Here is a 72,089-nt window from a genome sequence, read left to right on the forward strand (position 1 = left end):
ACTTGTCTGAAGAACCTGTGAGTGCTTCATCATTGGAGGTCTTTAAGAAGAGACTAGACAACCACCTGTCTGAAATGGTATAGGGTTTCCTGCCTGAACAGGAGGTTGGACTAGAACAGGAGTAGGCAACCTTGGCTCTTTGATGACTCATGGACTTCAACTCCCAGAATTCCTGAGCCAGCCATGCTGAGGGGAAAGGGAGAGGTTTCCATACTGAGCCATGCTGGCTCAGGAATTCTGGGAGTTGAAGTCCACGAGTCATCAAAGAGCCAAGGTTGCTTACCCCTGGAGTAGCACACCTCCGAGGTCCTTTCCAACTCTCTTATTCTGTTATTCTGTTAGAAAGTAGGAGACCATGAGTTCAAGTTCTATCTTAGCCATGAAAGCTAGTTGGGTAACTTTGGACAAGTCATTTTTTCTCAGTCCAACTCACCTAACACAGTTGATGTTAAGGGGAAAATAGGAGGAGGAAGGTTGTATGATTTACTCAAAAGGCCTTTTCTCACAGATAAAGGTAAAGGTAAAGTTTCCCCCGCACATGCATGCTAGTCGCTTCCAACTCTAGGGGCCGGTGCTCATCTCCATTTCAAAGCCGAAGAGCCAGCACTTGTCTGAGGACGTCTCCATGGTCATGTGGCCGGCATAACTAGACAGCGCACGGAACGCTGTTACCTTCTCACCGGAGTGGTCCCTATTTTTCTACTTGCCTTTTTACATGCTTTCAAACTGCTAGGTTGGCAGAAGCTGGGACGAGTAACAGGCGCTCACTGTTACCCGGCACTCGGGATTCGACCCGCCAAACTTTCCGACCTTCTGATCGACAAGCTCAGCGTCCTAACCCACTGAGCCACCGCGTTCTCACAGATATTAATGGATAAATCTCTTTAGAAAAGTTTTTGTAAAATAAGGATTCATGCCACGGCAAAACCGAGCTACCGGCTTGTGAAGATCTAAGATTCAGAAGTTGTTTCCAAAATCTAGTACCAAGTCGTTCAGATATTAAAAACAACAACATTCTTTCCAAATTATTTTTGAAGCCCCCACAGAACTGGTTTGTCATTGTCTTCTTCTGGAATTTAAAAAAAAAAACTCCCTGGCATTTCCTGGTGGTCTCATATCTGAACTCGGTTAACCTACAGCCCTGTCATCCCCAGCTCAGACAAAATCCACCAGGGGCTGCCACTTGCTGAGCCCCGAGCACTACAATTCCCATCAACCTCGGCAACCCCTCAGCTGTGACTGACAGCGGCTGCAACCAGCAAAAGAGGCGGGGAAGGGAGGCGGGAAGCGCGCGAGCGAGCCGGGTAGACCGAAACCCGAAGCTCCGCGCGGCGGTTGCCAAGGAAACGCGTTCTGGCTGTTGCTAAGGCAACCAACGGCGGCCCCCGCAGCCGCGACGGTCAAATTGAGGCAGGAGCGCCATGAGTAACGAAGGCGAGGGCGGCAGCGGCCCCATAATCGGTTCTGCCGCTTTGGTGCTGGCCGAACTCGACTGGGACGATGGGTTCGCCATTCCCGTGGCTAACGAAGAAAACAAAGCGCTGGAGGAAGAGGCAAGGCGGGGGAAGGCGGCGGGTGGGGTGGGGAACTCAAGGCACGCTGTATTTGGATGCAGGGTCCGGCAATGGAGGCTGCAGGCCAGGAAGACAAAAAAAAAAAAAAAACCTGGTTCCTCTCAAGATGAGTATATTTCCGCCCGAGAGCGAGAGCATTCTCTATCTCTGTGTATCTCCAGGGAAGTTGTGCGGGTCTTAATTTGCCCAAACAAGTTTGCCCAAGTTGCTTATTATTATTAATTATTATTATTATTATTATTATTATTATTATTATTATTATTATTATTATTATTATTATTATTATTATTATTAACAACAACAACAATAATAATAATAAGTTGGAAGGGACCTTGGAGGTCATCTAGTCCAACCCCCTGTAAGCCAGGATAGCCATTGAGATAAGGAAAACCCGCTCCTTCTTGGCCCGGCTTTGGTTTCCCCCTTCTTGTTATCTCCTCTGGAGGGCTTTCCTTCCAACCAGCTCTAATAATAATTATCATTACGGGACAGAACCGGAGTTGCCTGGCTGATGCATTTAGAATAAATAATAATCTGCATATTGAGAAGAACTTCATACGAAAACTAAGATCAGCTAAAGAGCCAGTAGCTGTGATTTCACATTGTAATAACAACAACAACAATAATAACAACTCAATAGGTAGACAAAAATATCAGATCCAGTCTGTACATCTGGCTGCCTGCGCGATGATCAATAATAATAAAAATAAAATTTAAATGTATGTGTTGCCCAGCTCTGATTCTGCCCCATCTCGATAGGACTGATAATGGAAAGGCTCCCTCACTTTCCAGTTCACTAATCCAGACTCAATGGCAAACCAGATTTTTCCCTGGTTTAACATCAAAACTACTGGGACTCAGTGTACTGATTCAGAACATGGTCCATTTTGTATAATTCTATGCATCTATGCATATAGAATGTATCCTGTCTGGGTGTATTTTTTATTTATTTAGCATATGGCGTCTACAGAAGTTATACAATCTCTGATAAACGAACAAACAGCCACATGCTTCTCCCAGAAGAAGGAAGCTGAAGCCACTAGCCTGATGATGACGGATGGGATTCTGTCGAAACGTTGCTCCTACACCTTTAGTTGTACGCGGGGAAAAACCCGAATAACCAAAGATCCACATACAAACACCCGCGAAAACCTCAGAAAACATATATATATATATATATATATATATATATATATATATATATATATATATATATATATATATATATATATATATATATATAATATATAATAAAATACAATATAACATCTTCATTAACGATTTGGATGAGGGGATAGATGGGGAACTCATCAAATTTGCAGACAACACCAAGCTGGCAGGAATAGCCAATACTCCAGAAGATAGGCTTAAGATACAGGAGGATCTGGACAGACTCGAACACTGGGCCCTATTTAACAAAATGAAATTCAGTGGTGAAAAAAGTAAGGTTCTACATTTAGGCAGGAAAAATCAAATGCACAGGTATAGTATAGGTGGTACCTTGCTCAATAGTAGTAACTGTGAGAGGGATCTCGGAGTCCTAGTAGACAATCACTTCAGTATGAGAAAGCAGTGTGCTGCAGCTGCCAAAAAAGCTGCATTAACAGAGGGATAGAATCAAGATCAACTGAAGTACTAATACCACTTTACAGTGTTGGAGCATTCACCACTTCTGGAGGCAGGTTGTTCCACTGGTTAATTGTTCTAACGGTCAGGAAGTTTCTCCTTAGTTCTAGGTTGCTTCTCTCCTTGACTAGTTTCCATCCACTGCTTCTTGTCCTGCTTTCAGGTGCTTTGGAGAATAGCTTGGCTCCGTCTTCTTTGGGGCAGCCCCTGAGATATTGGAACACTGCTATCATGTCACCCCTCACCCTTCTCTTCCTTAAACTACACATACCCAATTCCAACAACCGTTCCCTATATGTTTTAGCCTCCAGTCCCCCAATCATCTTTGTTGCTCTTCTCTGTACCCTTTCTAGAGTCTCGACATATTTTTTACATTGTGGTGACCAAAACTGGATGTAGTATTCCAGGTGTGGCCTTACCAAAACACTGGAAGTTTTTAAGGAGAGACTGGACTGGACAGCCATTTGCCTGAAATGGTATAGGGTTTACTGCCTGAGCAGTGGGTTGGACTAGATGACCTCCAAGGTCCCTTCCAACTTCTTCTTCTTCTTCTTCTTCTTCTTCTTCTTCTTCTTCTTCTTCTTCTTCTTCTTCTTCTTCTTCTTCTTCTTCTTCTTCTTATTATTATTATTATTATTATTATTATTATTATTTATTTTTATTATTATTATTATTATTATTATTATTATTATTATTATTATTATTATTATTATTATTATTATTATTATTATTAAATAAAGATAAAACCATAATAAAATCACCATAATATGAAGCCATAGAATTGCAATGGGATAGATGTTATAATTCGATATTTAAAGAAGCTAACAATTTAACTGCTTCTGGTGTGATTGTGGTGAGATCATTCCAGGTGCCTTTCCTGAGGGCACATTCTTGAACTATCTGGTTATATATCTACTGTATAGGTGTATATAGCCCAATAAAATGGGATAGTGAATACCATGGGGTGTATGTCTAAATAAAATGACTGCTTATGGTACAGATTTAGATTTCTTAGGAGTAAGCTTTTTCAGTGGCAGCCCTTAGGCACTTCATTCTAACAGAGATACACTTGATGCTGCTTTATTGGCCCACTTACAGGCATTTTACAGGTATTTTCTTCAGATCTTTTAATGATTTAATTCTATTGTGATATTTTTAAAATTTTACTATTAGTTTTACAGTGGTTTATACTGCACATTTTATCATTTTATCTTACATTTTTACACAATATAGGAATATGTTTTATTAATGTTGTTAAACTCCCATTTGAATTGTTTGAATTTAGTTGAGAATTATGTTTTTAAAGCTCAAAGTGTGGGAAAAATGTTATATTTCTTCCAAATAATCTCTGCAGAGGTTTATCTTTGCAAAACAAGAATATTTACACTCCACGATAGTCATGTTGTTGTGTGCTTCCATTTTCTGATATTTGAAAACATTAAATATATTGATTTTTGCTTTACAGTTGCAAAAGTTACAAAAAGAAAAGGAAAATTCGCAAAGTCAGTTGTCCGACTATGAAGACCGTATTACAGCAATGTCCTCACACTTGAAAAATGTCAAACAGGAATTTGATTTGACACAAGTAAGTGGCTGTAGACTTTGATCACCTGTACCTGTAAAGCACAATTTTATATGCATTCATTCTATTGTAAGCCTAAGATTTTTGCCATAAGTATTATTCATTGATCCAACTTTTCTCTGTCATGGAATTTGGCAACATATATAAAAGTCTGAAGCAATTTCTCACCCAAGTATTGACCAGACATAGATCTTTTAATTTCAATAAGTTTATTGCATTGCACAACTTAGTGAGCAGTTCTAAGCAGAATTACTACATGATAATTTTAGTACATGCAATATGATTCAAAGCTAGCATGTTAATTTGGTGTATGAAGCTGTAATCCTATGGATAACAATTTGAAATTAGTCACATAGTGATAATGACTTAGCCCTTTTAAAACAAAACTTAGCTTGGAGTTTCACTACCCCAAATCAGTAGGTGTTATACTTTCCCCACTTTACAGTATATAAGGCACTTGTTATGTCTTTATTTTGCATTTATATTTAAATACTGGAAAAATAGTCCCTTAGTTGTATTTATAAAATCTGTAGATTCATTTCTGCTTCGTATTATTTACCAGTAACGTTATGAACATTTTATATAATCAGAGGCAAAATATATAGTTTTGTATATGTGTAACTAAATTTTAAATATTTATAAGATGATAGCCTATAAACCAAAAAGGAGCTTAATTACATATTGGATTTATTATGTTAGTTCTAGATAACACCTTCATGAATTTGTATGGGAAAGGAATGTTGTTATCTGGTAATATGTTTGTTTATTTGTTAAATTTATATGCTGCCCAACTTCCCTATAAGATGACTCTGGGTGACTTACAGATCATAAAAAGAAAAATAGTAAAGCAATTTAAAACTATGCAAATTAATTTTTTTCATTTCTATATGCAGATGGAAAGAACACATAAATACCTGCTAATTCATTAAATCCATTAAAACCATTAAAATGTTCGCTTGAGTCATGCTTCTTGGCTGTAAAGTTATATGAATATAATTAATCCTATTGTTCTTCCGTTCTGGGCTACAAAAAACTACAACAATGGATAGAAAATGGCATCTCAATTTTTTGTGTGCCAAGGATTGAAAACTGATCTGAGAGAGTCAGTGCTGATCTCTTCTTATAGAAGATTCATACGTTTATATAAATACCAATTAATGGGCTTATTACAACAACATTCCTTGGGTATTTTTTGTTTTGATTTTTACATTATTTTTCAATTTCTAATACCTAAACAAGAGAACGAAACTTTAAAAGTAGTTTATAGATTATAATTGCTCACTAAACTGGCAAAGTAATTGAATAACCTTGTTTTTAAAGTCTCTTTTCAGAGCCAGGCAGAATGAAATAGAAACTGAGCGACATTTTAAAGCTGTTGCAGAGAGAGAAGTGGGCCGCCTGAAGACTGAGATTCAAAAGCTGGAAAATGATTTGGTTTCACTAAGAGAGAAGAAAAATAGTCAGGAAGTACGTTTCGAATATTTCATCATGCCTCTGAAAAATATCTTGTCAAAGACTATTTTTTCCAATTCTTATTCTTCAGCTGTGTTGCTGCAAAGAAAACAAATATAACAGTGCATTTATAAGTGGTTTTTGGAGCAGTCATCCCAGTGATGCAAATATTTAACAACGTGCTCTTCTGTTTCAACAGAAGATGGAAAACTTATTCATAATTTTCTCTTGGTCTAGCAGTTGATTGGTCTTATTTTAATTATCTGTATGTTATCTGTTTTTTTTAATTGGAGATACCAGGAATTGAGTCTGGAACCTAGTACAAAATATATTTTATATCATGGAGTTATAGACAGTATGTGTGTGTGTGTGCAGCATATACAAATATATTGTGATAAAATGATACACACACACACACACATGCAATATATCTATATCTATCTATCTATCTATCTATCTATCTATCTATCTATCTATCTATCTATCATCTATCTATCTATCTATCTATCTATCTATCTATCTATCTATCTATCTATCTACACACACACACACATACATATATGTATGTACACACACATTATATACATATACATACCGTATGTATATTGCACCTTATAGGAAAGGAAAATAATTGGATCAAAAAATCTTTAGGCAAAGGCAGGATTCAAATTCTTACCCAGCAGGATGTCTCTTAAGTGGACTACATATCTCTACCTAGTGGAGAATTATGGGGTTTGTAGTCTAGAAAGTTCCAGTCTGGGAAAGCTGGATTTAAGTATTATTTTTTTCTTATTGCTTTCCCAATTCTAAGTTTTTCCTCAGGAAAATTACCTCAGTTATATATGTTTGCCTTAATCTATAGAAATCCTTCTTTGTATCAGTATTTAATCCATTTTATAAGGATAAAATAAGATTGGGAGTTTTAGAAATTCGAGAAAACTTTGGAATATTCCAGATCATGTCAATTGTAGTGTGCAATTTTGGAATAACGTCTGGATCACTACTGGAATGGCAAGTTCAGGATACCCAGAAGAACAAAACAGTGTTTCCAGATAGAAGGTGTTGCATTTTAAGTACTTTGTTTATACTGTTATGTATGCCTTTCATTTTGTTTAACAGAGTTAAATACTGAAAAACAAACTGTTCACACACACAAAATAAATTGTTCATATTTAATAAACCAAAATTAATTATTTGTATGACATGTAAATGTGGCTGTGTTCAGATTAAGTTAACTAAGTTTTTGAATTACTTGATGACAAATAGAGAACTGTCAGATACACATTTAATTCTGCCATTGTTTAAACTGAAGGTTTTTTTTTACCAGATACCAGACATAACTTTGTTACAGTGCAATAATAATAGGCTTATTGATTTAATAACAATATGAATATTCCCTTCATCTTATATATTTATTTCTTTTCACCATCAATATTAGAATAACGTTTTCAAGCTGAGTCAGAAACTGGAAGCCTTAAGATGCCAAATGAACTGGGACCAACAAGCTTTAGAGGCTTGGTTAGAAGAATCTGCTCATAAAGATAATGATGCACTTACAATCCAGAAATATTCACAACAAGATGATGGAAAATTAAGAGTATGTATATTGTATTTCACATAAAGTTATAAAATACCGCATGCTAGTTTTATTTTGATGGAAAATCTCTTATTGTATAGCATCAGATTGGATAGGAAACTAATATCAAATTAACTAGGACATGGGAGATGTGTGAATGTCTAGAAACTTGTTGCTTTTTATTTTAATGAAAACATTAAGAATTCTGAATTTGAACAGAACATCTGAGGGTTAGATTATTAAAACCTTTACCACTGAACCATTTTGAAAACTTGTTTTTTTTTTCAACTGGGAAGAAAATAGCAGATGATGATGATGATGATGATTGCATTTCAAGGAGAAAGATAATTGGAAGGATAGCTGGAATTAGCCAGTGTGGTCTAATAGTTAAGTTGCTGGTCTAAAAAGTGAGTTAACTCAGATTCTAATGTACCTCTCAGTCTTTGGTCACAACCTGAGTCATAGGGCTTTTGTTATAGGGAAATAAGCTCGCCAAGGAATACAATTTGTGTTATCTTTTCCCTTATGGTGTTGGGTCAAATTAAGTCTGCCCATCAGTATTTAATTAAAGTAAAGTAAAATGTGTAATTAGCTAGCTAGGCCCATAATATCCATTCCAAAATTCCTTTCTTGTAGAGAGCCAGTACGGAACAATTCTTTGTGACTTAATAGAAGCCTCTCTTACATTTTACCTACCTATATATAGAGAGAGAGATACAAATACATCATCATCCTGTCATACCTGTCTTCTTGCAATTTTCTTCTTCCCAGTGAATATTAAATGAACTGGGAGATAAAGGGAAGCTGTAAGAGTTCTCCCATGATTATAGATTATTTCTGTTATGGGAACCAAGGAGCTTAGGCAGAATTCCCCTCCCAGTATTAAGGTGATTCAGCCGAGGATCACTATTTTCAGCAGAAAACAATAGCAACGTGTCTTCCCTTCCCCTCCCCGCCAATAATCTATCTCCAGATTCGTTGTTTCCTACTGCAATTATCAGAAACAACCAACAATTTAGGTTTTACCTTCGAAATATTCAGCTGGGGGTATGGGACTAGATCAGTAGGGAACTTGTAGTTAGTTTCTTAATTGTCATCTACTTGTATTAATTGGTAATTGTTGGGAAATACATATCGATAGCTTCAAAAGCCGTAGTTTTTGCAAATGTGTATAGATTATAATGGGATGTGGTGGCTCAGTGGTTTAGGACGCTGAGCTTGTCATTCAGAAGGTTGGCAGTTTGGCGGGTCGAATCCCGAGTGCCGCGTAACAGAGTGAGCGCCTGTTACTCATCCCAGCTTCTGCCAACCTAGCAGTTCGAAAGCACATAAAAAACGCAAGTAGAAAAATAGGGACCACTACGGTGGGAAGGTAACAGCATTCCGTGCGCCTCTGGTGTCTAGTCATGCCGGCCACATGACCACGGAGACGTCCTCGGACAAGCACTGGCTCTTCAGCTTTGAAACGGAGATGAGCACCGGCCCCTAGAGTTGGAAATGACTAGCACGCATGTGCGGGGGAACCTTTACCTTTATAGATTATAATAATCTATAATAGATTATTATTATATATGTATAGATTATCTATTACTCTTGCCACAGATAATCCAGACAACATGCAGTGAAATACAATATATTATAACTGTTTACTATACATAATATAAAATGCTGTTATTAAGTATTGATTAAATTGATTGGAATAGTTCATCTCCCCAATAGCTCTCTATTTAAAACAATATATAATAAGGTTCAAATAAGGAACTAAAATAGTCACCATGGCACAGTGCCTGGTTATAGGGTTTCTTGCCTGAGCAGGGGGTTGGACTAGATGACCTCCAAGGTCCCTTCCAACATCATTATCATCATCATCATCATCATTATTATTATTATTATTATTATTATTATTATTATTATTATTATTATTATTATTATTATTATTATTATTATTATTACTTTGTTTCCCCCTGGGCTAGTTATCTGTGCTATTTTGTGGTGTGTTTTTTAAAAAAAATATTTGCTATTTCATAAACAGTGCCACTGTTTCTTTTGAGATTACTGTTTAAAAGAATAAACTTGATTATTCTTTATTTTCAGAAATTGAGTCTGCAAATCGAGATGCTGACAGCTCAGTGCAATAATAAACACAGAATCCTTGACAATGAACTTACAGAAACCTTAGCTTCTCAGGTGTGTTCACAAACACCTTTAGAAAATTAATGTTGCTGTAACATTTTAAGGGTTGCTTGTAAGTAAAATATTTTTGCTAACTGAAACCCATTCTCTTTCAGATCGAATTGGACAAAACAGCCGAAGACTTCCGCAGAGTTCACCAAGAACGACAAGACCTTATCCGACAGTGGGAAAACACTATAGAGCAAATGCAAAAAAGAGACCAAGACATAGATAGCTGTGCCTTGGTAAAAAAAAAAATCTTGGATTTTGTTTCTGAATTATGGAATATCATCTGACCTAATGAGCCTTCCTATATGTATATGCATATGTGTATAATTTTTAATAACTACTATGTTTTTGTTACGCAGTTTATTCTGTATTGCCCATTTTGTGAGATCACCAGAAAACAGACAGTGCTGCTTTCCTAACTTTACTTAGAATGTGGTTATTTGTTTTATTGTATATTCATTCGTTCGTTTGATCATGTTCTGTTGATAGCTTTTAGCTCAGGCAAGAAGAGCAATCCGTGGAAAGGAAAGTGTGCTTAAAGACAAAGTCCAATTTTTGGCGAATGAGAGTGGGAACAACGTAGAGTATGAGAAGAGAATTACCATTGCTGATCGACAAGCTGCCAAACTGAGATTAGAATACCAGACAGAGGAAAATAACAGAGATGCACTCCAAAATGAGGTAATTTAAGCATAAATTGATATATATATATGAATAATGGTCTTTATTATCTTTTAGGTTAGAATCCATATGTAAACATTTTGTTAGTACTGATTCTGATTACAGAGTGGAAGGGGAATCTTTTAGAATAGAAATAAGAATAGAATTTGAATAAAATTAGTGTAAGGATTGTTTGCTTATTTTGCATTCACACAAAAGCTTTGGATGACAATGGTGCTAAAGACGTAGATGCATGGTAAAATTAAAGAAAATGTTTATGTTCCCAAAATATTATTTTTTTCCAGCATCAAATTATTAAACTGCAAAATTGTTAAAATATTTTAAAAAATACAATCTATTTCCCAAAAGGGCAAACAGCATTGTTCCTTATGAACAAAAATGTTCCTTATAACTACATTTCTTTAATTGTTTAGTTGGATACACTGAAAGCTACTGTGGATGGGACAGCTTCTGAACTAGAATCAGTGAGAGCCACTGTAGCCAACCTTAAGAAAGAAATCCAGGACAAAACTTTAAGGTATGTATTAAATACTTTTTTAAAAAAAAACCTGAAATAGACCTTGAACAATGCTGCACTATAACCTAACTATCTGGCTATGTGCTTTAAACTTCTTAAATTTATGAGGTAACCAACAGCCATAGTCACATAACACACTTAATTTGACTATTAAGTTAGTTCATTTTGTCGATAGATAGTATATTTAACCAGGAAATATTTAACAAGCTGAATTTGCACAGCACAGTAAGCTAAATCTAACTATGTTTAGCCTGCTATACTGTATGCATGCACCATTTCATTTTTAACTGGCTTAGTTAAATGTTGGGCGGCTTGTAGATCAGCGGTTAAGATGTTGGCTGGAAATCTGGCAGCCCAGGTTTGAGACCTGAGCACCACCCAGTGGTGTTAGCTCCTTTTTTAACCCTAGCTCCTGCCAACCTAGCAGTTCAAGAGCATGCAAATGTGAATAGATAAATAGGTACCACGTTGGTGGGAAGATAACGGCACTCTGTGACTTCATACCACGAAATGTCTTCGGGCAGTGCTAGCTCACTGAAACAGGGATGAATACAAACACACACACACAGACACTTATAGTAGGCAATGATTAGCGGAGTAAAAACTACAAGGACTCCTTTTTTTAGTTAAAGTAAATCTATCTCATATTTGAACTAAATAGAAATCTAAGAAATAGATACCTAGCTAGTTATGATAGCTTCAGATGAGTTTTGATTGGACATTTACCCTATCTCATTTACAGAATTTGACTAGCATTAAACAACATCTTCTGATGTAAATCTCCATGTTTTCCTTCCATTTTCCATTAAGAAGGAAAGCCAGATTTATTACTTTTGTTAATAAAAATTATAATATTAGTAGCCCTTTGTGCAGGGGCAAAACGTCTGATTCAAGATTCAGTGTAGATCAACCACACAACAGTAAAATCTCACAGAGAGAAAGGCCTTTTTTAGTTGGATAGATGTAACTTTGCTGATTTTAACTAGATGCTAGCTCTTTTCAGATTACTGGGTTATTTTTTTATTAGCTACCTTGAATATCCTGGGAATGGAGAGGTGGTAATAAATTGAAAATAATAATATTATCTAATTCTCCCCAGAGTCAGTATTAATATGGCTTGCAGACATAAGCAGATTTCTATCAGATCTCTCTTAATAAAAGCTTTTTTAGTGCATTATATAATGGAATTTTAAACTGGCTTTTAATATACAATGGCTTTTAATGTAGCTTTGTCATTAAAAATTATTTTTAAAATGCTCGATGTTTGTCTTGCATCTAATAAGCAAAACTGATTTTTAACAGTTGTATGAATAATTTTTAATTTCTGTAATATATTTTATAAATTCTGCCTTAGGCTAAACTTGATTATGGAGCAGAATGAAACTCTTACAAATAAATTGAAATTTGTGACATACCAAGCATTAAGTGAAGAAGAAAAAGCATGCAAAATGGAGGAACTATTAAAAGACAAAGAAAAAAATTTGAAGGTAAAAACACTTATTTCAAAGAGTCTTGCAATCTGTTTGTTATTTTTTTTAAAAAGTCTGCAAAATACTATTTAAACAATTGTTGATTTGGCCCAAATGGGGAAACCAGAGGCACCATATATCGCAGGCTATGTAGATAGATGAAGCAAATAGACTTCGCTGTCTGTTATTACTATCACGTGACATGTAGGAAGTTCTAGCAATATTTTTATAGGAATTGGTTGTACAACAAAATTCTCAATGATTACTGTTTTACTTTTTCAGATGTGCCAAATCATAACATTGTAATAACATGACAAGACCTGTACTCTAATTGTGTTTTTTTGTCTGAGAATTATGTACTTGGTTCACACATAATGTTAGATCATAATTTGTTTCTATCATGATTTGTTGAAAAGATCATAAAGGTCCGATTAACAAAATATACCGAGGCAAAATCCTTGCTTTATAAACCATACTGGCTGGATTCACACATTACTCCACAGTAAAAAGAAGAAACTGCATTGTGGATTAGCAAGATGCTCAAAACTATTTAGGTTATTAAATCTTAAATGTCATTGTAATTGAATGTACTTTAAGCCCTGACCCGCAGACATGTAAAATTGATTTAATGTGCATTAGCTATCTACAGGTAGTCTTCAACTTACAATAGTTCGTTTAGTGACTATTTGAAATTACAACTTATGACCGTTTTCCACACTTAATGACCATTGTAACATTCCCATGATCATGTGATCAAAATTCAGACAGTGGGCAACTGGTTCATATTTATAACAATTACAGTATCCTGGGGTCATGTGATCACTTTTAGCGACCTTCTGACAAGCAAAGTCAAAGGAGAAGCCAGATTCACTTAACAACCCTGTTACTAAATTAATAACTAAAGTGATTCACTTAACAAATGTCGCAAGAAAAGTCGTAAAATGGGGCAAAATTCACTTAACAAAAGTTTCACTGAGCTCATTTGTGGTCGTAAGTCAAGGACTACCTGTATAGATCCTTAATTTTTAAAAATGAAATTCCTAAAATCATTTATATGGTGCAGGTTAATTCAGCATACTGTAGAAAATATATATATATATATATTTATATATTCAAAAGACTTGACAAATTTATATATGAAGCGGAACTAAAGAGCCTCTTGTTGCGAGTGAAGAAGGAGAGTGCAAAACCTGGGTTGAAACTAAACATTAAGAAAACCAAGATCATGGCATCTGGCCCTCTCAATTCCTGGCAAATAGATGGGGAAGAAATGGAGGTAGTGACAGATTTTATTTTCCTGGGCTCCAAGATCACTGCAGATGGGGACTGTAGCCAAGAAATTAAAAGACGCTTGCTCCTTGGGAGGAAAGCCATGGCAAATCTAGACAGCACACTAAAAAGCAGAGACATCACCCTGTCAACAAAAGTGCGTATAGTCAAGGCTATGGTCTTCCCAGTTGCAATGTATGGCAGTGAAAGCTGGACCATAAGAAAGGCTGAGCGCCAAAGAATTGAAGCCTTTGAACTCTGGTGCTGGAGAAGACTCCTGCGAGTCCCTTGGACTGCAAGGCGATCAAACCGGTCAGTCCTAGAGGAGATCAACCCTAACTGCTCTTTAGAAGGCCAGATCCTGAAGCTAAAACTCAAATACTTTGGCCACCTAATGAGAAGGAAGGACTCACTGGAGAAGAGCCTAATGCTGGGAAAGATTGAGGGCAATAGAAGAAGGGGACGACAGAGAATGAGGTGGCTGGATGGAGTCACTGAAGCAGTAGGCGTGAGCTTAAATGGACTCCAGAAGATGGTAGAGGACAGGAAGGCCTGGAGGAATATTGTCCATAGGGTCGCGATGGGTCGGACACGACTTCGCAACTAACAACAACAACATATATATAATTTCAAGTAATGTATTCAGATCTCTGGGTATGGGTGATTGATAACCCAAGATAATGCAATGTAACAATTCCAGTTTAACATGGATGAATCATTCTTGTTTCTACAGTGTTTTAGCTGGAATATAGCTTTTCATCAGAATTAATTCCACTTGTGATTTGACATCCATTAATATAATATGAAAAAATACAGCTTGAAGATTATAAAGATATGGATAAATATGTGTCTTTTCTTAAGACATACGTGGTTTGCAAATTAGGTAGTCTTTATGTTTGGCCTGCATTGTTGCCCATCAAGAAAATAGGCAGCCAGAAGGTAGGAAGAGTTAGGCTAAAGGGATATTGCTCATCTGAAATAGAAGGGAAAAGAAAATATCAATGAAAGAGGATCAAGGATAATAGAGCCGAACATGGTTGGCTGGCTCAGGAATTCTGAGAGTTGAAGTCCACGAGTCACGGTTGCCTACCCCTGGCTTAAGCAAAACTTGGTTCGATTGACATCTGACTTAATTTTTACAACTTCAGATGTAGGAAAAAATGTATAAAATATTTATAAACATTAACATATTATAATTATAATAATGTCAGGAGAAAGAGGCACAAGCATTACAACTGAGAGACGCACATTTCAAGAAAACAAAGGAGTTGAAAACACTTCAGGAAAATGAAAAGGGTATCACATCTTTAATCGAAGGACATTGTGGTCAGAAAAAAAATCTTCGGAACCGATTACAGCGGCTGGATATACAAGCACTTAACCAGCAAGAACTCATGTATAATCAGGTAAGGCTTGTTTGTATGCATATCTGCAGATATATGAACTTCATTTAATGTTATAGCAAGATGGCAGTGTCACAAAAAAAAATAGGCACGAGTGGAAAAAATAACCCCTAACAGAGCTTTAAAATCTGCTGTGTGCCATGATGGTTGATTTTAATGTCTTGTCTTCTTTAATGTTTTATGATGTAAGCCATCCAGTTGTTGGATACGAGATGAGTGGTAAATAAATTTTGTAACATGAATGAATGAATGAATGAATGAATGAATGAATGAATGAATGAATGAAATGGAATTCCACTTAATTTCAAATCAGTGTTATAAACTGGGTTGTGCAGTCGAGAAACCAGGTTTTTGTAATTACTTCTCTTGCAGAGAAGTTACACATATAATTCTCTTAACAAATAATAAGAATTGGATATGTTCATCTCTTCTGTTCTTTCAAAAATTTACCTTGACAGTTATTTCTGAAGGAATGTATCCAAATCTTGCTATTATTTTATGTATAAATTATGTGCACCACTTTGAAATCACTGGTGGTCCTCGGATTATGACTACTCATTTAGCAACTGTTCAAACTTGTCACAGCACTAAATAAGCAGAACTTAACGACAGTCCTAGGATTTTTTGCTGCTTCAACATGTCTGCGGTCACATGATGGCAATTTCCAAAATTCCCTGCCTGTCAACGTCACCACGTTGCTTAGATTGCCAATTCCAGCAGTCCCAGTTGCCATGGTTAAATGAGGATTGTGCAGGTCAGAAAACGAGACTTCATGTGACTGCAACTTCTGACCGGCCTGCAGGAAATTGGAAGTTGTAGTCACATGAGATCCTCATTTAATGACCTTCATAATCCTTGCTTAATGATGGCAACTGAGGCTGACAGAATTGCCATGCTTACAATTGACATAGTAACATGATGTCATCGCTTAGCAACGGCGATTCCAGTCTCAATTGGCATCATAACCCGAGGATTACTTACGCAGCTAGAAGCCTTTCTATTTAGGAGTGCTTCATTATATTTTAGCAAGTTAATCATAAGGGATTTTTCTACCCTTTATGCTAATTTTTTTTCTTGCTTGAAATATTTGAATAGGATTTTTACATACAGCAAGTGGAGAGACGGCTGTCACGTTTGAAGGGGGAACTTAACACAGATGAGAAGCAAATTTTAGAAGCCAAACTTGCTGACCTAATAAAGATAATGGATGAAAAGAAACAGGCATTCAATACTTTACAATCACAGGAAAAGAAACTTCAGGTAATGTGATTTTTTTCCCCATGAGAAGATGCTTTGTGGCATTATAGTAATATTTAAAGAATCGTTCATGATCTACATTAATCCTGTTTTCCCTGAAAATGCCACAAATGGAATGGAAAGGAAAGGAAAGGAAAGGAAAGGAAAGGAAAGGAAAGGAAAGGAAAGGGCAGAGAGGAAGGAACAGGAAGGAAGGAATGAAGGAAAAGGAGGGGAGAACAAGGAAGGAACAGAAGAAGGAGGAGAGAGGGAAGGTAGAAAGGAACAGGGTTGAAGGAAGGAAGGGAAGAATGTGAAAAGAAAAGAAAGGGAGGGACGGAGAAAAGGAAGGAATAGGAGGAAGGAAAGAGAAGAGGGAGATGGGAGGGAAGGAAGAAAGGAAGGAAGGTTTCCAATACTTCAATATTCGTTAAAAAATTATCTCTTAAAATGATGACACAATGGGTCACAGGTTGTCTAATATAACCCAGCACAAAAAACAGTAAGATGAGATATTGGAAACCATGCCTCCTAACATGGATGACTTTTGTTTAATGCATTCCTGGTTTAAACTAAAAGGAGATTTTGTATTTGTTTCTTTTCAGAGTGAAATCCATTTTAGCAAGTTGGCCATAGATAAAACTGGAGAAGAAATGGTTGGTTTGAATACTAGACTGGATGAAATAAACCTTTTCACAGATAAATCAGACAAGTTATTAAAAAAAGCCAGAGCAGAAAAGCAGGTGTGGTTATTTTTCAAATGCTAAGTATGTGTTTTGAAAAAGTGCTTAATATATAACAACTTTACTGTCTGAAATGAATGTTTTGGCTTGGGCTGTCAAGACTAATTTGTATATTTTTATGTCACACTTGTGGGCATTTATCTTCTTCAATGGTTTTAAAATGTTATATTTTTATAAGCCTGGGCATCTTAAGGGGAGTCGGGTGGAGTGAATGGAAATATCTGGGTTATGATTTTATTTATTTATTTATTTAAATTTCTATACCGCCCTATTCCCGAAGGACTTTGTCATCACACAAAGGCTGTGACTTGCATCTGACCTCTTAATGCAAATATTCTTTCTGTCCTATCAATGGAAGGATCTGATGATTGAAGACAACCTCCTAAAACTGGAACTGAAACGTGTAAGAGACTTGCTGTACAATAAGGCAGAGACAGTTCTCTGCCTCGAGAAACGGAAGCAGCAGTTAAAAACAGCAATGGAGGAGAGAACTGCTGATATCAAAGTTCATCAGGAAATGATTGAGACTCAGACACGACTCATTGAGCAAGAGCGTCAGACTCTAAGGTAATCACTCCGCGAAGCTGAGAGCAGAATCTGCTTTCAAGAGAGTATCTACTTTTCAGAGACTCTGTAAGAATTGCCCAGGTCATGTATTCTGTTTTTGAGCATCTCCTAACAACTAGCATTTCAACAGCCTCTTAAACTGCATGGAGGAACAACTTGTCCATTTCTTAGTGGTTAGAAAATGCTCCGCCTATTTTCCTCCGCATCAATATTTTAGTGAATTCAAGTATTCATAATTCAGAACAGCCAACGGTACCCTTTGTTTTCTTAAAACGCTTTCCTTGAAGAAGCTGTAAAGCCTCTCATTTAATTTGTTCTATCACCTAAGCCGTAGTTTCTTGCTGTGATTTAGTGAACAAGCCATAGAAGTTTTAATAATATAACATGCTAAGTCCAAAGCATAGGGGTTGGGTAAAAGACGAAGCTAAATGGAACACTTTTTAGCTTACTGTGAATTGTTGAACTTGGCTACTATTTGGTCAAAGGTCTGCCAGCAAACTCGTCGTTGAGAGGGATCTTAACCTGGCATTTGCTTGCTCTTCATCTGCGAGCTTTTCTGAAATTGCATTTATTCATCTTTTCGTAAAGCATTCTTGCGGTCCTTCAGATTTCCTTTACGTTACATTAAAATGCAGGGGTACAGGTAGCCCTCGACTTAATGATCACAACTGAGCCCCAAATTTATGTTGCCAAGTGCGAAATTTGTTAAGTGAGCTTTGTTCCATTTTACGATTTTTCTTGCCACAGTTGGTAAGTGAATCACTAAGTTAGTAGCAGGGTTGTTAAGTGAATCTGGCTTCCCCATTGACTTTGCTTGTCAGGTCGCAAAGGGTGATCACATGACCCCAGGACACTGCAACCGTCGTAAATATGAGCCAGTTGTCAAGCGTCTTGAGTGTAAATCATGGGGATGCGGCAACGCTCATATGTGTGTGAAAAATGGTCACAGGTCACATTTTTCAGTGCCATTGTAACTTCGAATGGACATCAAACCAACTCTTGTCAGTCGAGGGCTGCCTGTGTGGCAGAAGCAAATGCTTACTCTCAAAATTCTCTCCTGCAGAATTCTCATATCGGGAACTTAAATGTATAACAGAAAAGAATCTAAAGCACTTGACAGTAAATTACCAGTCACAAGTTAGGGACTAGAAAGCCCTGTTCCCCCCCCCCCCCAACTTTAAATAACAAGAAACAAGGCTGTGTGTGCAGCGGGTGGTTAAACCCAACTGGGAAATGAACACTCAGCCGGCTGATCTGGCAGTCGTTTCCCCACCCTCCTTTTCCATCCACAACCCACGCAATAGGAAATTAGAGTGTTTTAGTATGACTGGAGCTTACTCTTTCGCCAAAGAGGCAGACTCTTGTGTTTTTCCGTTGATAATTACATTACTAATTGGCACTTGCATATAATTTGATTTGAGGTTGTTTCCTGCTGTTGCTCATTCTCTTCTAGCAGTGGCAATATTAAGATATAATCAGCAGGGGGCAGCTTTTGCAGCTGTAGGACTGAAATGCCAATCTTTAAATATTTGGGTAAGATTCACTAGATAGTTACTCCCTGTGATGCAGGGATCTGCAATGTAATACCATTTTTTTTTCTTTCCTTCTTGAAAAAGTAGGGAGAATTGGGAGCGCACTTTAATTATTGCTGCATCACTCACTCTGCTTAGAGTTCATCCTCTGTCTTATGGGAAGCAAAAACTACCTCCCAGTTGCTTTTTTATAAAGTTTGGGACTCACAGTTTTGTGAAAAGGCAGTGTGTCTTGTGTCTTGTCCCTCAGTGTTATACGTTGGTCCTGTTGGAACTATCAAATAATATTTAGGTGATTTCCTCTAATAACATTCATGATTAAAGAATGCGTTCCCCAGTTGCCCTCCTCTAATTTGTTTTACAGGCTTCCATGATTTAGCCAGAGTTTAAGGACACAGGATCAAATAATAAGAGGGCTCGCTATGAAGATTTAAAAAGACTTGATTGAAAAGAATGTAGTTATAATAATAATAAAGTTGGAAGGGACCTTGGAGGCCATCTAGTCCAAACCCCTGCTTCACTGCCAACCATGTTCTGTCTCTCTTTTACAAAAATGAAAGGGTGACAGACAGACCTAGTTTTTTATGGGAAACCATCTCATGTTTGAGATGTGTCGTCTCAGTTGATGCAGTTTGTAAGTTCATAAATAAAGGTAAAGCACTTTTTTTTCCTGTCAAACATCTGTTGGCTTATTTTTCAATTTCTCCCTCAATTAGTTCAGAATTTCACGAGCGACTGAGTAAAATTGAGAAACTGAAAAGCAGATATGAAATAATTACCATTGTCATGATGCCTCCAGAAGGAGAAGAAGAGAAAACTCAGGCTTATTATGTTATAAAGGTAACTTTTTACTTAGATTCAATCTGGTATCTTGAAAACTCTGTTGTTGTTGTTTTAAAAATTATTGAGATGCTGACTATAATCATGAAATAAAGAGATGCTACTTAAGAGAAAGACTGACATATGGAGATAAAATTGAAGTGAAGAATTATTTTTCTGACAACAAAGGTGAGGAGGAGGAGGAAGTCCATACTTTATCCCAGTTGTAAAATATGATTGTAAAAGCTTGACCGTCAAGAAAGCTGAACAAAGAGAAATAATGCTGTTAAAAGAGAAATTAAATCTTTGAATTGTGCTGCTAGAGCAAATAGTCGAGAATATCTTGGACTGCATGAAGAATAGATCAGTATTAAATGAAAGTAAGACACTAGACACGGTAGAAAGAATAACAATCAAACTAAAACTTAAATATTTTGGATACGTAACGTGAAGGCAGGAGTCATTGGACAAGTCCCTGAGGCTTGGAAAAATGAAGGCAGTTGAACAAGAGGCCAGCAGAGGATAAGGAGATTAGACGCTGTCACTGAAGTTGTTACTAAGCACAGAACTTAAGCATTTACTCAGAGAGTAACTTCAGCTTTTCTTTTTAACATAAATGTTTATTTCAAGGCTGCCCAGGAGAAGGAAGACCTTCAGCGTGAAGGAGATTCCTTGGATGCAATGATCCAAAAAGCTGAGAAAGAATGTATAGCCCTAGAAAATACTCTGCACGTACTTGATAACTGTAACAGCAACTACAGGAACTCATTCAAGCAAGTTGTAGAGAAAAGTGAGTACATTACGGCTTTATGTGCAAGGCAGAAATGTGAGGCATAAGAGCAAAGAAGGATGAGAAGGAGCTATATTGGGTATGGTCCATGCAAATGTAAATAGAATGCCTTTGTACTAAACCCGCGGGGATTAGAAAAGATCTAGATATGACAGTACCGTTGTGACACAATGCCAGTTTTGGTGGAGAAGATATCCAGGGGCATTCTGGGAATCCTGACTTGCTGGATAGCTTTGGGCAAGTCATTAGTAAAAGTATAGCTTATCTCCTAGAGCTCTTGTATGGATATGCCTGGAGTAGATGGAATAGGAATAGGATATAAATTGGATAAAGATACATACTATACATACATACATACGTGTGTGTGTGTGTGTGTCTGTGTGTGTGTGTGTGTGTGTGTGTAAAATACCTGTGACTACAAATGAATTTTTTGGTGTAGAAATTGTGTTTCACTTTCCAGTTGCATTTCATAATTTTCAGGACTGAGTAATACTATTTAACTGCCTGATTGGGCAACCATCTCCTCCCCCCCCTTTTTCCCTTTTCATTCATATATATATATATATATACACACACACACACACACACACACACACACACACACACACACACATATATATATATATATATATATATATACATACATATACATATATACACACACACATATATATATATACATATACACTCTGTATATATATATATATCGGTACACTCCTATCTGGGATGGTCGTCCTCTTCCACCGAGCGCGCAGCTTCGGGAGGGACGCACATGGAGCGGTGAGGGAGGAAGGGGACACCCGCCTAGCCAGCCAGATCAGCCGAATCAACCCTGGTGATCAATGGGATGACAGATGTTGCAGCCAGATCGCCATTTTAGACAAGTAGTTGTCCAGTCTCTCCTTAAAAACCTTCAGGAATACTCACAACTCGTGAAGGCAAGTTGTTGCACTGGTTGATTGTTCTTACTGTCAGGGAATTTCTCCTTAGTTTTAGTTTGGTTCTCTCCTTGATTACTTTTCCATCCATTGCTTCATATTATTATCAAGTATTACCAAAATAAAATAAAAATATTGTCAGCCAAAGGACAGTGAATCCTGCACTTAGAACGAGACAGAAAGTATTTAATTGAAAGATTATTTAAAAACAAAAAATCTTCCCTATTCATTGAGCCCCGATGTTACAGTTACTACTTCAGAATAATGTAGGTCTGGAAAGCTATTTTCGTTAAGCTTTTGCTCCCTCTGCTGGCTCTATTATTTATGATTATGCATTGTTATAATTAATATATGATTTCTTAAAATAATGTAAGGCAGCATAAAAAAGAAAATGCTTTTTTTTTAAAAAATGAAAGTTTTATCTAAACGATCTTCAGCTAACTAAATGATAATTAAGTAGTGGCTAAAATGTCTTCAAAAGCCCATCGACATTTAATTCATTGCATTACATGTCATCTAGATTTGTATAATGCCGCTTGGGGGGGGCGAAAGCCCTAATAAAGCAGGCATATCCCAGCTTCTGCCAACCTAGCAGTTCGAAAGCACGTAAAAATGCAAGTAGAAAAATAGGGACCACTACGGTGGGAAGGTAACAGCGTTCCGTGCGCCTTTGGCGTCTAGTCATGCCGGCCACATGACCACGGAGACGTCCTCGGACAAGCGCTGGCTCTTCGGCTTTGAAACGGAGATGAGCACCGGCCCCTAGAGTCGGAAACGACTAGCACGCATGTGCGGGGGAACCTTTACCTTTTTTATACATAGAATGAAGGCTATTGCTAAGCACATTGATTTGTGCTTCTTAGATTGTAAGCCGCCCTGAGTCTTCGGAGAAGGGCGGGATATAAATGGGTTTAAAATAAAATAAAATAAAAAAAATAATGTATTCCATATTGGAAGAGCTATTGCAGGCTAGCTATATCCATTTCATTATGTTAGAAAGGAGACCTAAGTAGCTTCCCTCAGTGGAACATATAAATGGCTTCAATATCCAGTAATACTTCATAGGTGAAGAGCATAAAGAGAAAACGAAACTGGAGGAAGAGAAGAGAGCTGCTGATGAAAAACATCGATATAAGCGAAGGCAGATCAAGGAGCTTCAAGAGGATATTCAGGTAGAGGCGACTGGAAGTAATTTTCTTCAGATCCTGATGCATTTTTCCTTAGAACACTCCATTCATGTCTGCCTACATCAGGCGTGTCAAACTGCCGGCCCGCGGGCCAGATGCATCAGGACGAAACCGCGCCCTCCCCATTGCCGGCAATGGGGAAAAAGTCGCGATACGTCATGCGACGTCGCGAGTTTGACATGCCTGGCCTACATTCTCCCACCCCTTTGTGTATTATGACTTCACACAAACATGAAACTGCTGGGCTTGTGTCACAAAAGGGCTGCTTTTCAACATTTTGAGGAAAAGTGTGAATCCTACAGATGGCTTTGGACCTGAGTCATGCCCAGTGCATTTAAATCCAAAATCAGTGTGCAGGTTGGATATTTCTGATGGGCTTTTAGGAGTAGTAATTGCAGGAATAGGTTATGGAAATATGAGAGTAAACTGCAGCCTCAAAAGTGTAAAGATGGTATCTTTTTCTCACACCAGAAGTGCCTAAAATATTGTTACTGTAAAGTGGATTTTATATTTTACATTATTTTACTCCTAAATAGATATAGGTAGTTCTCAATTTTACAACCACAATCCAGCCCAAAATTTCTGTAGCTAAGTGAGATGTTAAGTGAATTTTGCCTCATTTTACCATCTTTCTTGCTACAGTCGTTAAGTGAATCACTATAGTTGTTAAGTTAGTAATATGGTTGTGAAGTGAATCTGGCTTCTCCACTGACTTAGCTTGTCTGAAGGTCACAAAAAGGGATCACTTGACCCTGGGATACAGCAATGGTCATAAATATATGCCAGTTGCCAAGTGTCTGAATTTTGACCATGTGACCATGGGGATGCTGCAATGATTTGTAACTGAAAAACTGTCATAAGTCGCTTCAGTGCTGCTGTCATTTCGAACACCCACTAAATGAACTGTTGTAAGTCGAGGACTACCTGTATTGACATAGTCCATAAAAAGGAACTTTTCAGAGTTGATACATGAAGAAAGCAATTTTTTTTAGTTTCAGCTAAAAAATAAAAATAGGTTGTTTTTATTATTTGTGTCTGAGTTATGTCTTCTAGAAAGAGGTAATGCATATTCAAGCTATAGTGTTTATTTGTTCATATTTGTTTTATGTTATGTATGCCTTGCGTACAGTCACTCATGCGCTCGCGACCTCTCGTCTGGACTACTGTAATGCTCTCTACATGGGGCTGCCCTTGAGGTCCACCCGGAGACTTCAACTGGTGCAAAATGCAGCCGCGCGAGTTGTCTTGGGGGTTTCCCGATACTCCCATGTTACACCTTTGCTCCGCGAGCTGCATTGGCTACCGGTTGCTCTCCGGGTGAGGTTCAAGGTCCTAGTGATGACTTACAAAGCCCTTCATGGCATGGGTCCGGATTACCTACGGCAACACCTGCGGCCGGCGTCAACTTCCCTCCGTCCAGTGCGCTCCCACAGAGAGGGCCTTCTTAGGGTGCCGCCGATCAAAGAATGCCGATTGGTGGCCCCCAGGGGGAGAGCGTTCTCTGTGGGCGCGCCAGACCTTTGGAACCGGTTACCGGTTGAGCTCCGGATGGCCCCCGACCTTCGCTCCTTCCGGCGCGATCTTAAAACCTTCTTTTTCGAACAAGCTGGCCTGGTCTGATGGGATGGGGTTGGGTTTTTATAAATAGCTCTAATTTTAAGATGTATTAATTATTATGGGCATAATGGTTTAATCGCTTTTAATTTTTGTATTCGGTTTTTTACTATGTATTGCCCTGTTCACCGCCCTGAGTCCCTCGGGAGAAGGGCGGTATACAAATTAAATTATTATTATTATTATTATTATTATTATTATTATTATTATTATTATTATTATTATTATTATTATTATTATTATTATTATTATGATTGCTAGTTGGATAGTTTCAAATAAATTTCTAAAGAGACTTTACATATACATTTGTTTTTCTAGGCTATGCAAAACAATCTTGATACTCTTGTGAAAAAAGAGGCCCTCCTCCAGGAAAAAATAAAAGATAAACATGCACATGCTTTGAAATTAACCAGAGAAGTAGATGATCAGAAGCCCAGACTAGAAAGAGTCTCAAAACAGGTTAGTTTAAACTACTATGATATATTCAATTTAATTTAGAACTTGGTAAAATCATAGTTGGGGTAAACACGATTGGTTGTAGCTAAGATAACACATTTTAACATAAAAGAACTGGTATTTTAGCATCTAGTATTCTGCTTTAAATCTTTTGTTGCATGTCTAAAAAAGGTTGCTCGATTATCCCGAGAAATCCGAACACTACAGGACACTCGGTCACAAACACGAGAGGAAAAAGACATTGAACTTCGTGCACTGAAGGACTTCAGCAAACACGTAGATAAAATGCTGATTGATACTTCAGAAGCACATCCAGAATTACATAACATCTTCCTAAAATACTTTGGACAGGTAACACTTCAGCTGTTTTAATAATTTAATAATTTAATGCAAAAATGCATATGCTTGCCCCTTAGTAACAATGTGTGAATGTCACACTAGATCAGGGGTAGGCAACCTTGGCTCTTTTATGACTCGTGGACTTCAACTCCCAGAGTCATAAAAGAGTCAAGGTTGCCTACCCCTGCACTAGATCATTTTTAATAAGTGTCTTTAATGTGTTCATCACAATATCAATAGCACTTAGACTTATGTACCGCTCCATATTGCTCTCTAAATGGTTCACAGAGTCAGCATATTGCCCCCAACAGTATTTCCCCCGGGTCTTCATTTTACCGACTTTGGAAGGAGGGAAGGCTGAGTCAACCATGAGCTGGTCAGAATTGAACTTCTGGCAGCGAGCAGTGAGTAAGCCTGCAATACTGTATTCTAAACACTGCGCCACCATGGTTCCTCATGCTGACTAGAAAATCTGGATTTTGTAACCTCAACATATTTATATAGGAAATCAGACTGGGGAAAGCTGATTTATCAGATCACAGATTCTGTTTTACAATGATTGCAGCTTGCTGTATCATCAATATCTGATATGCCCCTAATTCTGATTGGTGATCAATCAACTTGAAACCATAGGTAATTCATTTTAATTTAGCATAGTAAAGGTGAGGCAAAATTTACTATAGTAGAATCATTAAAAATGAAGGTAGAGGAGAAAGTTGAATAGCTCAGTACTTTGCTAAGCTATGCAGCCGTTTTAATTAGCACCATAAAATAAAGGCAGTGTTTTTATTCCTATAGATTTATAGCAGACTTCATCCCACCTCTGTTTATTTGTTTGTAGGCTTCATTGCATCTTCCTTCAGCTTCCACTTCTCGCCTCAGTGTTCGAACTGTTCACGGCTCATCTTCCGGCGCGTGAGTCAAATAATGTAGCTACGAATGTGCTTAGAGATGTGTGTTAGTGTGTGTGTTAAGTCTATCCTCATAGACTCTGATGTTCAGAAATATTCCCTTACATTTTGTAAAGGCTTGTACAGTTTGGACCAAAAGTGGGTTTCATTGGCAACTGAAGAAATTTAAAATAACTTACCATTAATATGATTACTTAATAAGGCATCTTTATGGTGATAAGAAAAAGGACGCGGTGGCTCAGTGGGTTAGGACACTGAGCTTGTCGATCAGAAGGTCGGCAGTTTGGCGGGTCGAATCCCGAGTGCCGCGTAACAGAGTGAGCGCCTGTTAATCGTCCCAGCTTCTGCCAACCTAGCAGTTCGAAAGCACGTAAAAATGCAAGTAGAAAAATAGGGACCGCTACGGTGGGAAGGTAACAGTGTTCTGTGCGCCTTTGGCGTCTAGTCATGCCCGGCCACATGACCACATGTCCTCGGACAAGCGCTGGTTCTTCGGCTTTGAAACGGAGATGAGCACCGGCCCCTAGAGTTGGAAACGACTAGCACACATGTGTGGGGGAACCTTTACCTTTACCTTTTATGGTGATAAGAACATTTTATTTTGTATTACACTTGCATGTTTTTGGAGTAATGTAATATAATCGCTTGTTTTTCTAGGTCCGTTAAGAGCTCACATTCCAGTCAACCACATGTCAAAGTTGTATCTCTGAGTTTGGACTCCAGTCCTGAACCTTCAGGCCCATCTTCTCGTCCTTCTAGCCAGGGTAGCGCCAGCACATCTTCTCGTAGCAAAAGCCCATATTAGGGTTTTGGTTTTTTTTCCTGTTGCAAAGTTTTCAAGAATTCAGAAAGTCATCTGCTAAGCTACAGCATACGTTTGACTACACAACTACAATTAATTTATGTGATAGTGAATGAATTATTTTCATTTGGAATACATGTTTTAGGATGAACTCAAGTTTTATTTGTATAGCAAAAAAAGCCCTTAACAATAAAAACAATCTTTGTAGAATGTCACAACTTCATCACTCCTCCAGTTTCTTTATCATATTTAGAAATGTGTATTTAACATTCCTTCAATCCTCCCACTTGAATCTGAACCAGAGCACCCCTACGTTTCAGGTGTTGCTGAATTACAACTCCCATAATTCCCAACCAACGTGTCTAAGATAACAGCTGCTAGGATTTCTCCTGGACTATCTAAAGGGCCACTAGTCTCTTTCAGTGTTATCCAAGAGCCAATAAGCACTTGCTGTGTGCATTTTATCTTACGAAGGGAAGGAATAAGAAAATGCACTCTCTAGGTATCTTCACAAAACATGCTCAACCAGATGATAGAATTAATCTGTATTTGGCTTCACACATTATGCAAAACCTAAATAAATCAAAGCTCAAACAAGCTTTCTGTGAATACAGCCACTAGCTCATAAAAGTCCCTTAGTCTTAAGGGCCTGTGGACACATTCTGCATATTTATCAATACCATGGTTCCCCCAAAATATTGACCATTGGCCACTGAAGAACTGTTAACACCTTTCAATCTCCCTTTATATATCTTCCATTCTTCCATGAAGAATTGAGATCGAGCTTCTTGACTAAGGTATATCGAGTTTTATTAGAACTAATGTATAGGAGATGATTTTGTTTGAAGGGAGATGCAGTTGATCTGAGGCATCAGGTTCCTTCAGACTGAGAGTAAAGCTGTGGCTTTTCTAGTTTTACAGAAAGTAAACTTTCCTCCCATTGAAAGACAAAGCTGAAATGCTTTGTGATCTCTCTCAGAAACTGCTGTGATCAGCCAGTAGTTGCACTCACGTAACAGTTAACCTAGTTGCAAAATGAACCCATTTCCAAAATTCACACAGTTGACTGCTGGGTTTAACAAAACATGCTGAGCTCCATCAGAAACGGAGGGAGAAAGTTTCGAATGTTTTTGTTCATAAGAAATTTATTTCCTTCCTTTCATTCCTGGATCATAAGAACAAAACAGGTAAGGTAGCAGTTCATGCTAAATGTTACCGTTAGGGTACTTTGCAGGAAATTGGCAGAAGGAAAAAGTATAATTTAAAATACCTTTCAAAGTTGCTGACTGGGTGTGGAGCTTAAGAGGGCCGAATGTGTCTGGCATTGTTTGCTTTTAGGTGGGAAGGGATAAAGGGCACCACCATTTCAAGCACAAAGGTCAGTATTTAGTGGCATTATACTTAACTGATCCTTATGAAGTCCTAGGAGTCCTTGGAGCCCTGACATGCCAGCAGCCTGGAGGCCTCATGGGAAAAATATTGGATTGGTGGTCAGCTTAGAGATGACCTTGACAGCATAAGAGAGGTGAGGAGCCTCAGCTTCTGCAAAGGTATATAGGCTACAGCTGTTGTGGAGGTCAAAGATTTGTTCCTTCTCCAGAGTTTGGAGGCTGGTTTAGATCTGAAGACAGATCTCTAGCTTTGGGGACAAGGTGATTAGATTCCACCACCACCCCCTTCCAATCCTATTAGTTTGTTTTGGTAGGTTTATGGTTGTTATTTTGCTGCTTTAACCCATTGGGTCCTTTATATGATTGGTCTTTTTTGACTGTAAGCCTCGAGTCATTTAGGAGTTGGGCACCTCAAAACTTCATTAACAATTGTTTGATCCTCTTAGGCTACCTTTGTTGAATTCCAATATTCTACCTTCTTTTTCCTCTGTCTTGGGAGCTACTAATTGCTAAGAATGCATACTCATTCCTATGAACTCCACCTTTCCCACAGGAATGCTTTAAAAAGTGTCTTGGTTACTGGTCAACTACCCAATGACCTGGTAGGTGAGGCAAGAATTAAGATCTACAATGGCTGCTTTCTGTGCCATGAATTTCTTAAAGCATCATTGGCTTTGCTCCAAAATGCCACTTCTAAAAGCATAATAAAACAACTATTAACACTTACTAAATGTTGCTGGGCCTATTGCAGAGCAAAGTCATTTAAAGCCATCTTTGAGCTTCATAGCTAAGCAGAGCACTAGTTCCCTGTAGCATTTACTGTATGTGTTGAATGTGTCTGAGCCACCCTATTGCAGGGGTGTCAAACTCGCAAGGTCACGTGATGTGTCGCGATGTATCATGACTTTTTTTGCCATTGCCAGCAATGGGGTGGGCGCCGTTTCGCCATGAGGCATCCAGACCGCAGGCCGGTTTGACACCCCTGCCCTATTGCATTCCCTTCCTCAGCCGATCCTCTTGTATTGCTTATTATCCAAAACCTCCCAACTGCCCTCCTTAGCGGTTGTGAATAGTAACTCCACATGGCATTTTAGAGATTCTTCTTACCCAAGCCAACCTGACTCCTTGTTTCTTCTGTTCGTTCTATCAGTGAATACGGTTAGAAAAAAAAAGGGATTTACAGGATTCAAAGCAACACATACACAAATTTGAACACACAACCTTGGGTCTTTAGATTAGCGTTAGCAGAGGCTTCCCCGGGCATAACTGCCGCATCACGTCCCCTTGTTTTGCAAGTTCTGAATTAAAATTTAGGAAGCAGTAATGTTTTTGTAAAAAATTTAATAGTAAGACAGACTATATACACTGATGATATACATTAAAATATTTTCAATTAATTTATCAATACATGGTTATATTATTAACAGTAGAAAGTAACAGTCATCTGTACCTTGTGGGGAAAATGTTTTAAAGTGCAATTTTGATGCCAGATAGCACAAGTGGCAGTCTTAAGGGTTGTTCAGCCAGGCATGCCACCATACCTTAATACCCTAACAGCATAAGAAACTCAAATTGGAAAAAAAAAATACAACTCTTGCACATTTATCAACCTTGACCACCATAAGACCTGTGGACTTCAACTCCCAGAACTCCTCAGCCAGGCATGCTGGCTGAGGAATTCTGGAGCTGAAGCCCACAAGTCTTCAAGTTGCCAAGGTTGGAACATCCCCAGTTTAAATCAATACCTAACAAGCAAATTTAAATAAAAACTTAAAAAAGAGTAGAGAGTTGTCAAGTGATTAAAAGCAGATACTTTCCCGCACCTGGCTTAACTGTTTTTCAATTCACTGATTTTTCTGCTTGCTTCCTTTTTCCCTTTCAAATTCAGCAATCTGATTAAATATATTGAGTAAGTTCTGAGGCAGCTGTTTTTTAGCCCCGCTGCCTAATTGTTCTTTACCGTTCAGCACAGCTTCCTCATCTCCTCCTTTGCCTCTTGGAGAGTCTCTTTCCCTGCTCTTCGATTCTTTCTCACGTTTACCCCTGGCCACCTCAGCTCTACCATCCGCATTGTACCTACTCGGTTCATTCATCCATCGGCTGGTATACTGTTTGTAATGTTCAGCGGATTTGGAGGAGTAATCCGACCCTGTGGGGGACGTGGAGTACTTGCCTAGGCTTGGGCTGAACTTGTGATAGCTCTCTCTCCAGCCCAGCTCTTTTTCCGGCCTTCCTGAATCACTGGCCTTACTTCTGTCATCCGGGTGTCTATGGTAAGATCCTGTACTATCCTTCCTATCGGAGGAAGCTCGGTCTGACCTACTCCGTCTTTCAGTCTTGCTACTACTAGACCGCATCTTAGGCTGATGGTGAGAATCCCTAGAATCTTCAAACTTACCTCCACAGAGGTCATCTTCGGCATACATCTTTAAAAACCTACAATCTCCTTCTCTGTCTCTTACCTCAGGTTTTTGATTGGCTAGCCTGTCTTGCCTCTCTAGCAATTTTTCCACTTCGTGCTTTTGATTAAGGAAAGAAGCAGAGGTGTTGGCGGGAGGGGAATAGCTGTCCTCTTTCCTACTCAGATGGGAAAAGATCCTAGATGTGTGTTTTTTAGAGCTGCAGGAGGATTCGGACCGGTTCCGACTCCTTTTCTTACACTTTTTGTTATCGGAGGAGGAGGAGGAGGAAGAGGAGGAGGAAGAAGAGGCAGACTCATCTGATGAAGTACCGCAGGAGGAGGAGGAGGAGGAGGAAGAAGTTGACTTTTTTCTTTTCTTCTTCAACCTAAAAGTTTTAATTAATCATGAGGCACTGCAATTAAATTTCACAATCAGGTTGTGCGAAAGCTGCAACTGCTGAGCTAGCAAAAGTTTGGGTATTAATAGGTAAAATACGAGGATATAGTTTGACGGGGGGTGGTTAAATTCTGGGTTTCTTTCAATTACACAACAAGTTAGTTTTTGAAGTTTTCTAACAGGTATACCTGAAAACTCAACTACTACTGCTAGACTTCATGTAGAAGAGAATATACATAGCTCAGGGTTGAACTGTGGAGTCCTTGGTGAACTCTGGTCTTGATCGCTTGGCTTGCAGATGTTTCATTACCCAACTAGTAACATCATGAGAGCTAGTGTGTGTGTGTGGGGGTTTCCTCCCTGTTTATATACAGTAGCTCGCCCTGCTACTGTGAGCATCCTAGACCATGCTGAATGCAAAAGTGCTATGGAATTCCTGGAAGTTTAGCCTTTAGACAAATCAGTCATCAACATAAATATAGAAATAAATTATATTTACACATCATTCAAAACAGACAATTAAAAAGCTAAGAAGAAAACAAAGGCCAGAAGAGATCCCCTCCAGCAGCCAATACTCGGATAAGCAGGGATTAACAATAGACAAGCAAACAGAAAACAATATCCTAATTAAGGAACTGCAACACAACTCACCGGTACCAATGATGTTATCTAGTACTGAAACATCTGCAAGTAAACGACAAAGCTCAGCACCAAGGATACCACAGACGTCGTATTTCTACTACACAGAATCTACCAGATGATCAACATTTCATATCAGAGATCGGAACTATACTTTAATGATGCATACACATACATACAGTGCATTCAGAAAGTATGCAGACCCCCTTCGCTTTTGTCAATTTTGTTATGCTGCAGCCTGATTCTACAGTTGTTGAAATTCATTTCCCCCCCCCCCCCTCATTAATCTACACTCAGTACCACATAACGACAAAGTGAAAAAACTTTAGAAATCTCGGTAAATTTATTAAAAAAGAAAAAACTGAAGTATCACATTGGCATTACGTATTCAGACCCTTTGCAACAACACATGAAATTTAGCTCCAGTGCCTCCCATTTCTCTGGATTGTTGACACGTTTCTACACCTTGATTGGAGAGTCAATCTGTGGTAACTTAAATTGATTGGACATGACATGGAAAGGCACGCACCTCTATAGAAGGCCTCGGAGCTGACAATGCCTATTGTAACAGAGCAAAAGCTACGAGGTCAAAGGAACTGCCTGCAGAGCTCAGAGACAAGATTATTGCAAGGCGCAGGTCTGGGGAAGGCTACAATAAAATTTCTGCTGCACCGAAGGTCCTAAGAACACAGTGGCCTCCATAGGCCTCAAATGGAAGATGTTTGGCGCAACCAGGACTCTTCCAAGATCTGGTCGCCTAGTCAAACTGAGCAATCGGGAGAGAAGGGCCTTAGTAAGGGAGGTGACCAAGAACTCAATGGTCACTCTGACTGAGCTCCAGAGATTCTATGTGGAGATGGGACAGAGTTCCCAAAGGACAACCATTACTGCAGCCCTCAACCAATCAGGGCTTTATGGCAGAATGACGTAAGCCTCTCCTCAGCGCAAAACACATTAAAGCCCACTTGTGCCCACCCTATTGCCGGCAATGGCAAAACCATCCCGATACATTGCGCGACATCACATAACGCCGCAAGTTGGACATGTCTGCCCTTGAAGCATATAGTTGATGACGAGAGAAACACAAAGCCAGACTAAGATGGACTTCAGCCTGACCCAGCAAAGTTATTATGTTCTTAACCAACTTTGCTGCATCTCAAAATCTGATCAACGTTCGCTTTACCTCCTTATCGCCTTCATGAATAAACCTGCTGAGGGCTACAGGATCCAGGATCTCTTGGCATCCACTCAAAGTACCTGAAGGACTCTCAGACTGTGAGGAACAAGATTCTCTGGTCTGATGAAACCAAGATTGAACTGTTTGGCCTCAATTCTAAACGTCGTGTCTGGAGGAAATCAGGCAGCTGACTGATACCATCCCAACAGTGAAGCATGGTGGTAGCAGCATCATGCTGTTGGGGTGTTTTTCAGCAGCAAGGACTGGGAGACTGGTTGGGGTTGAGGGAAAGCTGAATGGAGCAAAGTACACGGATATCCTCAATGAAAACCTGTTCCATAGCATTCAGGACCTCACACTGGGCCTAAGGTTTACCTTCCAACATGACAACGATCCTAAGTACACAGCCAAGATAAAACAGGAGTGGCTTAGGGACAACTCTGTGAATGTCCTAGAGTGGCCCTGACTTGAACCTTACTGAACATCTCGGAGGGACCCGAAAACGGCTGTCCACTGATGGTCGCCATCCAACTTTACTGAGCTTGAGAAGATTTGCAAGGAAGAACGGCAGAAAATCCCCCATTCCAGGCGTGCAAAGTTTGTCGCATCATACCCAAAAAAAGACTCAAGGCCATAATTGCTGCCAAAAGTGCTTCAACAAAGTACTGAGTGGAAGGTCTGAACACTTGTGCCGATGTGATTTTTCAGGTTTTTTTTTCTTTTTAATAAATTTACAGACATTTCTAAAAGTCTGTTTTCACTTTATCATTATGGGGTGCTGAGTGTAGGTTAATGAGAGAGAAAAATGAATTCCAGCAACTGTAGAATCAGGCTGCAGCATAACAAATTTGACAAAAGTGAAGGGGGTCTGAATACTTTCTGAATGCATTGCCCATACATACATACTAGATAAGCCTAATGTGGATGTATCTTGAGGACTATCGGTATATTAGCCAGTGGGAAGACCCAACAATTTCCATGCTCACAATCAGTATAAAACAGTTATTTTTAGTCCCCACCCCCCGACTCTGTATTTTTGCAGGGTCTAATTTTTCTTTCATTGTTGTTATACCTTAAAGCAATACAACTTACAGCTCATAAAGACTCTCCCCAATTTTGTGTGGTCCCCAAATTACATGTTTACAAATTTAAGTACTTATGACCTAGAAAAGAAAATCTATAAATTCTTATACAATATATTATTTTGCACCCTATTTTCATAGCTACATTTCATATATAATATACCCATCATATGTTGCCGAATGTTTTCATTTAGACCAGACATGTCAAACTCGCGACGTCACAGAGCTTTTTCCCCATTGCCGGCAATGGGGTGGACGCAGTTTCCTTGTGACGTGTCCGGCCCGCGGGCCGACAGTTTGACACCCCTGATTTAGACAGTTTCTTACTATCAGGACTTCAGTCAGCTATCTTGTTCTTTGTTTTCTCTATTAATCTAACAGACTAGTGGAAGTTTCTATTTCTAGTGTGAAGGAAAGTATACACAATAAGCTTTTTAAAAAAGCTGCAAAAAAAACCAACACCTACTGCAGGGGTGTCAAACTCAATTTCATTGAGGGGCGCATCAGCATTGCAGTTGCCCTTAGGGGGCCAGGTGGGTGTGGCCAGGGTGGGCGTGGCCTACTGGGTGGGCGTGTCCAGCTCTACATCATTCGCATCAAGGGTGCCTATGGGTGCCTGGGCAGGAGTGGGACAGATCTGAGGGTCTCTGGCAAAAGGAGGGTCTCTGGGCCAGGGCCAAGGCAGCGGGGGCCGTTCCCTCACTGTTTCCAGGATGGCTTCGCGGGCCACATGAAACCACTTCACAGGCTTGATCCGGCCCCCAGGCCTTGTGTTTGACATGTCTGACCTACTGGAACGATTGACAGAGCCATCTCTTCAAAAACAGGTGATTCTGAGAACAGTAAGAAATGAAAACTGGATTTTAAATGCATTGCTTTAAGAATCCTTCTGATTTTCTCAGAATTGTGCAAAAGAGCTTTTCTTTGGGATGTATCTTAGCCTGAACTCAAACTCCCTAAGCACTCCTGAACAGTTACTTAGTGAAATATTCTATTCCAAGCTTTCCATTTATTCCAGGAAGTTTCAAGACAACTAAGAATGATGGAAAAAAAAAATTACAAATATACCTGCCTCACTTAAGTCAAATCATCCAAAATGTTCAACCTGTACAACAATCACATTCTATTTTGGAAAGGGCTTAAAGCATTCAAAAACCATGTCTTAGAACAGTTTTGTTTAAATTTGACAACTTTTAAGAAGTGAAGAGGAACTAAAGAGCCTCTTGTTGCGAGTGAAGAAGGAGAGTGCAAAACTTGGGTTGAAACTAAACATTAAGAAAACCAAGATCATGGCATCCGGCCCTCTCAATTCCTGGCAAATAGATGGGGAAGAAATGGAGGTAGTGACAGATTTTATTTTCCTGGGCTCCAAGATCACTGCAGATGGGGACTGTAGCCAAGAAATTAAAAGACGCTTGCTCCTAGGGAGGAAAGCCATGTCAAATCTAGACAGCACACTAAAAAGCAGAGACATCACCCTGTCAACAAAAGTGCGTATAGTCAAGGCTATGGTCTTCCCAGTTGCAATGTATGGCAGTGAAAGTTGGACCATAAGAAAGGCTGAGCGCCAAAGAATTGAGGCCTTTGAACTGTGGTGCTGCAGAAGACTCCTGCGAGTCCCTTGGACTGCAAGGCGATCAAACCGGTCATTCCTAGAGGAGATCAACCCTGACTGCTCTTTAGAAGGCCAGATCCTGAAGTCGAAACTCAAATACTTTGGCCACCTAATGAGAAGGAAGGACTCACTGGAGAAGAGCCTAATGCTGGGAAAGGTTGAGGGCAAGAGAAGAAGGGGACGACAGAGAATGAGGTGGCTGGATGGAGTCACTGAAGCAGTAGGCGTGAGCTTAAATGGACTCCAGAAGATGGTAGAGGACAGGAAGGCCTGGAGGAACATTGTCCATAGGGTCGCGATGGGTCGGACACGACTTCGCAACTAACAACAACAACAAGAAGAAGTGTGGACTTCAACTCCCAGAGTTCCCCCGGGAGCATGCTGGGAGTTGAAGTCCACATCTTAAAAGTTGCCAAGTTTGAAAAACACTGCCTTAGAACTAGTCTTTTGTTGTAAAGTAAATTGCCAGCAGTACCTTCTTTTTGAATAAATAACACTGAAACACATTAAAAAGCAAAAAAGCAGCATCAGCTTCAACAGTGAATTATTATACTTACAGCATCAGATTGCTCTATGGTTCGTGTAAGAAAAGCTGTATGGACACACAGGTACGAGACAGTAGATTGATTAAAACAGGTTACCTTTTTTCTTCTTTTAAGAGTTTGCGCAGTTTTTCTGCACTTGTTTCTACTTTCTTTTCTTTCTGCCTCTCTTCTTTTGCCGCTTGTTTCTCTCTAATTTCCAGAGATTTCTTTTTTAAATCCCAATATCAAAAATACGGCATTAACAAGTTATAACGAACGAGTCCCATTCAACCCGCAATATACACAATTTACAGAAGTCCCAAAGGAACCAGGTGGAAAAATTAAAGAGATATTAAAGGGAAAAAAATATTACAAAGGATGGTTAAGCGATAGGGATGAATGAGCATGGTATTACGGTTCATGTTGCAGTTTGTAGCCCAAATTTTAAAAGGCAAGGAGAAGAAAAAAAAAAGTCCAGGTTATTAGTATCCCATAACCCATTATCAATCCGGGAAGTATGAATGGAAGATTAATATGGCAACCAGCAAAACAGTTGGTCACAAAGAATAATCAACCGAGCAGAAATTAAGGAATGTGCCATTATTGAATTTATACGTAAAAATGTGATCCCCATCAAAACAGAATTGAAAAGGGCCATGTATGAATACAAACCATTTGGCAACGGTATCACAGCCCAGTTTGATGCACAGTTTACACACGGAATCATATTCCACAGGGTTGTTGGTGATGAGCAGCACCAGAGGTCACACACAGCAGCAACAGTTCCAATTCGGAGGAAAATGCATTGGAGAAAAACGTATCATCAGTATTACAGGAGAAGACCCGGCCAGGCTCAGATGCATATCAAGGGAGCTTTATATAGAGCAGGGGTAGGCAACCTTGGCTCTTTTATGACTCGTGGACTTCAACTCCCAGAATTCCTGAGCCAGCTGGCTCAAGAATTCTGGGAGTTGAAGTCCACGAGTCATAAAAGAGCCAAGGTTGCCTACCCCTGATATAGAAGATGCTCAGAAGGATGTTCTAACTGGTGGGCCCCCACCAAGGAAAGCAGAGCAAAAGTGGGCACACACTTCTTTTATTTATTATTATTATTATTATTATTATTATTATTATTATTATTATTATTATTATTATTATTATTATTATTATTATTAAAACACTTCCATTCCTCAATTACTTTCGGCTGTCACATTAAATGGGGAAGTGATCGCTTAGACGTCTCACATGTACCTCTCTTCACCTCACAGAAGTAAAATGTTGGGAGACAGGCACATACAGAGTGACCCTTAGTCTCTTTCCAACATGCATTTTAATTAAAAAAAAAACTGGGATCCACAAAATCCCGGTGAATAAATTCTGAAGGTATGCCAAAAGTTAACCGCTCAGGTCACAAATCTTTATAAATTGTTATCAGGGTCACAATTAAAATGCCTCGGTGCTACATCTTCCCCTTGCCTGCTCCCAGTCAGACATCCCTGACAATGGCCAGATGAGATAAAAAAAAACATTTAGCTCTGACTAGCAGAAAATGCTTCCTCAAGCAAAAGGGATTGCAGACAAGAAAAAAAAAGGGCCAACGCACAATTGCTTCTGGAGTACTACATTGGTGGCTTTCTTTAGTCGACTAACAGAAAATAAAGAATCACCTGTATCTGCTTACGGAGCTTCAACAAGGCCTCTTCAGCTTCTTGAAAGCTTTCATCTATGCTTAAAGCCTTCTTGTAGTAACTCTCAGCATTCAACAATTTCTCTTCCTCTTCCAACCTGTCAAATGAATTTGAGGGCATGTGTGAACCGGAAGCGCTTTAACCTTAATACATTTTTAAGAAGGCTCTTCTCTTAGTAAAAGGTAAAGGTTCCCCTGCACATGCGTGCTAGTCGTTTCCGACTCTAGGGGCCGGTGCTCATCTCCGTTTCAAAGCCGAAGAGCCAGCGCTTGTCCGAGGACGTCTCTGTGGTCATGTGGCCGGGCATGACTAGATGCCAAAGGCGCACGGAACGCTGTTACCTTCCCACCATAGTGGTCCCTACTTGCATTTTTACGTGCTTTCGAACTGCTAGGTTGGCAGAAGCTGGGACAAGTAACAGGCGCTCACTCTGTTACGCGGCACTCGGGATTCGACCCGCCAAACTTTCCAACCTTCTGATCGACAAGCTCAGCATCCTAACCCACTGAGCCACCATGTCCCTGCTCTTCTCTTAGCCTGACTCAATTGTTCTTCAGGTATGGACCACCTCCTAAAACACAATTCAGACCTCAATGTGGGCAAAGCAGAATAGGATGAATCTACTCCTGTAAAGGTGGCACATTTATGGCTGTTCTGTCTTACATCCGCAAAGTCCTCTTTTTAAACAGCTGTACCACTAGTCCTCAATTTATGACCGCAATTGGGACCAGAATTTCTATTGCTAAGCAAGGCGGTCGTTAAATGAATCACAACCAATTTGACGACTTTTTTTTTTACCATAGCTCAGGGGTAGGCAACCTTGGCTCTTTCATGACTCATGGACTTCAAGTCTCAGAATTCTGGGAGTTGAAGTCCATGAGTCATGAAAGAGCCAAGGTTGCCTACCCCTGCCATATCTATTGGGAAAAATTGGGACACTGCAACTGTCGTAAATATATGTCAGTTGCCAAGTGCTCAAATTTTGATCACGTGACCATGGGGATGTCGCAACAGTTGTTAAGTGTGGAAAAACAGTCATAATTCACTTTTTTTGAGTCCTGCTGTAACTTCGAATGATCACTGAATGAATGGTTGTAAGTCAAGGACTATCTGTATTGCAATGTGGTGTTCGTATTCATCAACTACTATTCCAAATTCATTTTCACAAGCAATATTACCAAACTAGTATAAAAGGGGTCTCAGCTCTCAATAGCCAACCAGTGAAAAGATTTGGGGTTAGGATGCTAGACAGAGGAATAACAAGACGTTTGGCAGCTGTGAAGCATACACACACTATTCAGGTAATCATGAAGAAAGGAAGGAACTAAAAATGAAACTGCCAACAACATAATGTCCTTTTACAAAATGATGGCAGAGCCACATCTAGAGAAGCATGTAGCCTTGTAGTGACTGCATTTGATAAAGGATGTAACAGCTGGAAAAAGGCAGAAAAAGCAACAGTGATGAACATATGTCTTAAACCTCTTCCCCACAACAAGAAAAGGACTGAATGTTTGGGATACTTTAGTTTGGAAAAAACAACAGCAGGAGTGGGCTGTATCTCCTAACTGCAAGCACCCTAGAACAGGGGTGTCAAACTGCCAGCCCGCGGGCCGGACACGTCACGCGGAAGCTGCGCCCACCCTATTGCCGGCAATGGCAAAACCATCCCGATACATTGCGCGACATCACATAACGCCGCAAGTTGGACATGTCTGCCCTTGAAGCATATAGTTGATGACGAGAGAAACACAAAGCCAGACTAAGATGGACTTCAGCCTGACCCAGCAAAGTTATTATGTTCTTAACCAACTATGCTGCATCTCAAAATCTGATCAACGTTCGCTTTACCTCCTTATCGCCTTCATGAATAAACCTGCTGAGGGCTACAGGATCCAGGATCTCTTGGCATCCACTCAATGCTACTTTGATAGGGAAACACTGAGGAGCACAATTTTTGAGCCACCTCTATATCCACGTAATTGGCATGCAAACCAACCCACACTTAACTGGCTTGCTAATCGGAAAGCTGTTTTTATTTTGAAGCACAAAACAGATGGCGGTTATATCGAGCAAGCAGCTATAAGTGGGAGGTGAACAGGTGATTTCATATGAAGCTGTGCTCCTGAATTAGCTACACAATCAGATCTAACCAAGTTACTGTTTAGCTTTAGCCAGGTATAAAATATAAATGAAAGAAACATTAAATGCACAGAGTACAGAAAACTATAAAGAACACAAGGCAACACTTACTGGCCTCCTCGTTCAACAAGCGTTTGACAAAGGTATTTTCTAGCATTTCTGTGTGTAGGGCACTGCTCTAAAGCAATTTCAAAATCCTCAATTGCTTTATTCAAGCTTCCCTTTGTTGCATATCTAGAAGAGAAAAAAAATTACCTGTAAGAATTCCTATTTTTCACTTGCGGGTGAAATTATTGGGTTGCACACATAAAAGAAGATACTTACAGTGCTCCACGGGCTACTAAGGCTTCAACATTTTGGGCATCTATTTCCAATGCTTTGTTGTATTCATTCATGGCATCAACATGGCGGCCCTCTTTAAAATAATCAACACCAATTTTTACACTAAAAATAAAATTAGTTAAATTAAGATTTCAATATGAAATCTTTATGAAGAATGCAAATTAATCACTATATAAAAACAAATTCCAATCATTTATTTTACAACTGGTTTCTCTTATCAGGCTTGCAATTTTTCTCCAAAACTATTTAAAAACCAAAATGCAGAAAGACAATAAGAAACAAGGAGGATCCTTGAGGAATTAAAACTTACTGTTTATCATTCGCCTACAGTTGGAAGACTGAACAATAAATTGCTACTAACAAAGTACTGGTAGTCCTTGACTTAAGACCACAACTGAGGCCAAAATTTCCATTGCTAAAGCAAGACAGTTAAATGAGTTTTGCCCCATTTTGCAACCTTTCTTGTCACAGTTGTTAAGTGAATCTGGCTTCCCCATTGACTTTTTGCAAAAGGTGATCACATGTCCCCGGGACATTGCAACGGTCATAAATATGAGTCCAAATTTTGATGAGGTGACCATGGGGATGCTGCAATGATTGTAAGTGGGGAAAACGGTCATAAGTGACTTACTTCAGTGCTGTGGAAACTTCAGTCACTAAATGAATAATTGTAAGTCAAGGATTACCTATAATACCACCTTTAGCGTCACATAAACCTTTAATATGGCTGAACGACAAAACTATTATCTGCTTCCAAAATTCAGGCTGGGCTTTTATTGGCCTGGAAGAAAATAGTTCTTTCTCAAGATCTAGTACTATCTCGTAATGAAAACAAAGCTGTGTGTACCATTTTAAGGCCCACGAAGCAGACTGTCTTTTCCTCAACGCAACGGCAAAATCCTCTTCATTGAAATTTTTGCTGGGAGGAAAAAAAAAGGAGACAAAATGTTTAATCAGCTAGTCTATTTGCAGCCTGTCCAAATAAATAACAAATCTACTGGAGTTGTCTCGCATCGCACTGTCAGAAGTGCCAAGGCACTTCCGGGTTGAAAGGATTAGCCAGTGACATCACTGTTGCATGGAGCAGGGGTCCCCAACCTTGGCAACTTTAAGACCTGTGGACTTCAAGTCCCAGAATTCCCCAGCCAGCCATGCTGGCTGGGGAATTCTGGGAGTTGAAGTCCACAAGTCTTACAAGTTGCCAAGGTTGGGGACCCTTGGCCTGGAGGATGCCCAATTGGGGGCTCCTTTCATGTCCCTGGCAGGAACTGGCATAAAGGATGGGAACTCCTCCCAAGTCATGGTGGCACTCAGGTCTTGAACTCAGGTTTACTAACCTCCAAGCCAGCATCCTAACCACACAAGCCACTGTACTCTGGAGCTATCTAATTCTAGTCAGGAATGTTAGCCAAACAGCCAAATTTAGCTTACATTTGGTTTTTCTACCTGATTAGGTAGAAAATTTTAAGTGGCATGAAAACATGCTTTGTCTTACAGCAGTGGTTCCCAACCTTTTTCTATACCCCGCGCCCTTAGAAGGCTTCTGAAATATTCTCGTACCCCTCACAAAAGTCCGAAATTAATGGCAATGAATTATGCATATACACTATAATTTTGAAAACCCAAGTTTTCTCACCCCCCCTGGAATATCGTCTCACCCCCCTGGTTGGGAACGCCTCTCTTATAGTATAGTTGAAATAGTGATGAACTCTGATAAATCTTGGGGGGGGGGAAACTCCTCTCAGCAAATGATGGAAATGTCATTTTTAACCGACTCATCACTGAAGGAATTACATTTCGGTTAAGATGTTGTTTATGTTACCTTTGTAGTCCTCTCATTAAGGAGGGGGGACTGGATTCATCTAGTCCTAATTTGTTTCCTAGGAACTCCACTACAGCAGGATTGGCAAAGCCCAAAGAATTATGCAAAACTTTTTCATATGTTTCCAAACTACTGGCTACGTCAATGCTCTTCCTGAAAAAACAAACAAAAAGACCATCATGAACTGAGATAAAACAATATTTTCTCTGTTCATCTTGTATTACCAACACAAGGAGAAGTACTATGAAAAGACTTGAAATAAAGCTCGTCCCTCTTGGAATCAGGGGTCCCAAACTCTTCTGCTCATCGACCCGTTCAGGAAATTCTGCAATGTTCCTCGACATACCAAGCATTTATTATATGAAAATAGATTAATAAATAGTTAATAGTACTACAAAACAATCGTATCAACCCCTTGCATAATCCCATCGGCCTTTGGGAAACCCTGTTTTAGATACATTCTAGTGTTTCAAGTCAAGTACAGGTAGTCCTCGACTGACGAACACAATTGAGCCCAAAATTTCTGTTGCTAAGTGAGACAGCTGTTAAAGTGAACCACTGCAGTTGTTCAATCAGTAACAGGGTTGTTAAGTGAATCTGGCTTTTCCACAGAGTTTGCTTGTTCAGAAGGTTGCAAAAGGTGATCCCGGGACACTGCAACCGTCAGAAAGATGAAGCAGCGGCCAAGCATACAAATTTTGATTATGTGACCACAGAGATGCTGCAGTGGTTGTAAGCATGAAATGCCCAATGCTAAATTATTTTAGCGTGAAGCCAATAACTTTTCTGAAGCATGTCACAGTACTCTCAAATGTTATATCAATACTCTGATATAATTGAGGCACGCAGAGCTATGAAATTGCATGTCTTATTCTCATCAATAAGAGGACTGTATTTCATATCTTACAGAGCTCAATACAGGTAGTCCTTGACTTACAACAGTTCACTTAGTGACCATTCAAAGTTACAATGGCACTGAAAAAAAATTATGACTTTTTCACACTTATGACTATTGCAACATCTCCATGGTCAGGGGATCAAAATTCGGATGATTGGCAACTGACTCATACGGACGACGGTGGCCGTGTTCCAGAGTCATGCGATCACCTTTTGCGACCTCCTGACAAGCAAAACCACTTAACAACTGCGTTGCCAACTTAACTACAGTGTTTCACTTAACTGTGATTAAGATACAGCCAAATTCATTTAACAGATGTTTCGCTTAGCAACAGAAATTTTGAGCTCAATTATGTTCGTCAGTTGAGGACTACCTGCGTATAAAAAAAGGGTTTATTTAAATCACACAAAAAAGTATACCTCATTTCAATTTCATACCTGTAATGCACAGGCAAATCTTCAGAGCTGATTACTCCTAATTTGGTATTTGCTAAGCTGGGAGATAAAGCAGACTTGTGCAGTGATACACTGAGCTTTTCATGGTAGCGATCAATATCCTTGATTGCAGCTATTAAAATGGCAGGGGGGGGGGAGAAAGACCAAAATTAAACATCAGAAAACAATGCAAAATATAGCTAGGGGCAAATTGAAGAGTGATATGTACTTGCCTTGGATAAGGTCACCATTTTGATAATATGATAAGGGATCCCCATGGCTGCTTTGGGAAGGCACATCTCTTACTGGACAAAGAGCCTAAAAATAGAAAATACATAATTCCAAAAAATTAAAGATAGACATACTCAGTTGCACTCCACAAAAAAAATACTGAAGATTTGAAGGACATCTATGCAAAAGTATTAACCTTCTACAGCTTTAAAGGCTGAATTTTTAATTTCAAAATTTGAGTGGATAACCTGGGAGAAGAGCATTCGTATCCTGTGTGACAATCACAATTTGTATCCAATATAAAACTCTTAATACTATTCTTCATAGGGCAGCAGTAATGTTAATGCAAATCCAGTCTGGTAAGGACTAAATCAACAGACACTACAGCTGATTATTCTTGCCAAGTCTAAAGTATAGAAATAGGAACATTCTTTGTTCGCCAAGTGTGATTGGACACACAAGGAATTTGTGCACGAGCTCTCAGTGTAACAAACATAGTGGTAAGTCACAGATTAAAAATTGCATGATACAATCATAAATCATAAGATACAAACAATAAGTGACAAATCATAAGATACTGCTAAGCTTGTAAGCCGCCCTGAGTCTTCGGAGAAGGGCGGGATATAAATGGAATTAAAATAAAAAAATAAATAAAATACCAATAGAAAAAGGTAATAGGAAAAATGAGAAGATAAGGAAGATGAGAAGGATAATACTAATGCAGTCCTACTACATGGGTAAATACCTTTAGATGTAAGATAGTGCTGTGGGAGTTACACGTTTAGCAGAGCGATGGCATGTGTCTAGTTGTACATTTTACATTAAGTCTTTTGTATATTTTGCACAATTTCACGTTGTTCCAATATTCTATTGAACACTATCAACTATTCTCAGTTGCTCATGCCCTGGTCACTTCCCGTATGGATCGCACTTGATCAGAAATGCAACCAAACTACTTACTCTGTTCAGTTCAGGGCTTTTGTAACTTTTAACACATAATCCTTGAGTATAAGAAAGGTCATTTTGGCTAAGGCAGCACAAAAATCTACCTGTCAACTGGCAAAGGCAAAAACACATGAAGATTCTGAATCAGAGTTCCTTACGTTTCTCGGATCAACTCAGCCAATTCAGTAGCACAAGAAATATATGTGAGAGAGAGAGAGAGAGAGAGAGAGAGAGAGAGAGAGAGAGAGAGAGAGAGAGACTTCAGAAAGCTATATCTCCTTTGCAGTAACTTGCACAGTTAACACCTCTGACTTACCGTGATTTCTAAATCTGCTATCTCTCGCACAACGCCACTTCGCAGGCAGAACAGCACCATGAAAAAGCCAAATTCGCGAATGGAACTAATCCTTCCAATCACTATGTCACCGCGTTCAATATCCCGGAAAAAGAGCTCTCTCCTCTCTGCGCTGGGAATTTCCATAAACTGCTCCAATGGTGGCATAATAGCATAACAATCTTCGGTAGATGCAAATTTAAAAAAAATAAGTTTTAAATACTGAAACACTACAGGGATTGCCAGACAGTTAATTGGCAACAGTCAAGCATGCAAATCACTTGCAATACCATTGGAATCAAATCCTATCAAATTAAATGGGTTCGCTTTTGAACAGGCATGCTTTGCCTGCATTGAAACTAGGAAATGTGTCCTTACAAGATGGTCACCATGATGGCTGTATAAAAACATTAAAGAGGATGTTATCCAATCATCTTGAAAGTCTACTGGGGAAGACGAATACAGACCTAATAAATAAAGTATACTGCTAAAATAGATCTGACTTTCATAAAGATGTCTCCCAAGTCCCTGTGGAAGCAGATAGACCTCTGAGTCAATGCAGCCAAGTTCTTACTTTTCCTTTGTTATTATTCTAGTTACTGGATTAGAACATAATACAACTGTCTGAAAATATTTCAAATTTTAACTTGATTTTATTCTCATTGCACAAATACTTCTCAATCTAAAAATACTCCACTCACATTACAGAATCTAAACTGTAATCCTTACAGGTTGCTCAGGAAAAGTTACAAGCAAAGTAGTATATATAATATTGATCAGGGTGACACCCAGATAAACAGGCTAAAGATTACAGATTTGAAGAAACTGGGGGAAAAAATCATCCACTAGTTTATTTATTTATGCAAATTATATAGCCATTCAATTCCAAAAGGGATCTGAATAATTTGCAATGACAGACAAGTAGATTGAATAGTAGATAGGTAAGTAGATCGGAAGGTAGGTAGGTAGATGGGAAAATAGGTACCGGTAATAGGAAGGTAGGTAGGTAGATGGGAAAATAGGTAAGTAGATCGGTAGGTAGGAAAGTAGGTAGATAGGAAAGTAGGTAGACAGGTAGACAGGAAGGTAAGTAGGTAGGTAGGTAGGTAGATAGATAGATAGATAGATAGATAGATAGATAGATAGATAGATAGATAGATAGATAGATAGATGGATGATAGATAGATAGATAGATAGGAAAGTATGCAGTTAGGCAGATAGGAAGATAGGTAGGTAGATAGGAAGGTAGGAAGATAGAAAGGTAGGTAGGTAGATAAGGTAGGTAGATAAGTAGATAAGAAGATAGGTAGGTAGACAGGAAAGTAGGTAGGTGGATAGGTAGGAAGGTAGGTAGATAAATAGAAAGGCAGGCAGGCAGTAGATAAGGTAGACAGTAGATAGTCCTTGTTCAGCAATCAGCTAAATTTACGACAGTGACCAACCAATCCTCACAGCTATAAACATAGGTCTGTAAAGCAAAAGAATGTTGAAGATCTTAAGCACAGTCATCATTTCACTTAGTGACTGCTTTTTTTTAGGAACCAAGTTGCCAGTCCCAATTGTGATTGCTCAAGAAGGAATACCTGTATATCAAATAGCATTAAAAGTAGAAAAAATAGGCAAAAGCATTACAAACTCTTTGCATATTACAAATCCACAATTTTATGGAGAATTTTACTACTGGTCTACACTTCCCAAGGTATAGGTATCAATTCAGTTGATTCAATTCCTGTGAATTATCATTTTCTGCAAATCATTCAAAAATTAACATACATTTTTTTAAATTGTATCAGTGATATTCAAAAGTTTTGGAAGTTGTTCTCACCAAAATAGAAACCCAATGTTTTTAATATTTCAAAAATGTTATAATAAAACATATGCTTATCAAACCTGGTAATCATTTATTAGTCATAGCTAACAATTTTGTTCTGATAATTTGATTTAAATTACCGGTACACCCAAAATTTTTATATTTTTCTTCAAATTCATATGTACACAAGTACATACTGTACAGAGCAATTTATTAATTTTTCTTCTCAAAAAAGTGTACCACTATTTTTTTATTAAAAATCAAAATTAAAAATAGTAAACACCCCCTGAGGGCTTTCTTTATCAGCTGTCCAATGAAACGCTCCAATGTTCATCTTTTTTTGGCTTTACATCTCTAATTCCAACCACTGACCGTAAGATGCACATTTATAAACATATCCAACTGTCATGTAACTTCATTCTCTTACTTTCATTCTCTTCATTTCCATCTTTTATTACTGGCAGATTTGTTTTCCAAGAATGAGAAAAAAGAAGATCCGCTTTTTTTGAAATGAACTGTTGTATCTCAATATTTTCAACCCCTCTTTCTTTTCTGAAAGAGAAGAAAGCAAATCAACATCCGTAAAAACATGCTTTCTTAAACAAGGACCTGGCAATTTATTTGACAACAAGGAAGTAACTATTAAAAGAAATATAGCTTATTCAAAAGCATTGTTACGCTGTTTCTGATAGATTCCAAATAGTTGTTTCTTTGTAATTATAAATCAACTGTTTCGCTTTGAGGCATTTTTGCCCTCAAAATACACTGCCTCATATCCGGCTATCTGGATAAGAATGCCTAGTCAGGCATTCAGAATCTCACAAAATATAGGCTTTTATTTGACACCATAAAACCTAGATCTGTACATTGCAATACTTACCATGCATATTTAGAATTAGCTTTCATCAAATTTCTTAATAACATTTAGACAACAGGCTTATAGAATGCTTAGTGCCTGTCAATTAATATCTACTAACATCTAAGGTCCAGTTTTACAAATCCAACCATCTCCAGAAGGAGAGGCAATCATATTTTGTTTTCAATGGTAAATATCTAGGGAAAAAATAGGGAATTTTATGTTTTTTTTACATACATAGAGAGGCCTCGCTTTTAACCATGGCATTTCCAGGGAAAATTAAAGAATTTAATTTGCAGTATTACAAACCAAATCATCTCAATGAATAAGGAGAGACGATTATGCCGTTCTCAGAAAAATAGTAGGGAATGTATTACAGGCAGTCCTTGAGTTACAACCATTTGCTTAGTGACCGTTTGAAGTTACAATAGCACTGGAAAAAAGTGACCTACGACCATTTTTCACACTTACGACTGCTGCAGCATTCCCGTAGTCATGTGATCAAAATTCAGACGCTTGGCAACTGGCATGTATTCATGATGGTTGCAGTGTCCCGGAGACAAGCGATCCCCCTTTTGCCACCTTGTGACAAGCCAAATCAATGGGGAAGCCAGATTCACTTATCAGCCATGCTACTAACTTAGCCACTTTAGTGAGTCACTTAAGAAAGGTGGTACAATGGGGCCAAACTCACTTAACAACAGAAATGTTGGGCTCGATTGTGGTCGTAAGTCGAGGACTCCCTGTATGTCTTATTCAGGGTCCTGGATGTAATAATAATAATAATAATAATAATAATAATAATAATAATAATAATAATAATAATAATAATTTGGAAGGGACCTTGGAGGTCATCTAGTCCAACCCCCTGCTCAGGCAGGAAACCCTATACCATTTCAGACAAATGGCTGTCCAGTCTCTTCTTAAAAACTTCCAGTGTTGGAGCATTCACCACCTCTGGAGGCAGGTTGTTCCACTGGTTAATTGTTCTAACTGTCAGGAAGTTTCTCCTTAGTTCTAGGTTGCTTCTCTCCTGGACTAGTTTCCATCTGTTGCTTCTTGTCCTGCTTTCAGGTGCTCTGGAGAATAGCTTGACTCCCTCTTCTTTGTGGCAGCCCATGAGATATTGGAACACTGCTATCATGTCACCCCTCACCCTTCTCTTCATTAAACTACACATACGCAATTCCAGCAACCGATATGTTTTAGCCTCCAGTCCCCCAATCATCTTTGTTGCTCTTCTCTGTACCCTTTCTAGAGTCTCGACATCTTTTTTACATCGTGGTGACCAAAACTGGATGCAGTATTCCAGGTGTGGCCTTACCAAGGCATTGTAAAGTGATATTACTACTTCACATGATCTTGATTCTATCCCTCTGTTAATGCAGCCTAGCACTGTGTTGGCTTTTTCGGCAGCTGCAGCACACTGCTGGCTCATATTGAAGTGATTGTCCACTAGGACTCCGAGGTCCTTCTCACAGTTGCTACTATCGAGCAAGTTACCACGACAAATGTGAAACATGGAAAGCGCTGCCAGCAGGCTGCTTAAAAGCACGTTCAGTGGAGTGATTTGAAACGCCGAATAAGGAGATGCTTCCATGAGTTACCTGGGAAGGTTCGCTTGCCAGTCCTGAGCCTCCATGTAAGTCGAGGCACAGCTGTGAACAGACCTTACACTCTGCATATGATCAGAGGCATCCTGGCTTTGCACGGGTTCCAAGGAAATTTCTTCTTCCTTCCCCTTCCAAGGCCCCAAAGGCTGAGTTTGCAGCAATTCGCCTCCCCTCCACCCCCCCCGCCCCAACCACCCACTCCAAAGAGAAGACTCCGCCCCACCTTCTCAAGGACACGCCCTCCGGTGCGGCCCCGCCCCCTCCGCTACGGCGACTTTCGGCTCACCTCGCTGACGACAGCGACTCCAGGCCGCCCCCAGCGGGGGGGAGCAGGCCGCCGAAATCGGGATTGTCCTGCTGTTCGGCGTGGAGCAGGGAGAGCAGCGTCGGCCCGTGGAAGCCGAGCGCCTGGCGAAGCAAGTCCCGCTCCATCTGTCTCAGCCAGGCTACCGCCCACCCGCTGCGCCTTGAGCAGCGGCGGCGACTCCTCCCCTCACGCAGACGGATTTCCCCGACCCGGAAGTTAAACCTTCCGCAGAGTTCCCTTTTCCTCCCCCCGCCGTGGCTCCAGCGAGGCTTGACGCATGCGCCTTATCAGCTGTCGCCTACGAAGGGAGGCGGAGCTGACTAAAATGGGCGGAAGAGGCCTGGCCCCGGAGGGGGGGGGGAGGGGAGGGCTGGTTAGTGTCGCGGTGTTTCTTGCCGTGCTTGCCTGCAGCCTGAGGAATTCTGGGAGTTGAAGTTCACACGTTTGTCAGGTTACCAAGGTGGAGGGAAACTGATGTAACCTCTTAGCCGCTGATGCGTTTGCGCAAAATGCTGAGCTGGCTTGTGACTTGAGCGTGTGGAACGAGTCCATTATATAAACTCTCCAAATTGAGCGCTTCTGCTGTAGGAAATAATGGCTGGGAATATTAGTACTCTATATTAACACATCACCCTGTCAACAAAAGTGCGTATAGTCAAGGCTATGGTCTTCCCAGTTGCAATGTATGGCAGTGAAAGCTGGACCATAAGAAAGGCTGAGCGCCAAAGAATTGAAGCCTTTGAACTATGGTGCTGGAGAAGACTCCTGCAAGTCCCTTGGACTGCAAGGCGATCAAACCGGTCAGTCCTAGAGGAGATCAACCCCGACTGCTCTTTAGAAGGCCAGATCCTGAAGCTGAAACTCAAATACTTTGGCCACCTAATGAGGAGGAAGGACTCACTGGAGAAGAGCCTAATGCTCGGAAAGATTGAGGGCAAGAGAAGAAGGAGACGACAGAGAATGAGGTGGCTGGAGGGAGTCACTGAAGCAGTAGGCGTGAGCTTAAATGGACTCCAGAAGATGGTAGAGGACAGGAAGGCCTGGAGGAACATTGTCCATAGGGTCGCGATGGGTCGGACACGACTTCGCAACTAACAACAACAACAAAATATTAACACATATTCATACAGAGTATGTATTGGACGAAAGGCTGCTTACTGAAATAATGCCCAACACCTGGCTGGCCTTGGCTGATCTGGGAAGGCTGAGTCAAAGGTGTTGAGCCTCTCAACAAAACAACAGATATGCCAGGAAATCACCAGGAACTGAGTAAGACTGGAGGTTTACTTGGGAGTAAGCACTATCAGTTCCATGCAGAATGCCTGCAAAGTCCCTGACAGCTTTAGGAATGAAAGCTTAGAAAGAAACAACATGTTTAGAGCAGAGGATTTAACAGATCGTGGCATAACATGATATTGATATACAGGATGTGGCAAAAAGTACGTTTTATAAATATATCAGCCTGAAGATAGGAAGGTCATAAGTGATACAGCGAGCTGCTCTTTTGTCCAGCCAGCAGGATCCACTTCCACAACAAACCTCCATAGCACCTGGGTCAACCTGAGTAAAAGAATTGCAGAAGCTTCTTTCTGCAGAATGCAGATCTGTGGAAGCATTTTGGAATCAATACTAAGTTTCCAACTTAATAGCGAAGTTGCATCCATGCCGTATGCCATTACATTTATAATGGATTTATGCCATTACATTTATTTATCTGGTATCACATTATTGTGGATGCAGGAGTATCATAATATTTGCAACATAATTGTGGGAGACATGCCAAAACCTAGTGACCTCCAGCAGAAAATTGAAAACTTGTGTGTATTTTCTTGCCTGTTGGATATTTCTACCATTTCCATGTTTTTTCTTCCAGTCAGAGAAATTCACAGCACTACATTAATCCTTTAGCCAAAAAGCTGAGAAATCTGCCTATATGCAGAAATAGAAGCTTCCAAAAAGATACAGGGAAAAACAACAAAAAATAAAACTGCTTTTCTTGGAAAACCCATTCATATGATCATTTGCTAATTTATTTGAAACACCAAACTTCTTCCTGTCCAAGGAACTCTCAATACCACAAATCACTGCTCAGATACTGGCCCATAAAAATTGGGGCTCTCAGATTTTAAAGTATTAATCATTTGTTAATTTTCCTAATTTTCTTTCTGAAAAATAGAAGGGCAAAAAGTGTGGGTGAAAGGCAATAAATAACATTCAGATACTGGTAAATCTTTGTAGTGTAGTGATATTCCACTAGAGGGCGAAATAAGATCATTTTGACTAAAATCCTCCCATCTCTAAGAGGGCAATTTGATACTGTACTTAATGGGAATTCAAGGGTATATATTTGGAATCACAGTTTCAAAATAAATGATGAAGAGTGATATTTCAAGGCAAAAATGGCATTACTATTTATCATGGCAAGTTGACTATATTAAAATAAATGTTACAAAACTCAGCAAAAAAGAGTTTTTTTCAGGCAAAACAGAATTTCCCTCTTGGCTGGAAGAAATAGATCTTGTCTGTGAGAGATAACACATCAGATTTTTTTGGGGTGGGGCAATTAATTGCCCTTTAAGAAACAGAGTATGACTTCCCTGTCTTGAGCACTGAAATAAAATGAATAATATCCAGTTGAATTCTGATTTTTAAAAGATGGTTGAATCGTTTGTTGAACTTAATTTACATCCAGATATCCACCTATTAGGACAGTCAGAAACTTGCCGGATAACAACTTCAATCTGCCTCAGTCAGGCACGCTGACTGAGGAATTCTGGGAGTTGAAGTCCACAAGTCATAAAATGGCCAAGTTTGAAGACCCCTGCTCTAAGGTGTGGTGCTGATCTCCGTTTCCTAGTTGAGGGAGTCAGCATTGTCTGAGGACACTTCCATATAACATGATTATATGCCAAGGCACATGGAACACTATTACCTACCCAGTGAAGTGGTACCGATTGATCTACTTGCATTTCCATGCAAGTATGGAATGGGTTTCTGTTGCTCCTCCAGAATGTCACAACATTCCCTGCTTTACAGCTGATCCAAAAGGATTCGATCTTCCCCTTAAGACCTGGTCCATCCTCAATACGATTATGACTCAGCATGGCAACTGTGCTAGTCTCTTCCATAAATGGGGAAAGCTCTCTTTGGAAGGCAGTTGTGGGACTCCAAAGCAGACAGTGTGACGTATCGTGGAGTAATGGCCTTTGAGTGCCTATCGGGGAAAGCCAGAGACTTTCTGTGTGCAACTTCACCATATATTGATGATATAGCCTACCTTTGAATTTGTAGATCATGTCATGTTTGCTCACTGAGAATGTAACTGTGATGTGCTTTTTAACATTTTTTTGTCATAGGCTAAATAAACACAACCCTCTTTTCTAATCCTATGAAATGCTTAAGCTTTCTTAACTCCATGGAATAATGTAAAAGAAAAAAGAAAAAAAATCAGTATTAATGGGGCGAGCTCTAGCCCATTACCTCAGAAGACGAAATCTCAAAGAATAAATGGCTGCTCTATATTCTCCGTAACATGAAATTTGGGACAAAGCTCACCTTTCCTCTCGCACACAATACAACATTATATACGGCTGCTCAGAATTCAGTGACTTAACCCCAGATAAATACGCTTATAATTACTGCAGAGAGCTCAACCTTTGTGCATCTGGGGGCTGCAGGTTCATTTTTAATTGGAAGCCAAGGGCAGGTTGATGTTGCCAGGGCATCACCGAAAGGAGGTGATTTTGAATCACCCAGAATAGTCTTGCTTGATCAAGCCTTTGCATTTTGTTTCTGACAGTGGCCAACTAAATGTCTCTGAGGCAGAAAATGCAGGCATACTAAAAACCGACTAGATTCAAAATTGTCCTAAAAATTCTAGCCTTGGAGGCAGCGATAAAAAAAATCTACAGTATATGTTGGCTGGAGAAGATGGTTTGATGGAAGGTAATAAAGAAGGGAGCAGTCATCTCCTTCATTTTTTCCTGTATCTTGTGATTTCCCATTAGTTTAGTATTTTCTCAGATTAATTGGTTTCACAGAAGATGTTATTTAATCAAGTATAGTTGGCTATTTTACAAAATCAGTGAATATTACTTAGAATTTGATTAATGTATGACAGACAGAACACTCCCAAGTATTCAAACACTCTCAAAGACTAGTTGGAAAGCAGCAATGCCGATTAAGAAGAATTATTTATTTATTTGTTTGTTTGTTTGTTTATTTATTTATTTATTTATTTATTTATTTATTTATTTATTTATTGGATTTATATACCGCCCCTCTCCTGAAGGACTCGGGGCGGTGTACAGGGCAATTGAAACACTATGCACAACACATAATATACAAAAATTAAAATAAATTAAACCAAGTAGCCCTAACCAATAAAACACGTTCTAAAATTTAAAATCTAAAACCCCAATCCCTCAGTCCAGGCCGGCAAGTTCGAATAACCAGGTTTTCAGGTCGCGGCGAAAAGAGCGAAGGTCAGGAGCCATCCGGAGCTCAACAGGAAGCTGGTTCCATAGGGCAGGCGCGCCCACAGAGAATGCTCTCCCCCTGGAGGCCGCCAGTCGACATTCCCTGACCGACGGCACCCTGAGGAGGCCCTCTCTATGGACAGGACGATGGGAAGTTAACGCTGGCAAAAGGTACTCCCGTAAATAATCCGGGCCCATGCCATTTAGGGCTTTATAGGTCATCACCAGCACATTGAATCTCACCTGGAAGACAACTGGAAGCCAATGCAGCTTGCGGAGCAGAGGTGTTACATGGGAGCATCGGGAGACCCCCATCACAACTCGCGCGGCCGCATTCTGCACCAGCTGCAGCCTCCGAGTGGTATTCAAGGGCAGCCCCATGAAGAGAGCGTTGCAGTAGTCTATCCGAGAGGTCACGAGCGCATGAGTGACTGTGCGTAGGGCATCTCGGTCCAAATTAAGCTGGCAGGAAGTGGGGAAGAGCATTAAAAATGTTACTTTTTCTACAAGCACGCATTTTCTAATCAAGTGGATTCCCTCATGAACATAAAGGTTTCCTCTGTCCAGTCGTGTCTGACTCTAGGGCAGGGGGTCTTCAAACTTGGCACTTTTATGCTTGTGGACTTCAACTCCCAGAATTCCTCAGCCAGGCACGCTGACTGAGGAATTCTGGGAGTTGAAGTCCACAAGTCATAAAATGGCCAAGTTTGAAGACCCCTGCTCTAAGGTGTGGTGCTGATCTCCGTTTCCTAGTTGAGGGAGTCAGCATTGTCTGAGGACACTTCCATATAACATGATTATATGCCAAGGCACATGGAACACTATTACCTACCCAGTGAAGTGGTACCTATTGATCTACTTGCATTTCCATGCTTTCCAACTGCTAGGTTGACAGGAGCACTAACCCCATTATACAGTGTTTGGGTCTCGAACTGCTGATCTTCCAGTCGACAAGCCCAGTGTCTTAACCGCTAGGCCACCCTACCCCCTTTCATTACTAATGAATAAATCTAATTATTTTACATGAATGAGGTAATCCATGAAATCTCTCCAATACTGTAATCATTCTTAGCAGCTGATATTCAATAGCATTCTGACTGCCTTTAAAAAAACCAGTCAAGACTTGTTGGCTTCGTACGATTTTTGAACACGTATAGTTGGCTGCAGTAGGAACTAGGATACTGTATTAAATAGACAAATGCTCTTATCAAGCAGGACTCTTCTTTGCTGTATAGGATACAGTGATATCTAAATCCGAGTATTTATAGAATGGCTCTAATCATCTTATTTTTCAACCCCCTGCATATATCTTTGGCAGGAATGGACAGTCAGGTTCTCCAAATGTTGATGATTTACAAAACCATCATCTCTCACCGGTGGTCATGCTCTCTAAATCTAACGTGATTTGAAATTCAACAGCATCAGAAGGGCCATATGCTGCCCACCTTTGTACCATTCTTATACTGATATATTTAGGTATTTATAAAGTACTAAGTTGCTTAGGAGATTCACTCACCCTTGAATAATTAGCTTCCCTCTGGCTCTTTGTTGTTTTAATCAATGTCCCAATTTGTGCAACATGCGTTGCCACGAGTCCCTAAAGAACAATTAAAAGAAAGTGCCCTCTGAACATTTAATGAAGCAGATGTTTACGCATCACCCCGAAGACATTAGCATCCCCCTTTCTTAGTTGCCTTAAATCCAGTTTAAATTAAAATACCTGGAGAAGTAGTTGCTTTCAGTTGACAAGTGCATACGGTATGTAGACACATAGGAAGAATTGTATGGAAGGACATTTTGACCAAAAAATATAATCTGGACTGTGACAATCACACGTTCTCATATAAAACTCACCCTAACTTATAAGAGACATAGCAGCAAATACTCAGACCTATGTAAATGTCATTAAGGCCAATGGGCTGAACTGTACCACTAAAAGAGAATATTTGAAGCTCAGGGTTGAAATGAGGGGTCCATGGTGCTCTCTGAGCTTGGTTAGTTTTTTGGGTTTTACTGGATAGTTTGGGTAATAAATGTCTGCAACAAAACAACCAAGCACCAAGGGCTGCATTATAACTCACATAATGCCAGTTCCACTTTAATCCTTATTTCCCACAAAAATAAAGCAAACAAAATATTATGTTTGTTGTTATGATTGTTACTTTTAGCGTCACTTCCAAGACAAGCAGAATAATGGAAACTGACTACAATTATAACAATTAAAAACCAAAAAGGAATGAATACAGAATTCTAGACCTTTTTTAATCTGACTTCCCCATGGCATTCTATGGGAGGCTGAATTTGGGGGCCTTGGTTATATTTTTGCCCGTTCTGAATGCCTTGTTCCATCCCACTATTACTGGGTGTTTGACTACCCAACCTTTCTTTTTCCTAATTCTTAAACCTATTAAATCGGAAGAGCGCAAGACTGGCGCATTAATTCTCCTCTCCTCAAAAAAAAAAAAAAAAGACACAGGACTCAAAGCTATTAGGGCCAGGAGGGGGCGCCATAGAGTTGCTTTTCTATTTTAATCATCCACATTAATGCAAAGGATTCCTTGTTGTTGTTGTTAGTTGGGAAGTCGTGTCCGACCCATCGCAACCCCATGGACAACGTTCCTCCAGGCCTTCCTATCCTCTACCACAGACATGTCAAACACAAGGCCCGGGGGCCGGATACGGCCCGTGAAGTGGTTTCATGTGGCCCGCGAAGCCATCCTGGAAACAGTGAGGGAACGGCCCCCACTGCCTTGGCCCTGGCCCAGAGACCCTCCTTCTGCCAGAGACCCTCGGATCTGTCCCACTCCTGCCCAGGCTCCCATAGGCACCCTTTTTTTTTTTTTTTTTTTTTTTTTATTGAAAAGTTTTAAAATACAATTTTCCCTTGAAAAACCCCCCTTCCCCCTCCCTCCTCCCCCCTACCTCCCCTCCTCCCCCCTCCCTCCTCCCCCCCCTACCTCCCCCCCTCCCCCCCCCTACTTCCCAGAGCTGAATACAAGGTATATATATATAAAAAAAAGCAAACCTAAGCAGCCATATACTAACAACTATAAATTCTAAAATCCATCACTCTCTAGCTTATATAGGATAAAACAAACCTTAACAATATTAAATATATATATATATAAAAACTAGAATAAGAAAAGGACACTCTCTAGCTTATATAGAATGAAACAAACCTTAATAGTATTAAACATATATTAAAAACAAAAAAAAGGAAAAAGAAAAAAAAACCCCTTCTCAACCCTATACTTATCCTAAATAAACTCCATCCATTTTATCCATTCCATGATATAACATTCTTACAAATAATTTTCCAAATTAACCAAGGATCCCAAATCAAAAAACTTTAAAGTCAACTCTTCTGTAATCGACCGTTCCTCTTCCAGTACCACATCTATAATTATTCCAAACACAACAAAAAAGAAAAAAAAAATTGCAAACAAAACTTGAACTTTAATCCAAAAAAGCTCACCCTTTCCACAAAACCACCAAATATAGAAATATATTGCGTCTACACCCAAATCTTTTCCCCCCTCCCCTACTTGACTACTTGACTATATCGTAAAAGTTCCAAAGACTTCTGCGATTCCTGCTACTTTCTCTTCTTAGATCGTTTTGCAGCAGCACGCGTCACCCTCTGTTTTATAGATTCATCCAACGAGGTTGTATCTTGATCTCCTCCAACACCGTTGTCTTCTATCTGACCATCTTCGGCCTCTTGATGCACTCCTTCTCCAGATCCCTTTCCAGCTTCCAAAAGTGTTAATGGTGTTGCATTTAAAACATTATTGTAGAAATCACGCGCTTGCATCACAGTAACCAAACGGTACTTTTTACCTTCGTGCGTCACCATCAACCCCACTGGGATCTCCCATCTGAACCTTATATCTCGTTGCTTGAGCTCTTGCACAAGAAATGTAAAATCCTTCCTTCTCCTTAGAATCTTTGGAGGAATTTCTTTTAAGACCAAAACTTCTTGATTAGCAATCATAACTTTAGTATCATAAGCAGCTTGTATAACTTCATCTCTAGTTTCCCTTTTTGCAAAATATACCACCACATCTCTAGGCAACTTCCTCTGTCTGGCAATCCATGAATTCACACGAAACACTTTGTCCATGCCTCCTTTTATTTCAGATGCTGGCTGTTTCAACACTATTTCAAAAGCCTCAGAAACCAGCTGCTTTAAATCTTCCTTAGTATTCTCCTTTAAGCCTCTAATTCTAATGGCAAACTGCATCTGGAAATATTCAGCAAGACACAGTTCCTTTTCCATTTTATTTTCATTCTCCAATACTTTTGCTTCTAATATAGCATTCTTTTGAGTCAAGTCTTCTAGCTTTTCCTCCAATTCTTCCACACACCGAGCCACTTTACACACTGAAGTCAAGATGTCTACCCTCATCGCTTTGAGCTTCTGTTCCATCCTCTCCTCCATTCTCTCCTCCAATTTCTCCAATTTCTCCTCCATCTGTGCAAATCTAATATTAATTGATTCCAAAATTACCTGGGTATGTTTTTCAAGAGCATCTTGTAAGTCCTTTGATGTCAATACATCAGGAGGATGCAGCGCCTGCAATAATGATTGTTGCACGGGAGAAGTTCCAGCACTCCGAAGAGTTTTAGGGGGTGGTTTAGCCGCCATCTTTTACCAAATATGACGCACTTTCACTTCAGATTTGTAATCCAAAAAAGTCCATCAAGCTGGAGAGTAAAACATAGTAATCCTCTTTACCATTTCCTCTTGTATCGCTCTGCCTGCTCCTTTAAATCATAGTCATTCCTTCAGGCAGGGGTGGTCGCAGACGGCTGGCTCTGCTCCAAGAATCAGGAGCAGAGGCGACGGCCAGCTGGGAGCAGCCCAGGCTACGGGGGAGTTCAATCCTTCAGCCGCCCAAGCCATAAGCTCAGGCGGCCCTGGAGAACTCTACCCCTACCTGGGAGCTCGCCCCCTCCTCTTCTCCCGAGGAGGGGGCTTCGGATTCGCCCGAACAGCTGATCGGCGCTGTTTCGGGCGAAAAAAACAACAGCTGAGCCGCGGGCAGCCCGGGAAGGCTCCCTCCGTCGCCGCGGAGCCACCGGCTCCCATAGGCACCCTTGATGTGAATGATGTACAGTTGGCCATGCCCACCCAGTAGGCTATACGCATTCTAGCCACGCCCACCCAGTAGGCCACGCCCACCCTGGCCACACCCACTCGGCCCCCTGAGGGCAACTGCAATGTTGATGTGGCCCTCAATGAAATTGAGTTTGACACCCCTGCTCTACCATCTTCTGGAGTCCATTTAAGCTCACGCCTACTGCTTCAGTGACTCCATCCAGCCACCTCATTCTCTGTCGTCCCCTTCTTCTCTTGCCCTCAACCTTTCCCAGCATTAGGCTCTTCTCCAGTGAGTCCTTCCTTCTCATTAGGTGGCCAAAGTATTTTAGTTTCAACTTCAGGATCTGGCCTTCTAAAGAGCAGTTCTTACCTTCCCCCAAAATGTGTAATTCTTAGAGACTGAATACAGGCACTCCTCGACTTACAACAGTTCATTTAGCGACTGTTTGAAGTTATGGTCATTGAAAAAAAAAAATGACTTATGACTGTTTGTCACACTTACACCTATTGCATCATCCCTATGGTCACGCAATCAAAATTCAGGTGCTTGGCAACTGACTCACGTTTATGACGGTTGCAGTGTCCCGGGGTCATGTGATCCCCTCTTGCAACCTTCTGACAAAGTCGATAGGGAAGCCAGATTCACTTAACAAATGTCTCACTAACTTAACAACTGCAGTGATTCACTTAATAACCATGGCAAGAGAGGTCGTAAAGTGGGGCAAAACTCAACCGTTAACAACTGTTTTGAAATATTGGGCTAATTTGTGGTCGCAAGTTGAGGAGTACCTGTATAGCCTTGAAGAACTCAAACACAATGACGCAATCTTCCAGAGAAGAACCTTTGCATGCATTTTAGCATCATTGCTGAAGCCCCTTGTAGCATTAGGTCAAAGTGGGGAAATCTGGCAGTATGATCTGGGACGCTGCTTTGAAGGAATGCTTTGATCAAAGCTTTATCTAAGAGGGCTTGTAGGTTTCAAAACAAAAAAATAAATTAGAAATGGAAGGTTGTCCTTCCTACCAAAATAAGCAACGGAACAGGTCTGGGATCCTTCTAGCTACTTATTTCCTTTGTGGGAACCAGCAGTATTAGTGGGGGAAAAAATTGCATCACTTAGGCAGCGAGCCTAGCAAGAAACTAAAGTGGTCCCATAGAGTTCTTGCTTACATATCACGAGGCAGAATTCACATTATCTTCTGTCATTCTCTCCAGCAGTGCCTTTAATGCAAATAGCTCTAATTGCTGTTTAAGTATTGCATACGGGAGAGATGCCGCCAAAATAATCCACGGAAAAATTATCTGCACACACATCTTTTGTGCATAAGCCTGTCCATTTATTCCCTGAAACAGCACAGTATCACCTAAAACCAGTTTTTTCCCCCCTGCAAGAGCTTTTCCTCAAAGAAGAAGTTAGGATATTGTTTTCTCTAGCATTGTTTCAAAGGGCACTGATCAAAGTTGAAAAATCAAAGAGTTTCAAAGAGAGGCAGGCAGTGGTTATGCAAGGACAATTTTAATGACACAAGGAAACTTTGCAGGAAGCAGACATCGCAAACGCCAATACATTTCTCTTGTGGCTTGACATCTGCTCTAACCCTGTTATTCCAAAGCAGCGACAGAGGTCTCCAGCTGGTCGGCCCCGCCATCATTTGGGGTCTTCAGCAGCTGTTGCCGAACATCTGCTCCTACATAAAACAGGAAGTAAAAAAAGAGAGAGAATTAAATAGGCAAAGAGATCAAAACGATGTCTGAAAAAGCACACTTTTTTCTTGCATTTTGCATCTTGCTTCCAACCCTCCCCCCCACCATCTCCTTGTACTGCAGTTCAATTTTATAAAAATACATTGGCCTAATGAAACTAAGAAAAAGAATTTGCTAGACAAAGGGAAAGCAAAAAGTTTTTCTTTCTCCTTCATGTCCTATCCATTCTTCTTTCAGGTTGGAGCATAAAAATGCAGTCATTTAAATCTGCAGGCACTTTCTGCTCATTTGGAATCAGTTGTGGCTTTCTGTAGCGAGAAAAATATGCAACCTAAACAATTCCCAATTTTTCTCTCCGTGCACCATGCTGTTGCACATTTTAGCAGCATGACACATCACAGTGATTAATGCCAATGATATGGCAAACCTCCAGAGTAAATAAATATACATTGCAACAAGCAAATCTACAAGAATTCCCCCTCCAAGCTAGTAAAAAATCAAATCCCATCAGAATCTGGAGTCATTTTCTTGTGTCTTTAAGATTTGATTGGTCTTTCTTTATCACTGTAGTGCTGCTCAGGAATTCTGGGAGTTGAAGTCTACGAGTCATAAAAGAGCCAAGGTTGCCTACCCCTGCCCTAGATGAATGGAATCAGCTAAATCAAGTTGATGTTTGGAGCTATAAGTATTTGGGGTTTGAACAACAGCCTGTTTATCGTCTTAAAACAATTCCCATAGATTTGTTCTCAAACTACCAATGGGGGATGTTTTCCTTTTAGCATCTGGCATTCCTAACTGCCCCCTCCGCTTGATTTATGGGACATGCCATCTTCTCTTGCTTTATTGATTTATTTATTTCTCCTTTTGGTTTATTGCATTCTTCCTCCTCTTTGTTTTCTTGAAAGTAAGCGGATGCAGGAAGTAACCCGGAGATCCATTACCTATGAATATGCATGCTTACATTATCTGTTGCCTGCTCGGTTCGTTTTTGAGGTGTACAAATATTAGTGCACCCCTTTGTGGGGGAGGGTCTCTTTCAATGTTCTTTGGAGAGAGTTCCACCAATACATGTGTTTAATAAAAAACTGCAGTCAGCCTTGATTATTTACTTTGAGTCCCGCATTTTGATTCCACAAAAAAACTGGTGTCAGCAGTGGGATTCACAATCTATGAATAACAGAATAGCAGAATTGGAAGGGACCTGGGAGGTCTTCTAGTCCAAACCCCTGCTCAAGCAGGCGACCCCATATTATTTCAGACAAATGGCTGTCCAATCTTCTTAAAAACCTCCAGGGGTGAAACAACCAGGGATGGTGGCAGGGTGTTCTTTCTGGGTGAGTGCTATGGGGAGCTTGATCCCATGTCCCTTTTCCGCTGCCAAACTCCATTGCTGCCAAACTCCATTGCATAAGGCAATAGTCTGTGTCCAAATGTCTTTGGTTAGGTTATGTGTGTTTATTTACTTTTTATTGGGTTTTTTTTTAATTGTTTAAGCTGCCCAAAATCATTTTGAGGTTGGGCACTTTTTAAGTTGAAGGAAGGAAGGAAGGAAGGAAGGAAGGAAGGAAGGAAGGAAGGAAGGAAGGAAGGAAGGAAGGAATATATGTATGTATGTTATGGTGGAGGTTGCTTAATATTCTCCTAACATTCTTCTGATTACCAGTTCAGGGCCCCTTTGTTTTAGCCTTCTCTACTTTAACCTCCTTTTTTCCTAAAAAAAAGATATTTGTAAAGCCCATTTCTGATTGGAGAGGCTCCATTACAAGTTACAAACTTATAATGCCCTAAAAAAGTGATTTCTTTTTCCCCCTTCTCCAGTCTGGTATCTCCTCCTCCTCCTCCTCCTCCTCCTCCTCCTCCTCCTCCTCCTCCTCCTCCTCCTCCTCCTCCTCCTCCTCCTCCTCCTCCTTCTAGAAACCAGGTGGCTATTAGTTCTAATCCTGTCTAGGCATGAAAGCCAGCTGGTGGCTTTAGGCCAATCACTTTCTCAAAGACCAACCCACCTCATGTGTTATATATATATAAACAGTTAATAATACTTCATTGTATAAACAAGGGAAAGCCGCCTGACAGAAAAACACGCGGGAACTTTGACAGCTGTCAAAGTTCCCCGCACTGCGCAGGCGCCACCACTGACAGCTCGCGGCTGTCAAACTCCGGACCATGTGGAAGCCTGAGCTGTCAAAGTTCCCCGCACAGCGCAGGCGCAACCACTGACAGCTCGCGGCTGTCAAAACACCAACCCATGCGGAAGCCGGAGCTGTCAACAGAAGACGACGCGGATTGGTCCCGGTTTGACACGGCGCCAAAATGAACACTCCTGATTGGCCCTCGCTGCCAGCTGCCGGCTATAAAAGCCGGACAAGTTATTCTATGTTTGCCTTGCTCTAAATAAACCTGTTGTTAACTAGCCTGTCGTCCCGAGTGGTCCTTAGGCTACTTCACTGGCGACGAGGATGGGATCGCTCCGGAGCTGAAGTCACGGCCGAGGAAGAGAGTTCCCGGCAAGAGCTGTCACGGAAGTTTTAACTTCCATCGGAGCAACCCAGGACCGGACGACATGGCAAACTTCGGGCGTGTGAGGGAGTTTGATACCCGCCATCCCGAGAGATGGCAATCACACCTAGGCCAGCTCGAGGGATTCCTCCTCGTCAGTAAAATCACTGACGACAGAGCAAAGGCCGCCGCTCTACTATACATCAGCGGACCACCAGTGTACGATGCTGCCGTTGGCCTGTTCAGCCCGGTACCCATCACCGAAGTCTCCTACGCAGACCTGGTGGACCAGCTGAACAAGTACTACATGCCGGCTCGCTCAGAACTGTACTGGCGAGTGCAATTCGCCCAAAAGAAACAGCGACTGGACGAGCCCGCCAACGAGTTCATCGCCGGGGTCAGACACGCCGCACGGAACTGCTGTTTCCCCGACCTGGAAGACCGCATCAGAGACCAGGTGGTGATCGGTCTGAGGGACGAGAAGCTGCAGAAGAAGCTGACATCCAAACCCGACATGAGCCTGGCAGAGATGACCAGAGAAATCATGGCCTACGAGCACAGCCACAAGAAGAAGCCGACAACCACGACCCCAGAGAGCCCAGCGACCGTCTACCAAGAAAGCGCAACCTTCAGCGACAGCGGAGAGTCGGTGGATTTCACCGACGGAGAAGCCCTGCAGCGCAGGATGGAGCATCGGCAACCGAGGAGAGGCGACACGTCGGACCGCCGTAGGTCCAGGAACCCCCCTCCGCCGCCGCCGCGTTATGAGCAACGAGCCGCCTGTGCCAGCTGCGGGGGCAATCACACCCGAGGAAGCTGCCGCTTTAGAAACGCTAAATGCCACAATTGCGGGAAGACCGGCCACATCAAACCGGTGTGCCGCAGCAAGGGCCGGGATAACATCAATGATGTGGAGGCAAACTCCCCAGGTAGGCCAGCAACCCAGGCCAGCAGAGAAAAACCGCCAGGCCCCCTGGTAGAGACAATTGACAGGGCAAACAGCCTAAGCTCAAAGGTTAAGATCTGGGTCAAAATTCAGGGGGTGCCCTGCCACATGGAAGTGGATTCAGGGTCAGCAGTCTCCTTAATTTCGTTAACGACGTACCAGGAGATCTGTCAACAAGGCAAGGAACAAATTCCCCTGAGGCAAACCCAGGTACACCTAGCTGATTTCCAGAAAACCCCCATTCCTCTGGAAGGGAGGGCTAAGGTCGTAGTGCAGTACAAGGGGTTCAAGGGTCCCTTAGAGGTCTTAGTTACGCCAGGGAATCGCACCAACTTGATAGGGTTAAACTGGTTCGGACCGCTAGGAATCGCCATAACGGGGGTAAATACAATTCAAGCACCCAGCCTGGAAGCCGTTTGCAACAAGTATGCAGACGTCTTCGATGGCACTTTAGGAAAATACACTGGCCCCCCCATTTCCTTACAGTTAAACCCAGCAATCCAACCAATTAAAATAAGAGCTAGGAGGGTACCCTTTGCCCTTAAAGAAAAAATAGAAAACGAACTTGATCGCCTCATAAGTCTAGGGGTGCTTGAACCAACGGAGGGGGGAACCTGGGAAACCCCTATAGTCACCCCAATTAAACCTAATGGAGAAGTGAGAGTGTGCGCGGACTATAAAGCGACACTCAACTTAGCCCTCAGCCCCCACGCTTACCCGGTACCAGCGGTAAGGGACGTATTTGCTTCCATCCGTTCTGGCACCATTTTCGCCAAACTTGATCTCACGCAGGCGTATTTGCAACTGCCTGTCACTGAGGACACCGCGGAAGCCCAGACTATTGTCACCCACCGCGGTGCCTTTAAAGTAAAGAGGCTCCAATTTGGCATATCGGCGGCCCCGGGTATCTTCCAGGGTATCATGGAGAAGACCCTGAAAGGAATACCCGGGGTCTGCCCCTATTTCGACGATGTTCTCATCGCCGGGGAAAACGAAGCAAGCTTAGCTGACAGGCTGTCAGCTGTGCTGAGCCGGCTCAGAGAAGCCGGCCTCAAACCTAAGCGAGAAAAGTGCTCCATTGGAGTCACATCTACTGAATTCCTAGGGTACAAAATAGACGGCCAGGGCATCCACCCCACCACAGAAAAACTAAAGGCTATTCAAACCGCACCCAGCCCCAGGAATAAACAAGAGCTTCAAGCTTTTTTAGGACTATTAAACTTTTACCATGCCTTCATCCCCCATAAAGCCACTATCGCGGAGCCTCTGCATAGGCTCCTGGACAAGGGTACGAGTTGGTCCTGGACCAAGATACATGAGAATAGTTTCCAATCATTAAAAAAGATTATCTGTCACAGCTCAACTATCACCCTTTTCAAAGAAGACACCCCAATATGCATCGCTTGCGATGCCTCTCCCTATGGAATCGGGGCAGTGTTAAGTCATGTATTCAAGGACGGTACACAAAGACCCATAGCCTTCTATTCACGCACTCTAACCAAAGCAGAAAGAAATTACGCACAAATAGACAGGGAAGCCCTAGCAATAGTTGCAGGGGTCAAAAAATTTCACGACTACCTTTATGGAAGGCCATTTACTATATTTACTGATCACAAACCCCTGCTGGGCATATTCACTTGGAATAAAACTACACCACAAATTCTCTCTCCGAGAATATTACGGTGGTCCACATTCTTAGCAGCCTATTCCTATCAACTAATACATAAACCAGGAAAAGAATTGGGACACGCAGACTGCCTCAGCAGACTGCCCATGCAAAACAAGGACTCAGACCCAGCCCCAGCTGGTCTGATTTTAGCAATCTCCCAACTTCCAGAATGCCCCCTGACTGCAAACATTATAGCCAATAATTCAGCTAAAGATAAAATACTTACAAGAATCCTCAAATGGGCCACAACAGGGTGGCCAGCTCAAAACCCACAACCCCAATTCCAACCATATTTTAACAGAAAAAATGAGATTTCCACCCATAGGGGATGCCTGCTGTGGGGAAATAGGGTCATCATACCAGACAAAAACATAGACCAAACATTACACATTTTACATGAAGGACACCCAGGCATTGTAAAGATGAAAGCGATGGCTAGAAGTTATGTATGGTGGCCAGGCATTGATAAACAAATAGAAAAGTATGTGGGAGGGTGCTATACTTGTCAGGCGACCAGAAACGAGCCACCCCAAGCACCAATCCACAAATGGGAAACTACCAGGAACCCTTGGTCACGTATACATTTAGATTTTGCAGGACCTATCCAGGGCCAAAGTTTCTTAATTGTAGTGGACAGCTATTCTAAATGGCTAGAAGTCACTCCCCTTAGAAAAACAACGTCCGAAGCCACTATTCAAGCCTTAAGAAAAATATTCGCCACACATGGCCTTCCAGACACCATAGTTTCAGACAACGGACCTCAATTCACCTCTCGTGAATTTCAGATGTTCGCTATGAAGAATTGTATTAGACTGGTCACGTCGGCGCCGTTCCACCCATCGTCGAACGGGATGGCTGAAATTTAAACGGGATGGCTTTAAAAAAATTCGTTAAAGGGAACTGGCAGAGGCGTCTCAGCCAGTTCCTCTTGTCACAACACACAACTCCATGCACAACAACGGGCAAATCACCAGCAGAATTGAGATGGGGGAGGAGGCTAATAACACGACTCGACAGATTGCACCCTGATACATATCCAGAAGAAAAAGAGCACCCCCACCCAAACCGCACACTCAACCCTGGACAATTGGTATGGGCACGGTCATACACAGATAAAAACAAGTGGGTCCAAGGGACAGTATTAAAACAAACCGGACCCATCTCATACCTTATAGCCACACAAGCACACGGCAACATACGCCGCCATATTGACCAGCTTAGACCCAGACAACCACCACACAACTCAGAGCAACCAAGGGATTCCGAGATACAACCCCCACCGGAAATACTGCCTATGCCAAACCAGGAAGAAGAACAGCAGAACGCACTACCAGAACCAGTCGATCCTCCACCCCTTCGCCGCTCAAACAGGAATCGAAGAGCCCCCACCTACCTGAAGGACTATCAGTGGGCGGGTTCCAACGTCCAAGAGGGAAGAAACGCGCCAGGGGAGGGGTAAGGGGTGTGTTATATATATATAAACAGTTAATAATACTTCATTGTATAAACAAGGGAAAGCCGCCTGACAGAAAAACACGCGGGAACTTTGACAGCTGTCAAAGTTCCCCGCACTGCGCAGGCGCCACCACTGACAGCTCGCGGCTGTCAAACTCCGGACCATGTGGAAGCCTGAGCTGTCAAAGTTCCCCGCACAGCGCAGGCGCAACCACTGACAGCTCGCGGCTGTCAAAACACCAACCCATGCGGAAGCCGGAGCTGTCAACAGAAGACGACGCGGATTGGTCCCGGTTTGACACGGCGCCAAAATGAACACTCCTGATTGGCCCTCGCTGCCAGCTGCCGGCTATAAAAGCCGGACAAGTTATTCTATGTTTGCCTTGCTCTAAATAAACCTGTTGTTAACTAGCCTGTCGTCCCGAGTGGTCCTTAGGCTACTTCACCTCACAAGGTCGTTGTTGTGGGGAAAATGGCAAGAGGAAGGAGTATTATGCATGTTCACCTCCTTGAGTTACTTATAAGTATTATTTAGTATTTATAAAGTAGTAATAAAAATTATTCAATAATTTTGAAAGAAAAAGGAAAACAAAGAAAATAGGTAAGTTAAAAAAAAGTGCAAGGTAAGAAATAGACAAGAGGGGGAAAAAAGAGGAAAATGTTATAAAGAAGTAGCTTCCAATCTTCTTAACATCAATTACCAGTATATCAATATTTTATCCCCTCTAAGATTACAAAATAATTTCCTTCTTTTATTTTTTAAATATGATTTTATTGAAACTTTTTTTTAAAAAAAGAAAGAAGATGCAAAGAAGCGGCTTCCAGTATTCTTCACAGCAGTTATAAATACAGTTTTATTTTAACCTCTCCCTATAAAGTTACCTCATGATACAATTTACCTCATGACAGTCTTCTTTCTATAGTCTACCCTATCTAATCATCAAAACCATAAATCACAAGTTCATTTCCCCCCTAATTTTTACACAAAAAGTCCGTAAGAGATTTCCAGTCACCTATAAATGTAGCTGGTGTCTTTTCTCTAATCCAAGAAGTTAATTTATCCATCTCAGCATGATTTCCTTCTTTGTCTAGTCTACCCTTTCTAATCATCAAATCCATAAATCACAAGCTCTTTTTTTTTCTTGTTTCAGCAAAATGTCCCTCAGAACAGTCCCGCGTCTTCTCCAGTCTTGGCAATGGTTGATTCCTACTTTTCAGACCATAATGAAGAGATATATAGAGAAGAAGATACAGGCAGACTTAAGACTTCTACACAATATTTACTCAGTGGATTGAAAACTAATGAAAATAGAATACAGATAGTCCTCGACTTACAACAGTTCATTTAGTGACTGTTTAAGTTACAGCAGTGCTGAAAAAAGTGACTTATGACCGTTTTTCACACTTACCACCGTTGCAGAATCCCTGTAGTCTCATGATCAAAATTCAGACAACTGACACTTGACAACTGACTCATATTTATGACGGATGCAGTGTCCTGGGATCATGTGACCACTTTTTGCAACCTTCTGACAAGCAAAGTCCATGGGGAAGCCAGATTCATTTAACAACTGTGTTACTAACTTAACAACCGCAGCAATTCACTTAACACGCGTGTCAAGAAAAGTTGTAAAATGGGGCATAATTCACTTAATAACTGTCTCGCTTAACAACATGAATTTTGGGCTCAGTTGTGATCGTAAGTCAAGAACTACCTGTATGGATGTATGGCAATGTCTTTAATCATAATTTTTTGCCATTTATTTAATCATAAATGTTGCCATTGCAAACAGCAGCAAACTCTTAGCAAAGAAAAAGGAGATTAAAAAGAGCTACAGAGAGATGAAAAGCATCAGAATATTCAAGCTTTATCCTCCATTTCAATGTGAACAAACATCTGTAATATTAACACACCTACTGTTTATTTTCTATATAACTTCAGTAAAACATTTTAAGAAAAATCAGCTATACTCCTGCCTGCTCTCAGGCAGTTGGAAGTACACAAGTCATAATAGGGCGATGGTTCCCCACCCTGACGTAGGGTCTTGAACCGGGAGCAATGAAACCCAGATTCAGGAACTCAGTAATAATAAACAGTTAGACAACCCATGACCCATTGGGTGATTGTTTCAAAGATATTTCCTCACTGCCTTTAACAGTGGTAGAACTTACAGTTTCATTGGAAAACTGGGGATACATTCAGAGATGTATCTGCCTTGAAAACAGTCCATGTTGAACTGTACAGTACAGGAAAACATCAACACAGGAAGTATTTTATGATATTTTGTATTATGTCACAAGCTGCTCTATGGTAACTTTTATGTCCTAATATGTTTTATAAAATTTGCCAAATTTTAATGACATGGGAATCATGGGTCCCAGATTTTGGATGCATTCTGTAAGTTACCTCTGATTTGAAGTACCTTGGTTCAAAAATTGTTGCCCTATATTGCACTATTTTGCCCAGTTAAGGTTACAGGAATGATGGCTTTATTAAAACAACATCAACAACAACAGCACAACGACTTTGGTCAGCCTCCCTCTCCTTCCCTCCCTCTCCCCCTCCACTACGTTCTTGTAGAGATATGCTGAAGGGTGTCACTCCCCATACGTTCCCTTTAGCTCCTAAAGAAATGCTGGAATATAATAATAATAATAATAATAATAATAATAATAATAATAATAATAATAATAATAATAATAATAATAATAAACCTTTATTGTCAAAGTACAACATGTGTACATTGAGATTAGCTGAACCTCCCCCCGTGCTCCCTCCCCCCAACACACAGTGACAACAAACCCTCCATCCTACCAGACCATGTGAACCAACTATACCACACACCGGCCTCCCAAGTCAATTCTGCATAAGTTCACAGAGATTATATCCCATTTAAAAGCCTAACAGCCCACGGATAAAAGCTATTTTTCAGCCTGTTGGTACGGCTGGCTATACTCCTATATCTCCTACCGGATGGTAGGAGAGTAAAGAGATACTGTCCAGGGTGTGAGTCATCCCTGAGAATCTTCCTCACTCTTCCAAGGCAACGAGCCCTGGCGATGTCATCCAGTGGTGTCAGGGGACAGCCTACAATGTCTTGTGCTGTGCTCACTACCCTCTGTAATACTTTCCTGTCCACGGCTGTCAGACCAGCATACCAAACCACAATACCATACGAGAGGACGCTCTCTATAGTAGACCGGTAAAAGAGGGTCATTAGCCGTTGTTCTACCCTGTTCTTCCACAAGACCCTAAGAAAGTGAAGCCTCTGTTGGGCCTTTCTAGCCACCTGGGTTGTGTTAACTTTCCAGGTCAGATCTTCACAGAGGTAGACTCCCAGAAATTTAAAGAAGGAAACTCTCTCTACACAGTCCTCCCCAATGTAAAGTGGGGCAAGTTCCTCCTTTTTTCTCCAGAAGTCTAACACCATCTCTTTCGTCTTGCCGATGTTTAGGTGCAAGTTGTTGTTACTACACCATATGGATAGTTTTTGTACCTCTGCCCTATATGCTGTCTCATCCCCACCTGTAATAAGACCCACCACAGTTGTGTCATCTGCGAACTTGATTATCGCAGTGGATGGGTCAGATGATACACAATCATAAGTGTATAAAGAGTACAGGTAGGGGCTAAGCACACAGCCCTGTGGCGTGCCGGTGCAAAGCTTCAGGGGGGTGGACAAAGCAGACCCGACCCTCACTGTTTGTAACCGATCCCTAAGAAAGTCTTGAATCCAATCGCAGATGGCGGGGGAGAATTTCAAGTCAGTCAGCTTCTCGTTGAGAATGCTCGGCAGAATGGTGTTGAAAGCCGAGCTGTAGTCAACAAAAAGCATCCTGACATAACTTCCAGGTCTCTCAAGATGACTTGCTACAGAGTGTAAAGCAGTAGCTATGGCATTGTCTGTCAACCTATTTCCCCTGTAGGCAAATTCTAACAAACATATAAAAAATTAAAAATGAAAGATAATGATGGAATTCACCAGAAATCCTCCTGATTACTCTCTCGTTCAAAGTGTGTCATTTTATTTGATCCTGTAGACTCTACAGGATCAAGTAAAATGGTACACTTTGAAAGAGGATTTCTACTTTTTTTTAATTAAATGACAAACAGTACATTTAGGAAATTCTAGACATTGCAGTCCCAGAACATCTGGTGGTTACCAGTTGGAGGTAGGGGAGCAGGCTGCCATATGGCCTAGCAGAATTGTGTTTACTCTCCCCTTATAATGCTTGCGCAGATGCATAAAACACATGGGGCTGCTATGGAGAATTTGAAGGATGTACTGGTCTTTCATATCTTCTTTCGTTTTCCCTTTACCTC

The 72,089-nt window shown here is 40.6% G+C and overlaps 2 protein-coding genes across 3 annotated transcripts; one reads left to right on the forward strand and one right to left on the reverse strand.

The window, feature by feature from the left end:
- Positions 1-1,254: 1,254 nt before the first annotated feature.
- Positions 1,255-27,294, forward strand: CCDC39 (coiled-coil domain 39 molecular ruler complex subunit). The gene is made up of 20 exons (XM_081328282.1): positions 1,255-1,553; positions 4,666-4,785; positions 6,103-6,249; positions 7,673-7,831; positions 9,905-9,997; positions 10,099-10,227; positions 10,481-10,672; positions 11,086-11,189; positions 12,544-12,676; positions 15,139-15,333; positions 16,426-16,590; positions 17,172-17,309; positions 17,668-17,876; positions 20,125-20,248; positions 20,858-21,017; positions 23,021-23,127; positions 25,075-25,215; positions 25,384-25,563; positions 26,393-26,466; positions 27,120-27,294. The coding sequence occupies exons 1-20, from the start codon at positions 1,422-1,424 to the stop codon at positions 27,265-27,267; spliced, it is 2,850 nt and encodes a 949-aa protein (XP_081184408.1). The 5' UTR covers positions 1,255-1,421; the 3' UTR covers positions 27,268-27,294.
- A 2,685-nt stretch (positions 27,295-29,979) lies between these two features.
- TTC14 (tetratricopeptide repeat domain 14) lies at positions 29,980-50,102 on the reverse strand. 2 transcript variants are annotated; one of them, XM_081328359.1, is made up of 12 exons: positions 49,892-50,102; positions 47,564-47,688; positions 45,309-45,508; positions 44,050-44,134; positions 43,820-43,949; positions 42,485-42,637; positions 41,510-41,581; positions 40,645-40,764; positions 40,432-40,554; positions 38,158-38,275; positions 36,608-36,717; positions 29,980-31,442 (listed from the first exon to the last, which is right to left on the reverse strand). In XM_081328359.1, the coding sequence occupies exons 1-12, from the start codon at positions 50,035-50,037 to the stop codon at positions 30,500-30,502; spliced, it is 2,325 nt and encodes a 774-aa protein (XP_081184485.1). In that variant the 5' UTR covers positions 50,038-50,102; the 3' UTR covers positions 29,980-30,499. The 2 variants fall into 2 exon arrangements, with proteins under 2 accessions (XP_081184485.1, XP_081184486.1); XM_081328360.1 differs by lacking the exon at positions 49,892-50,102 and adding an exon at positions 49,600-49,649.
- Positions 50,103-72,089: the final 21,987 nt, after the last annotated feature.

Source organism: Vipera berus (assembly GCF_964194415.1).
Source record: "Vipera berus genome assembly, chromosome: 5".
Lineage (NCBI taxonomy): Eukaryota > Metazoa > Chordata > Lepidosauria > Squamata > Viperidae > Vipera > Vipera berus.

Coding starts and splice junctions, on each gene's coding strand:
- CCDC39 (XM_081328282.1), top strand. CDS start 1,422: ATGAGTAACGAAGGCGAGGGCGGCAGCGGCCCCATAATCGGTTCTGCC. Junction 15,334..16,425: donor AAGAACTCATGTATAATCAG/GTAAGGCTTGTT, acceptor ATATTTGAATAG/GATTTTTACATACAGCAAGT. Junction 17,310..17,667: donor AAGCCAGAGCAGAAAAGCAG/GTGTGGTTATTT, acceptor TATCAATGGAAG/GATCTGATGATTGAAGACAA.
- TTC14 (XM_081328359.1), bottom strand. CDS start 50,037: ATGGAGCGGGACTTGCTTCGCCAGGCGCTCGGCTTCCACGGGCCGACG. Junction 41,582..42,484: donor TTAATGAGAGGACTACAAAG/GTAACATAAACA, acceptor TTTTCCTCCCAG/CAAAAATTTCAATGAAGAGG. Junction 38,276..40,431: donor CTTGTTGAACGAGGAGGCCA/GTAAGTGTTGCC, acceptor TTCATTTGACAG/GTTGGAAGAGGAAGAGAAAT.